Source organism: Lottia gigantea (genome assembly GCF_000327385.1).
Source record: "Lottia gigantea unplaced genomic scaffold LOTGIsca_8, whole genome shotgun sequence".
NCBI lineage: Eukaryota > Metazoa > Mollusca > Gastropoda > Lottiidae > Lottia > Lottia gigantea.
This window is the reverse complement of record NW_008710662.1, coordinates 83,608-148,839: the sequence shown is the minus strand read 5'-3', so window position 1 is coordinate 148,839 and position 65,232 is coordinate 83,608. Positions and strand designations below refer to the sequence as shown.

Below are 65,232 nucleotides of genomic sequence, written 5' to 3'. Positions count from 1 at the left end.
GTTTTTTTAGTAATATATTTCTTTTAACCTCAATATGTATCGTTTTAATAATATATATCGTTTAACCTCAATATGTATCGTTTTAATAATATATATCGTTTTAATAATATATATCGTTTAACCTCAATATGTATCGTTTTTAGTAATATATATCGTTTTCCTCATTATGTATTGTTTTTCCTCAATATGTATCGTTTAACCTCAATATGTATCGTTTTTTTGGTAATATATTTCTTTTAACCTCAATATGTATCGTTTTTAGTAATATATATCGGTTAACCTCAATATGTATCGTTTTTCAGTAATATATATCGTTTAACCGCGATGTGTCTTTTTGCAGTAATATATCTTTAACCGCAATAGGTATCGTTTTCCGCAATATGTATCGTATCTTATTGAGCAACATTTTGTATGATTACCATTAAGTATCTTGCTCTACTATGATTTATATCCACTTATATCATATAACCACCATTAGTTTTTTTTCTATGATTTAAAGTCCCAAACGTTTGCAGAGTGAATAATGAGTGTGCTCAACTTCGGTTTTAACTTTTCTACAATACTACTTAAAACTTTTAATAGAAATGAAGTATGCGGATTCTTGATATATATAAATTTTGAATCTTAATTCCAATTGAAACAAGTGTGCTCACAGTATAGACATTCGTTGAACTTTCTTTGACACCATTTAATCATTTCATTGTTACATATACAATAACAAATATTGTCTACCTACATTGTTATTAGTTTATATATTGGCATGTTTACAAAGCGACATCTATGCTGTGTCGCTCTTAAACGTGACAGATTCATTTCTATAAATTTACCAAAATATATGTTTTTTTGAAGCGAGACATTTATTGTAGCCCACAGCTACAGAACTTCAAAACTATTATGATTGTTTCTAAATCGTTAAAGTCTATTTCAAATGTAATGTTCGTGTTGGTGTAGGCCAACTGAAGTAAATTTATTCCTTGGCATTTTTTTTAAATACGAGCAATAAGAAGTAATGTTCAGTTCTAAAGACTAAGTTTTTCGGTTGAGATAGTATTGCAAACTTGCAAATCGGTACAGATAGCAAATTGTTAATGACTTTTCGACAAGACACATAGTTTTATATTTTCTGATTTAAAATATGGATGTATCACCAGATATTTGAAATTAAGAAATAAATTTCCTTCTCAGTTGCGTGTTTGTCCAGTTTGTCTGTTTGTAAAAGTAAACCTCCGGCCATCACCAACCTTTTCATGAGCCACTTTTGACGTTTATGATAGCCGGTAAGTCTACGCTTAACGTGCTATTTAAAGATAAAGGTTTTTATTTCAAAATGTTCTGAGAGGTGATAATGAAGTAATTTGATACATTTGTGTATTCGTGAAGGTACAATATCCAAATTACAGTTCGTAAACAAGCTTTTTTTAAAGAATAAGTTAAATAAAATACATTACCTTGAGTTCAAATATAGAGCGTTCATAATAAATCCTCTAGATATGTGAATGAGCGACGTAGTGCATTAGAGTGAAAAATATGTTTTCTTCCAATTTCTAGGTTATAGAATTCACACAGTGCAGCGTTGGTTGTTCACTCCCGCCGTGAAGACTTGAATATAAAGTACACTGTAGTTTCTGACATGTAATTTGATCAGTCCCGTTTCAAGGTCCTCGCCCAGATGGCTTTAATATCACCAACTTGAGTGCTTTCTGTTTGTCCATTAAAGCTGCATCTTGATTCATTTCGTATCAGAGTAGGACAGATTAAGGGGACGGGGTGAATGAGAAGGGAGGGTTAAAGATGCAACTTAATATCCATTGACACCAGAAAAAACTGCAGTTTGCAGATATATTTTATATGTGCGCAAAATGGGCACAAAAGCGTAATTTCTTTTTTTCCTTTTCTTTAAAAAGGCATGCCAGGTGGATTAATAAATGATATTATAAAGGCTATTAGTAATTCATGAATGCTTTCTTTACAAGTCACGAATTGCGATGTTTCATAATTTCGTTCAAGATATATTCATATTGCGCCGAATAATGCGATGCAATAATTTGTTATTCTCTAGCTGGGAAACCCCAAGTTTATAATATTGTAATAAATACCGCTTTCTACCTGGGATGTCACCTTTAAAATCCTTCTTTTCGGATAAATCGAATATACATGTAGGCCTACTACTGTATTTTATGTTTGTAAACAGATACACAAAGACTTTTTATACATAAGATGCACAAACGTGCAATATGTTATTTGATTATTATGCACCTATCAAAGCGCGACGTTCTGTGTGCGTTATCAATTTAGTTAACAGTGTACTTTTAAAAGATAAATATATTCTTGGCAAGTTCTAACCTGAGAAAGATGTGATATAACAGTTACTGTAGGCATAATGTTCCAACAAACAAAACATTTCTCTAAATTGAGAAAAATGAAACCTACTAATCTATCACTTAAGATTGCAGAATGTTACTTATAATTCTTGAATGAAATAAATTGGAATTTTACGGACTACTTTTTTGATAAATTAAGACGCGCAACGTGCATGTACAGTGGACACTGGGTGAAATTTTGACAGCACAATAGCATTTGCTTACTCTTTTTGAATTTTCAACTGTCGAGATAGTTTTACTTAGCATATAAATTTATTGTCCAATCCGATGGGCTGGACGCGTTTTTTTCTATGTGATTATATTCTTGAAGGAATAGAAAATCATTATATGTCCCTTGGAGCCACGGTGACTCAGTGAGTTAGACGCTTGCTCACTAACCTGAAGGTCCAGGGTTCAATCCCGGCATAGGTCGAGATAATACCTTCGGATTTTTCAACCCGGTTTCCCCCTGACATGGAAAAAGCATCTAGTCGTTCGGATGGGATAATAAACCAAGGCCCCGTGTGCTACAGGCTGTGCACCTTTAAGATCCATCGACAGTTGGAAATCGAAAAAGAGAAGGCTAATGCCACTGTCCTGGCAAAATTTCCCTCTCCATGCACCCTGCATGGCGTTGCCCGTCTTCATTAGCCCACATGGTGCAGAAAAGTAGGACGTAAAACTCCATTCAAATCATTTCATTATATGTCCCTTATTAAAGATGGATTCCCTTATTTTCATAAATGGACATGGAAATGCTAATACTTCTATGAATAGAAAGTAGAGGTGTTCTAATGACTTGGAAAAACACGAGTTTGTCTCACATGTCCATAATTAATTCATAATTAGCTGAATTTGAAGAGAATTACCAGCAAAATTCCACTGAGTGACCGCTCAAGAAAGTCTTCTTTGTTTATCCAGATTGTACTTGCATGGACATTTATGACTGGTTAAAACTCTTAATTATATGCAATAAGAAAATAATGATATGATGAAGAATACATGATAATTCATAAGAAACACCAATTAATCAAATAGTTTGCTTAATTTGACACTAAAAAATCATTAAGTGTTACAAGTGTTAAGTTTATTTCATTTTGTATTAATATCCACCAGAATCATACTGATAGACGCTGCTTATCGCTGCTCTTTAAATTCCTGAGATAGATATTTCTGACCTTAGGATATAATCTATGTTTCGGACTCACTGATCGTTGTTCGGACTACTCCCCTGGGGATGTCGAAATTTACCTCTAAAATGGAAGAGTAATACTTCAGACTACAATTAACTTCGCCGTGGTCTAGATTAATGTTCATCAAAAATCGTCTTGCGATTAATATAATGTACCTGACTTATTAAATACTGCATGTTGGGGAAACACTAATTTGATTTGTTAAAAGGTTCAAAATATGACATTATAGATGGATAAACTTTCAATTTTGACGAATGCCTATGAATTTTACCGATCTCGAATTATCTCGTGACATCTCGGTACCAGCGAGAAATGTCTTCCTTGTTTTGCAAGACAGAAATAATCTTGGAATTCTAAACATTTGTGCCAGATATCAGCTATGGAATTCTATTATGACCATTGTTGAATGCAATGTGCGTTTGCTCAGAGGCCAATTCATACTTTATTGCGTGCTAATCTTTATATTTTATTAATCTGGACTAAACTTCCTTGATTCCAAACATCCTGCAAATATGCAAAATATCCAAAAGAATAAGAATGCATATTGTTTAAATTCTGTGTAGATTATTAAAGCATATAAACTTTCAAGACGTGGAAACATGTCTCAAAATGCATAAGGCCTTTTTCTCTTTGAGACATTAGCATAAATAAGTAAGTATAATAATCATAACATAGACTGTCTCTGACTCTCAGGCATAACTTAGCTTAGGCTAGGCTACAGAGGAGAGTTGATCCATGCCTACAAGTTTTGAAATTACATTGACCCAACACTCTGGCACAGTAATATCTGGTCTTGTAAAATAAGATATAATTTTCATGCATTGAATCTATGGAATTGCATCCTGTGGATCTTCATACATTCAAGTTAGAACCATTGTGATATCAAATGCCAAGTTGATCATATAAGCTTATATTAATTTTCTCTTTTGTAAATCACTTAAATACTGGTTGTCATTCATTTAATTAACTTTCTTGTTATGTTTTTGTAGATAAATATGGAAGAGGAGGAAACAGAAATACCGAAAGATCCTGAAGTAAGAAAATTTTATGAAAGAGATATAAGCTTTGTCAATATCGTAACACTTAGTAACAGTCTATGGTTACCGCTACCGGTACTTAATTATATGTTTTTGTTAGAACATAAATTTATTGTCATTGTCAGCTCACAAGCTGCTTCTCACCAACATAGTTAGTTTATTTCATTTTCAATGACAAACTTAACAAATATAGAGAATTTCTTCATTTTTGTATGATTTTATTTCAGAAAGAGCCGTTGTATTTTAACTATGATACTTCTAAAGTTAGTCCAGAAATGGCTGAGGTCATGGACTCAATTAAACAAGTAAGTCATATTGTCTAGATGAAATATAAAAGTTATTGAGCCTTGATTGGTGATAGTGCTTGTTACAACCAATTGATAAGCAGACATAAATTTAATTTTCTATAGAGTAAGTCACCCAAATTCTATCAGAATCAGATGAGTAGCATGTAAAACTCCTTTTTAATTGTTTTTCAAGGTATGACACAGTGCCACATCATGACTCTTGCATAATTGCTCAAGTGGTGGAATATTTATAGCATGACAATTTTTCTACAACAGTTAAGTAATGTTGAAGAAAAAATTTGGAAGGAAACATTTAAATGTACTTAATTTAGATCAACAGTTTTGATAACAAATCATAAGAAAAATGTTTGTTATTTTTTTATAGCTTGGTGAACAGTTGTTATTTCATTGGAGAACATTTCCTATTCACTTACCACCCTCACTTACAGAATTAAACCATGGACCTGATAACCCTGATGAACCAGAATTTTATAAGGTTAGGTAAAATTGTTTTGATTGTTTTTCAGTTTTATGAATTTATCATCATATAGAGGGATTCTGTTGTTAAATAATTATATTCGAACATTTTAAGAGTATTATTTCAATAGATTTTTACTTCTATGTCTAATTTCGTTCTTTTTGTTGCAGTCTCAGAAAAAGAGTTTGTTTGAACAGTTATTTATAGCTCCAACATTTGATGAGCTAGATGAAGTAGCATTAAACCAGTTTGGTGGTATAAAGAGATTAAGTGATAAACAGTTAGATAGTGTATGGAATCATGGGTACGTTTATTTTATACATCTGCAATGAAACATGATTGTGCATTGACTCCCTTTTCTAGATAATTCCTGAACTTTCAAAATGAGTAACATGCAAATTGGGATGTTTCTGATGGGGATCCCACTTGTCATCCTTGATCTGAAAAAGTTGTTATACACCTTATGTCCTAGGTTGTGCATTATTCAACCAATCAAATGTTCTGTCTCTCAAAAGATTAAACGATTAGATTCTTTTACTAAAATGATATAAGCTTATGTGGACAATATGCAGCATAATTTTATCAAATTCAATCATTATTCACTCATCTTTTTTAGGACTAGCATTTTAGATTTTAACATTTTCTATCACAGAGAGATGAAATACTATTTATTTATTTTACAGTGAATTTGAAGTAGACAGTATTCATTTTCCTGGTCAAACTCATAAATGGAGACTAACACAACTATTACAGAAAGGCACAGTTAGAGCACATGATACTCTTTTAGATGTAAGTTCATATGACCCAAAAATGTTTCTCCTAGGGCATCCAGAGACACTCCAACATCAAGTTAGTCTTAGGCCTACTTGTTAAATGTATGATCTAATAGTTATCTCTTCATATGATAAACGTAATTAGATCTGAAAAGGGTTTAAACTATTTGTAACAAGAAAAATGAAAAGATGCATTTTGGTGAAAAAAGACAAATTTCAAACATTTTCGCAATAAGATGTCTTTTAAATGCGAACGAATTTCCAAAATTTGTAAAATAAATAAATTTACCTTTTTTTCAGGACTCTGCATTGTCTCTGAGACTGTTAATAATAACAGCTAGAAACAGATTTCAATCTCATTTCTTCTCTCTAAGTCAATCATTTAAAGGTTGGACACAAGGAATATGGAAATTATTAGGTAAGAGTCAACAAAATTTCCAGAAATTTTTGTATCTATACTTGTATGAAACTTTAAAGTTCTGTGTCTAAACCTGGAAACTTCAAATACAACTGCTAACATAATAGATTTTTAATCTTCCAAATCTTGTCATCAACCAGCCTTAGTCTGAAACCTTCTTTTCTGTAGCTTTAATATTGAAAATCTTGATAGGGTAAACAAATGCCACTGTCCTTAAAATTTTTATTTTTTTAATTTATAATAGATGTATTATTTGGTATGCCCTCTACTACTTCTGGTGATTTAAGTTTTAAAGTTAGAGAAGAACATATGCAGTATTTAGTAGCAGAATTAACAGTCAGAGTAAGTCTTAAAATTTCTTTTTTTTATTTACATATTGAAATATCTGAATAAGGTCTGAATTTATATGACTTTTGACTCTGAAATGTTTTGGATTGTGAACAAAAATTTGTTTGGGAAATTACAAGAACTTCAGGAATCATACGTGAAAATGGAATGCCCCTTATAGAAACTTGTAATATAAATCAAACAATTGTCAAGTTAAATTGTTCATATAGGTTGAAGGCGGACACTGTACCAAGTGTCAGAAATATTGGCTGTGCCATCAGAACTTTTTTTCCTTGAAGATGATTCCAATATTGGCTTTTATTTCATTCTAAATAATATTTCAGCCTAACCATAAACAAGAGTTAAGTAATTATTGTGATTATGTTAAAGAACAGAGTAGATTATTACGTACAGATAGATATAAGGTAATCCTTTTTCAAACCTTGCTTTTGATATCAGAAACCCTGAGTTATTTCCTATGATCAAAATATAGTGAAATCTAATAGTTAACTTAGAAATTGTTGAAGGACATTAGAAGAAAAATGGACTTTGATATGCCTGTTAAAGTATGATTTGTACTAAATATTTGTATGTACATGTGTTGAATGTGCTATTTAAAATAATTTGTAGGTTGTAGATGGTCAACCACCACAAGTTCCCTATCGTTATCAAACACCTAAAGGTTTAGAAATAGATCTAAGATTGTTTAATAAAGGTAATTCATTTTATTTCATAATATTCTAGAATCTTAGTCTTCACAAAAATATAACTTACGATTAATATTGGTTCTGTTATCTGATTGATAAGTGACTTAAAACAATTCAATATTCAGTTTTTTGAATTAAAATTTTGTGAAATAAGGATTAAAGGCATGTGACAAACGTATTTGAAGATTTAGCACAGTGGTTCCCAACCTTTTTCAACCTGGAGCAATCACCTGGACCTTTCACACCCCCAAAAATTTGTTTCATCCACATTTTCAGCATGTGATGATCTGAGGTGCTCTCTCAATTTAAAATAAATTCTTCTTCTACACCAGTTGACCACATCCCTGACACCCTAGTCCCACGCCCCCAGGGGATTGAAACTTTTTTTAATGAAAATCATCTCATACTGTTTTAGATTTGTTTCATCTTTAAGAAAACTGGTATTGTATATTTGAAATTATTTTTCATATTATAGATTTGATCAACAATTGTTTACCAATATTAAGTAATATATTAGATAGAGAATCTAAGGGATGGCATATACAGTATCGTCAAAAATGTATGAGAGAAATTAAAGGTATGTAATATCTTAAAATATATGTTAGTTTTATCAAAGACATTGTGTTTATACTTCAAAATCAATTATTATTTACGATTACTTTGTGATACATTATAATCAAAGATCATAGCCCTTGATCAATTTTCAAATTTTCTTGTAAGTTTTCACATTTATCACAAACATACTCAGTAGCAAGTTGGTTTGTCACTTTTAAGGTCATTAGATGTCATGGGTTCCAATTTTCCTCGTGTTCAGAAAAATTCAGAATTCTCAGTCAGTGCTTTCGAAAGTTGACCCAATGTTGGCCTTCAATCCCTATTACAAACTTTAATTTTGTAAGATTTATTTTTCAAAGGTGGAATCTTTATCTTAATTTATATTATTAAAATAATTCATCTTTTTAGATAAAAATTTGTCTGCTGAAGCAATGAATGAGGTAGGATTTTTAGTTTAATGAATATTCAATATTTTCAAAGTGCTATATAGGGTTTGTTCACTTCACCCTATCCAATTTCAAAATTAATTCTGTATAAATATTAGAAGTTGAATGATAAAATGGAACATTTTTATAGGTAGTTTATCTTTGATTAATTCTTTTAGAAAATGAATGAATCTGTAATGAAAGAGTATTTAAGAAGAGTATATCAAGCTATATTAAATAATGCTGAATTAGATAATCTACAACCTGGTATAGGTATGTTATATTCAAATTGTTAGACAAAGAAAGAAAATCTTTTTTATTAAACAGAGCATTTGATTGGTTGAATATAAACCAATATAAACCCAGAACAGAAGTTGCACAATAATTTTATCAGATCATGAATAGCAAGTGGGGTCACCCAAAGAAAATTAAGAAACAAAAAAATCCAGATTTGTATTTCAAATCAAGCTTGTCAATACTATTAGAATTGATACTTTCCACTGGGTAATGAAATAATGATAAATTCATCAAAAATTCTTCAAAATCACCAGACTTTTAGTCATCAGCTGATATTAGAACCTTGAAACCGATTTAAATGGTAGATAATTAGCCTTCTTCGTTATTTGTTTGAAATATTGTAAACTATAGATATTTCTTCAATCTAATTATTATTAATTTATATCCATCTTTTAGGTGAATTGTTAATAGCTCAAGCTCAAACTGTCATAGCTTTACGTAAAGCAGTAGAAAATCTACAGAGTAATATGCAGAAACATAAAGAACAAGTAAGTCTAAATTAGTGGCATTTTTGTATTATAATGTACCAAGAAAACAATAGGACTACTTCGGTCTTTGAACTAATAGGTTGAAAAGCTTTGGGAACAATTTTGTTATTGGTTTGCAATAAGTATACTAAATGAACAAAACTTTTCTTTTATTGTTTTGTAGTTGATTAAACATCTGAAGAAACAGTACCCTGTTAAGTCACGGATTAGAGCTTGGATGAATGAACAGTTGGACTGTTTTGAAGTAAATCTTTTGTCTTATATCTTGGTGTTGACGAATTATTCTGAAGAAGATATTTGTAAAATAATTGTTATCACAATCTATGAAATTTCTTACCAGCATTGATAATCTCTGATGTAGAGTCTGAGATTACTAAAGACCGTCAAAAATCTATATATTAGTCACATATCTAATATTGTTTTGTATTGCTTGCTTATATCAACAGCTAGTATTTTATACTGTTTCTTGTCAATAAAATTATGTCCTGGGCACTGTTTCACAAGAAATTCCATGGTAGCTACAATCATATGATTTTGTGTGAAACAGGGCACTGTTCTTTCTTCTGTAAAATGATATTGTTAAGTTTGATTTTCTGGTAATTTTTAGGAGGAATTTATAACTCAGAATCTATGGTCTGCACATGAAGAAGCTACTAGTTTATGTGAAGAACAGGATTTACAACAAGCTGTATATTTCATTAAACGAGATATCAACTTTATTAAAGAGGTAATGCTTAGTTTGTTCCCCTTAAATGAAAACAAGAATCTGAATGGCATATCAATATTTTAGACCTTGGTCCTGTTGTCTGTTATTTGCAACTTAACAGTAAGAAGAAACACATACATTATTCATATCCAAAAGTGAAGTGCATGACACTGTATCAAAATGGCGGCAAATTAACTATACAGCAGACGTATTAATGTCTTGAGTGACAACTTCTATTATTCCCTGCATCATAATACAATTCTTAATTGGCTATTGAATACTTGGTTAAGTTATTCTTGAGTTATCAGAAATACAGATGTGAATGCAACTTCAGGCATTTATGGAACAAAAGTTTGCTACCTTTGTGAGCTTGAATTAAAAGCTTGACTCAAGATGGACACATTTTTGTTGTATAGCTCCATGTGTTATGATTATTTTATGATTTTTCAGAGAGAGAGTGTATTAAAGAAAGAATTAAGTAAAGTTAAACAACCTAATAGACAATATACGTTTAATTCTAAGATATGGTTTCCTAGTAATTATATTATAAAACGATATTATAGAGGAGAATCTGTAGTTATACCTACTGTATTTAAAGAGACATCTATTAGTTCTGCTGCTGAGAAAGATATTGTCATTAGAAAAGAGGTGAGAGTTGCGTTTTGAACTAGAGCAGCCACTTCGCATCAGCAAAATATTTTTCCAGTTGAATTTTCTATGAAGTGTAACCAGCAGTTCATATTCCAAATCCAATCCGTCCTTTGTAGCATTGTTTATATTTCTAACTTCTGGTTGAGTGTCTGGTTATTCGTTGCTTTCGTCTTCACATTGTGGCACTATGATGTCATTTGACCTTTTAATACGGCAATGCACACTTTAATACATTAGTTCTTCTATGGATAGCAAGATCAGTGTAAATATACTCTGGATCTAGACGTGTCTAATTAAGTGACTCCCCCTGGAGCGAATATAGCTTTTATTTTTATGCTTAGATAGTTTTGTACGAATTTGTCTTGAAGATTGGTACTGTTTGGCTAGGTCTTATCTGTCGAGCATAGAGTCACTCCACTGTACCATTATTTGTTGATACCCCAGTGTTGGGTGTAACGAGCGTAGATTTGCTCGCAATAGAGACCAAGGATACTACAAAAGCTTCTAGGGTGCAACTAGTAATCTCTATGGTTTGAGGGCATGTTAACGTAATTTTTCTATTTTGTCATAAAGACAGACAAATTATGTCTTTCCATCCCAACAGGTGCCTAGATATGATTTAGAGAAATATGTAGAACGTAGAACAACAACTAGGCATCCATTCTGGAGGTGGTGGAACTATTTACAGAGAACCTGGACATGGATGTGGAATTCCATGTTCTTCTTTGGAGTAAGTATATTGTTCCTACTAGTAGACAGAACCTTTGAAACATATTTTACAAGAATTATTTCTATTCTCAGCCAAACCTCATGTGAATGTATTTTTAAGATTGTCTGTATCAGTATCCAGTACTGTCAAAATATAAATGACACAAATTTAAAGATTGCACAAGAATTAACTCTATTGAATTAGCCAAGATTCAGAGAAAAAAACATGCCAAAAAAGCATTGCTTAATTCACTGAAATTGTGAATAATTATGAATGATACATGTATATTTATCTTGTAGATTGTTATACCATGGTGTAGTCCTATTAGCCTTCGTGCTTTATTTTTACCCAAATCGTTTACCCCTGATTATCAACTTAGTCAATTCACTGTAAGTTGAATTTAGGCTTTATTTATCTTAAACATAGTTTTATTTGAAATAAAATGTAATTTCTGTATGTTTTGGATTTCAAAATTTTGTAAATGGTTCAGTCAATGGCAATCTATATCTTGACAATGATTGAACAAGTAATGGCCAGCCCATCTAAACTTCTGCCCTGAAAGAAACCAGTTAGATCTCTTGTGACCTTGGCATTGATTTGATGCTGTCATATTTCATGATGCACTTGTTTTGCAATAGTCTAGACTTCTGGGGTTCAGTTTTCTGAAAGTTTGATCAAATCTTTTTGTAGGGTGCTCTTCATCCTTGTGAGTCGTCACGTACACAAACATTAACGTCAAGGTTACAGTTACTATGGCAACATGTCAGAAAATCACGGAAAGATTTTGAAGAAGCTCCTGATACAGGTTAGTTTGGAATTATATCTTCAAACAATTCATCATGTTCAGAGCTGCTGTGGCTCAGTGAGTTAGATGCCATCATGCTAACCAGATTGTACAGAGTTCAAAAACGGCATGTTTTGAGATAATTTCTTGGATATTTCGATTGGTGATGCAGGTCAGAGGGGCTGACATGTAAAAAGCATGTAGTTTTGAATATACTCTGTGCTAAAGGCCGTGCATTATTCTCATAAAGCAGTCTCGTGTCCTGCATTAATTTGAATATACAAAGCTCCAAACTGTCTTAATGAACCAAGATCAAAATATTGTTCTGATTCTATTTTTCAGGGTTTTTAGGAAAGAGTCTGTCTCGTCATATTAATAGATTCTGGAACTATGTTATTAAAGGGAGTTTAGGTAGTTTATTAATTGTTCTAGTCTTCCCTACAGTGGCTTTAGTATCATCATTATTATCTATAACATTAGCTCTAACTTGTCCTGTATGGTAAGTTTGCTATATTTTTCCATATTATTGCCCCATTTGATAATTCACGTTCTAGTTGGAAATCAAAGAAGAGAGGGTCAATACTGGCCTGGCAGAATTTCCCTCATTTTACTCTGACTGGTCGTCTAGTCTCTCTTTGTAAGCCACATTTGTGACAGGAAAGTAGGATACATAAATATTCAGAGGGTCAGACTGTCCACTCCTAGTTTAATTCAGAAAAGACTGCTGTGCAAACAAACTTTCCATCATTGCACACTGAAGGGTTTTGCTAGTTTATCTCTTTAGACTGATCACAAGCAAAAGTATGTCCAGTTCAATTAAAATGTTTACCCTTTGTGCATCACTGACTTGATACAAAAACTATGATTGAAAATGATATTATGCAATTGACTTCTTTTTTAAATATTGACATTATAGGGTTCCAGTTGTAACTTTAATTGCTCATCTAGGATTTATATTGGTATATGATATTGATTGTCCTGGTAAGATTATATTTTATTATATCCCCGATGAAACTTATTGGAAAACAAATTGAAAAGGATGCTGGCAGTATATATGTAAAATTGAAGATTACTCAATGCTTAGTAGTGGAAGAGTAGTGTCTCCCCTAACAATTTTACAAAAGCAACAAAAATTCTGTTTTTTTTTTTTGTGGGAAGCCGAGGTTCAATGCTAGCGTTGTATAAACTGGATCTCCAGTTTCCCTTGTATTGAGAGAGCAGATACAGGAAAATGGTTTAGTTGTTGAGATTAACAATAACGGTCCCTTCTGTTACAGACTGAGTATTTTAAAGATTTTCCTCATTGTTCACTCTATGGCTTTTAGGAGCAAAATAAATAGTCCAGGAAGTAAAGACTGAATTGCTGTAAATTGTATACCTTGATAACGATTTTATATGATTTTTTTAATATTTTTCATTAAATGCTGAAATAGGAGAGAAAGGTGTTAATCGGTTTTTCTGTGTATGTGAAGCTGTAATATGGAATATAATTATACAAGGTTGTTTACAACCTATAGCTGCCTTTATAACAGGAGCTATCATCTGTCCTACAGCTGCTTTTTTCGTTATATTTTGTAAGTATATGTACTTTGGACTTTTTTAGATTTAAAGGGACAGGTTTTTGACCAATCCTACTTAAGTCTCAGAAACTGGAACTTTTTAGCTGAGCTAATCAGTAATAGTGTTCACAGCTCACAGTCGAAATGTGAGCCATCAAATCCATGTGTGTCCAGAATTATCTGCATTTGAATGTTAAAATGATGACTTGTCAATTGAAGGAATTATGCCATTTTCGTACATTTTTAGTACTTCTGAAGACTATTTACATATATTCAAGACTAAAATCAAACCCCCAAAATGTCTCATCTGTTCATTAAAGACATTTTCTTAAATTCTTTCATTTGTGGTCTAGTTACTTCATAGATTTCAAACCAATAATATTACCCTTTCAAACCATAAGTTAGATTTATCTGTACAATTTTGGGACTGTTCATATGGGAACTCAAGTGAAACCTTTCCTTTGCTGAAATAAGGAAGTTCTGTTATTGGCTAATGGCGTCTGTTAAGTGATTATTTTCATACAAGGAAAACCTTTTTGGGTAAAGTTTGATTTTGACTAAAGCTATTATCACTATTTTGAAATTGAATTTTTTCGATATTATTAGTTGGTTTGTTACGAAGAACTGGAAGAGGATTATGGGACACCTTCATGTTTCAAACTATTATAAAAAGTCGTGGACGTGTACCAGCTAGAGATGGTTTTGTTGCTAGAAGAATTTCTGGCCCAGGTTTAGCTTCAAACTACTTTTTCCAGGTAAGCCCCATGAAATTATTCCTAATCAACATTACTGGCCTGAAAATCAAATGATAAGGACATTTTCAAGAAACTGGTTACAGAAAAAAATTAAGTCTCCATGCCCAATTTCTGATCAGATGTTGTTTGCTTCCCAATGAGTCCAACTCAAAGTAGACATTGTTCTGGAAGTTGGAAAATAGAAATAGAATGATGTATCTGTTTTGCTTAAAAAAATGTTTATAAGCTGAAATATGAATGAAAATGATTAAAATTGCCATTTTTTTTAATTAATCCCCTTTATGTGTTTTAGATTCGACCAGAACAGGCTTTAGCAGCTGTAGAATCTCAGATGGAAAAAGATGAACTTGAAGCATGGAAAGTGAGAATATTAAAAATTATAGAGGAACCAAAAGATGTTTATAAGTAAGTTTTCTTTATTATTTACAATAAAATAAGCAAAACATTTTAACATCAAGATATCTCAGACGCTAGCACTGCACTCTATTAGATAAGCACTTTTTGTACATTTTCAACATATAGGATAATATTTTATGATACAAATTTACCAAGATTATCTTTAAAACACAAAATATATATCTGATAACAACACTCTTTATTATTTTATACTTAAAACATGTTAGCAACTATAAAACTGCTTTGAATAAGAAAAGCAAGCAATAAAATGATTAGAACTCTTTTACTCTTAAAACACAATTGTAATACCAGATTTTAACCACTTGAAGACATTTATCATTTTACATCCATGTCACATTCGAAATGTTTACTTATATTTAAGACTTGGACGACAAGTCACGTTTAAAAAGTTTACTTATGTATAAGACTTGGACGACAAGTCACATTCTAAATGTTTACTTATATTTAAGACTTGAACGACAAGTCGCATTTGAAATCTTTACTTATATTTAAGACTTGGACGACACGTCACATTGGAAATCTTTATTTATATTTAAGACTTGGATGACAAGTCACATTCGAAATGTTTACTTATATTTAAGACTTGGACGACAAGTCACGTTTGAAATGTTTACTTATATTTGAGACTTGGACGACAAGTAACATTTGAAATGTTTACTTATATTTAAGACTTGGATGACAAGTCACATTTGAAATGTTTACTTATATTTAAGACTTGGACGACAATGTTTACTTATGTTTTTTATCAGTTTTAATATAGCCCCTTCAGTTAGGGTCTAAAGACTGTCCTCTTAAGTATTCCTCTAAATGACCTAATCTGGAGAGTGCAGAAATTTGATTGGTTAAAGCAGGGTTAGTTCAAAAGGGAATTTAGATAAATGTTTAAGAGGACAGTCCTTAGACCTGTATTGAAGTGGCTATATTAAAAATAAATAACTAATAATAAAAAAAACGATTTTTAATTAGACTGAATAAATACACAAAGAGTATATGATGTTAGGATCTTAGCAGCTATTTGTAAATGCCTAAAGTAAGGCAAAAACAGTTTTGATTTCTTCAACTGAACAGTATCAGAATTGAAATATTTTCTTGAACATGTCTGTATGTGCTTCTTTTCATGCAGAAACTATATATATATTGGCAGTTGATTATGTTTACTGTCTACATGATACAGCACAATGACATAACCAGATTGATAAAAAAAACAACAGACATCATGTAATATACATTACTAATGTTCTGTAGTATTTGATGTTAATGTTATTGACGTTCTTGAGGTTCAAAATTTTGTTAAGATTGGCTTAACATGCATCATTTATCTCTCACCTGCAGTTTTTTCTTCTATTTAATGGAGTATTTGAAACTGTGATTAAGATATATAACTAACTCTGGGTGGTATATAATAATGTTTTTCAAGCTGAGAATATTCTAACAGGTGTATACATGGTTCTCTCCCTTTTCATGTTTTCCTTAATTGTCCTTTTTTCTGAACCTGAAATGACTAATATGGATGGGTAAAGCCATGCAGTGCACTATGAGGGAAAATTTTGAGAGGACAGTAGAATTTACTCAATATTTTATTATATCATTCCTACATGAGATCTTTAATGTGCACAGCCTATAGCACACAGGGTCTCTGTTTACTGATTTTAGTTTTCCAATACAGCCCCTATAACCTCATCTTATAAATCATTTGTTACAATAGAATGCCAGGAAGTCGTTTTTGCATTACAGTCTTACATTGATTAAATTAATGTAGCAATTAGTTGGCACAACTCTTGCAAAGATGGTAGGGACCACTCTCTTATCACATTGAAAAACCCAGTTGTAAATTGGTATAAGGTGTCATGAAGATAGCAGCATTTCCACTAATCCATACATTCCTATTAATCCATATTGATGGAACCATTGTTTAATTAAGTTGATATACCCAATCAAAGAATGGTATTAGGTGTTTCTGAACAATAAAATCCTTTCGATTGTACCTTTTTTAGTGCGATTTTCTTTAACATACATAATTGTTGGACCACTGCTTTGAATTTTGGATCATACGAATGCCTTCATGCTCAAGGTGTGTCGTTTATCAACAGTGGTATTTATAACTGGTGGTTAAGATAAATGTATTTCTATCACTATGTAAATTAACTAAGATAAACTGAACTCACTGGTAGACCATATCTACACTCTACCATCTGTTTCAAAAAATATAAACAACTCGAAATATTTCTATCACTTTCCTAACTTGAAAGACATGAAATGATAGGCAGATTAGATAAAGATTATTTTTTATTACTAACTGAACTCTAAAACTACAGTTATCATAACTACAGTATAGTGATAAACTAGTACTGTTTGTATTTACAGGTAGTTGAGAATGTTCATTCTGAACTTACAGTTGTTCGTCGGTTGCCAATTCCTTCGCTGCATAGCCCAAACCATACAGATAGTTAGGCTACATAGTAAAATTCCTACAAAGTACACAGATACTTTCTTTGAAAATATTTTCCTTTTGATTTTCCCAAAAAATATATGTATAGTCAAGTTATTATGATTATGTGAACTCCCCAAAGAGATGCCAAGTTGACAAACCCAATCAAAGATATACATCAAGTGTTCCAAAAGGGTTAGCATGTATTAACCTGCCACAGTGGATCCCGATATCAGTAAGATATTAGATAGTTTTTAAGGCATAAAAATTCTAGTTTATGAATTAAGGAAATTATCAATAAGGCATTAAATTTGTATGACAAATCTATAAAATGAAATGAATGGAGTTTTTATGTCCCAGTTTTCTGATTTCCAACTGTCGAGGATCTCTATGTAGATGTAGCACACAGAGCCTTGGTTTATTGTCTCATCTGAACGACTGAACGCTTTTTCCATGTCAGCTCCTCTTAACTACATCACTGATCGGAGGAGACCTGGTTGAAAAATCTGAAAGTATCATCTCGATCTATGCCGGGATTGGAATTCGAACCTTTGGGTTAGTGAGCAAGAGTCTAACTCACTGAGCCACCATTGCTCCCATTTACTGCCAGAACTGATGTCTGCATTTGGTATTGGTTGCCTGATCTTAATATTAGTTATTTCATAGTCAAATCATTAATCAGTTTCATATTACTTAAAAAACAGTGAAAAACTGATGTCTCATCAATTGAAAGAATTACTGTCAAATATACAGACTAACTGACTGAATTATATTGAATAATGAATGAACTAACATTGTGGACACTCTAAAGATGTCAATCAAAAGACACATTATGAATAATACATTTGATTTTATAAACTAGAATTATTTTGTCAATAAATACTATTCTATATACTAATTATATTATCTTATATTGAATTTTATTATTTTGAGGACTCTATGATTTCTTGAGAAATACATTACCTTATATAGGTACATGTTGCTGATTGGAAAGGCTTTCTGACTATTTTGGCCTTATTTCGATTAATGGTTGTCGTCTATTCTTCCAATTTTTCTAGAAAAAGTGTCCTGTGTTTATATACAAAAAAACTTTCTGAATCCCTTAAAGGGATACTACGTCTAAGAATAAACATAAAATTTAAAAATTTTAAACTTGACCAATAAGAGCATATATTCATCAGTAGTTATGCCTGGTGTCATAAATAACATAACAGTATTCTTATATAATCCGATAAATTCAAAAAACTTAGTAAAATATGCAATTAACTATCAATAGTATGATTAAGCCTTTTTCAATAATTACTTGGTTTTATGATTTTTCCAATTTTCTAGATTTAACAAGGATTCTGTTATAACTTTATGACACCAGGTAAGTTCACTGATGAATATATACTCATATTGACCATTCTTGAGAATTAAATTTTATGTTCATTCTGAGACGTAGTATCACTTTAAATGGAAGTTCTGTAATATGTTATTGATATACATATTAGGTATGTGTAGATGCAATTGAAGGTTAATTCTTCAATATAACTAAATATATCTAGGTGTCTTGTTGAAAATGTGATCCTTTTAAATGAACAGCCTATAGGACACCGGGCCTCAGTTTCCATCTATTTCACATGTCAGTCCTCATCTTCATAATGTCAAGTTATTACATACTGCTTTGATTACCCTAACTGCAATAGCCATTTCATATACCAGAAGTTTGTAAATACAGCAATTTGATTGGATTATATTCTAGCGAATACAGTCAATCATAGCCCTAGAGTACACAGTTTACAATTTTTCTGCCAAGGACATTGTGAAAATGCAGAGATATAAAACCAGATCCTATTCATAGAAATAATTTAGTTCCTCAATCTATGAATTTACTGTCTTACGGCTAATGCAGGAAAACTATTGGGTAGCATTATCAAGCTATTGTTTACTGTAGTAGATTAACTAACAGTAATATTATCTCTATCATTATTGTTTAATTATATTTTTATATCATAAAAGTCAATATAAAATAATAGGACAAGTTATATCAAGGTTGGTTGATATTTATTTACAGTAATATAATCATGGGTTATAAAAGCTAGTAAATATGATATAGGCTTTAAGGTAAAGTTTGAAGTGCTAGATATTAAGGTGTCAAAATTTGATTTCAAAACAGATGATCAAATATCATCATATTTTTATGCGAGGTTTTAAATATGTTATCCCCATAAGATGTGAATGTTTCTTTCAAACTTTTTTCTTTTTTCTAAAGTCATGTCCTAGCTAGAGATTAACTGTGATATCCATACATATCACTTATGAAATGTCCCTTCTACGTTTTAGAAATGTTATATGTTTCTTTACATGACGTCATTTACTTGGTTACGAGCAAATAGCAGCTGTGGGTTCTAATCTCGATCGGCGTGTGATAGTCTGGTGACCTTGAATAAGTCATCTTCACTCATAATTCCAGTTGACCCAGCTGTAAATGGGTAAGCTTACGGATAATCTAAGAAAGATCAATGCCAAGAGGTTTGGCCAAGTAGAAAGGATCCTCTAAAACTGATTTGGAATTAGTTTTGTTATCAGATTACTGAATTTCTTAAGATGTGGATTTTATTTAAGTTAGTTTTAGAGAAGTAGGCCCTTGAAAGCTGAAGTGTGCCTGATTGAAAATGATTAACAAGATGTGTTTGATAAACTGTGATGAAAAAAAAAACTTTCAAAATAAGAATCTAAGTTTAAATGATATAACCAGAGGAAGATAAAATAAGTGAAATTGATCAATAATGTGAAAGAAAGATGGAAATAATTTGTGAGGTTCTAGTTGAAATAATGATTTTAGATGGAGGTTTGGTGTAGACTTTATGAAAGAAATAAAGCTGTAAGATTGATTAAATAGTTTGAACTGTAGTTATATTGTCAACATTACTTCTATATTTCTATTGATTCTATCTTCTCTATATATATCTAATTAACTCGCCTTGTCTCTTAGTTCTTAAAGTCGACCACTCTTCAACCAAAATAATGGCCTTTTTGGTAAATTGTTAGTTAATGCATTTCGGAACTCTGTCTGTCTGATTCCTGTAAGTGGTTCCTGGAAGAACTAGTTGTGAGTGTATGTTTTGATCAAGGAGATTCGAGATACAAAATAAAAAAAAAATCCTTCAAACCTCTGGCATTAAACCTTTGTCATAAATAAATAACCACAGTACTAATAATCTGAACTGCTAGTTTCTGTTGTAGAATCTGGGTATCTGGGTGTACATCTTTTAAAGTAAAATTGCTGCTCTTTAAAAAGAGAAACTGAGAACTTGGTCAGTAAGAAAGGAAGAAACATATCCATATTGATATTTTTCAAGGATAACAACTTAGGCTTATGAGGTTCTTTTCCAGCAGATGGTCCTTGACCTAACATTTTGGAATAGACATTTCCTGTTGAACCCATTAACACATTGGAGGCTGGCTGGACTGTAATAATGAAGGAAGATGAATTATTCAAGTTCACTGACTGATATTAGAATCCACAACCACCATTGTTTTAATGCAACTATGCAAATGATGTCAAGTCATACAATTTTGAAATCTTTTCCTGATCAAAATTATTTCATTTAATTTGGAAAAAGTTAAGTTCCTTTATGAGTAGACCTAGATGATAAAATATATATTCCAGAATGATGTTAAACTTGGCTCTTGTTCCACCTTTCAATTAATTTACATTTAATTGTTATCTTTTATAAAGAGATAATATAAGGTAAAGAATTAGTAGAGGAATGTTATTTGACTTGTTTAGAAAGACAGAAAAGATAAGAAATTAGAAACCATATATATTGTGACTACATCTAATCCTGGTTTAAGTTGTTTTGGAGGTTAACTTAAAGGTACACTATCTCTTTGGATGTCCTCTGGATAACTTGACCAAAATGATTCTTTGTTTCATCAGTGGTCAAAACTAAATGACAGAATCTCTCAATAATCCAATAAATCCATTAAACTAAGTAATAATCCATTAAACTAAGTAATAATCCATTAAACTAAGTAATAATCCATTAAACTAAGTAATAATCCATTAAACTAAGTAATTTTGAAACATGCTTAGAAGCATTGAATCAAAAGGCAGAATCAGACTTTATGGTGACATAGACTGTCAGTTTATTTGTCTTAACTGACATAGCAGCACTTTAATCAGTAGTCAAATTAGATAGTGAAATTTAAACATCTTCTCTATGTGACATCATTAGATCTCAGTTCAATATCGGTTTTTTATCATGATTCTTTGTAAGTGATCTGAAACTTATTATCATGGGATTTCTAGAACTACAGTGTCAATTATAAACTCAGCAGAGAAATCCATTCTAAGTGGTAGTATTCCTTTAAGGTCTTAATTGGGAGTAAATGGTCATTAATTTTGTTTACATACAATATACATGTTATTTGTATATAGTGAGGTCTCATGTACCATATTTTCTCATTAATCTTGGTGAAGGTCATCTTCAGAAGAATATTGTTACTGAGAATTTTGAAATGGGTGACTAGATTCCTTGCTCCTGTTCATTATTATGTTACCATTAGTAGTTGTAGTTGTGCTTTATAATCTTTATATAGCTTGTTCGGATATGGTTCTGAAAGTTAAAACAGGATTAATTTTGTAATTTTTGACCTACAGTTGTTCAATGAACCAGACATTTTTGAATGTCTTACAACAGGTTTTTTTAGTCTCTGAAGGACACAGATAGCTTTTTTTCTCTACCATTCCATATACAAAATTTGATTTGCATTTTTTCATAAAAAATATGATATTGGTCAATGCTATTTAAGTGATAATCCATGTTTGAGACCTGCACTGTTTAAGAGATTTCTGGTTCTGTAGATAAAACATGGTGCTATTAAAAAAGCTTTCAGATTTCCAACCATTTCTGTACAGTGAGAAGCACTTAAATTAACAATATCAAATTATCAGCTAGAGAGCAGCAGACAAGCCAAAAAAGCAATAAAATTATTGAATTGTGAAAAGCATTGACATTTGTGACTTTATTTTTAACTATGATTTAAGCACATTGGAATAAAAACTTGACGTAAAGCTGTTTATGAGATGAATATACGAAAATTATGACCAATTTGAGAAAATTATCCAGTCTGACGCCAGGATAACATTACAGACCTCCAAATTATCTACAGTGAGACAGGTTTCTGCAATAAAAATCTATTTGACAGTGAGAATTACTAGTTTTTGAAAGCTTCATCAAACTATAATTGAGTTGTAGAGTAGATGTTATAAAGAACAATTTGTTCGGATCATTTGGAGATCAAGAAATTAGTGATACTGCCATCTGAAATATTGTCTGTATCTTAAAAGATATGAATGTTTTGAGCACTGAAAAAGAAAAAAATTTAAAGGTATCATCTCTAAAAGTAAAACAATAAAATCACTCTAAGTGTTATATTTGACCATCACTTTACCATGTTTGACCATCACTTTACCATATCTGACCATCACTTTAATACCATATCTGACCATCACTTTACCATATCTGACCATCACTTTAATACCATATCTGACCATCACTTTACCATCTTTACCATATCTGACCATCACTTTACCATTATCTGACCATTACTTTAATACCATATCTGACCATTACTTTAATACCATATCTGACCATCACTCTACCATCTTTACCATATCTGACCATCACTTTACCATATCTTACCATAACTAGCATTGTCTGAGTGTCTAAGGAAAGAAGGAATGCAGCACAATCTCTTTACTCCCTTGAAAGATATCAATGGAAAAACCTAGAGTTCATTTACAATTTTAACAAAACTTATGAATATGTGTACAGAAGGAGAAAGAGCACATATTTTATTATTTTGAAGCTGGTATATACTGTCTCTTTAAGGGAAATGCAAGCATAAGACTAAATAAACTTTTGATGAGTAGAAAATCGTAGTTCTGCCATTCTCAAAAGTAATTGTCACAAGTAATTGTTACAAGTAATTGTTATTGAGTAACAATTTCAAGCAATATCATTTATTTTTTATTGAATCAAAAGGCAGAATCAGACTTTATGGTGACATAGACTGTCAGTTTATTTGTCTTAACTGACATAGCAGCACTTTAATCAGTAGTCAAATTAGATAGTGAAATTTAAACATCTTCTCTATGTGACATCATTAGATCTCAGTTCAATATCGGTTTTTTATCATGATTCTTTGTAAGTGATCTGAAACTTATTATCATGGGATTTCTAGAACTACAGTGTCAATTATAAACTCAGCAGAGAAATCGAAAGTAAGAGAAACAATTAATTTGTAGGAAGACTTCTTGGAATTTGACTTTGATTTTGGTGGGTTTCTTAACTTTCTGTTGTCAATGACTATAATATCCAAAATGTCCATTCCAAAGGTTTTCATTTATTCTATTATGAAATGGGGAGAGAAATAAAAAATTAGGAATGGATTGATTTATGAAAATTTGGTTCCTTTTGGTGGGTTGTTTCATATAGATGATGTCTGTCCATGTGGGATATCTGTTATTCCAGTAATTCCACTAATGTCATTTTTGCAAATTATTTAGCATGAAAAGTATTTGCAATAGTTATACTTTATTTGGGTCAAAGTCTGCTGGAATTACAGGAACCACAGACTTTAAAAAGGAATGGTGGAAATATTGTGTAACATAACCTTTCATATTGATTCCTGGTTAATGATATCACCCTTCTTACCTTCATGAACATGCAGCTTTCAACTAAATTTAAGAGGATGGTTAATTTTTTTTTAATCCAATGTGACAATTTATTTTAGTCAATACTGTTCTGCTCTAACCATTTCCTTATTAGTGATCTAAGAAGTTATTGCCATGAGATGTCAGGATCTTGAAATGTCTTGTATGAGATTATAGGACATCAAAGAGAGAATATTCTATGGATTTGAATAATGTGAAAAAGAAAAAGAAATTTATCTATCAGTGGTAAATAGAGATTGAAGGAGATTTACAAGGGAAAATCTTATGGAATTTATACACCCACATTTCCATATTGTCATGGTCCCTGGTAGATCCGTCTGTTCACAATTGTTGTAAACATGAAAGGGGCTACATTTTTTATCCAATTTTAATAAAACTTGGTAGGCATGTATATATTGATGAGATCTCGATCAAGTTCGAATTTGGCTCATTTTTTATGAACATTTTTTGAGTTATTGCCCTTGGTTTAGTTAAAACGGATAAAATTTTGCTTAGTAAGATGATAGAAAATACAGTTTTTATCCAATCTTGATGATATTTGGTAATATGCATGTATATATTGATGAGATTTTGGTCAAGTTCGAATTTGGCTGGTTTAAGATGAATGATTTTTGAGTAATTGCCCTTGACTCATTAAAACATGTCGAATTTGGCTTGTAAACACGATAGGGGATACAGTTTTTATCAGACAGTGATGAAACTGGGTATGCATGTATATAATGATGAGATATCAGTCCATTAATGAAGAGCTTCAATACGAGAAATTTTATATTATTATGAATGTCTTCAATATAATTTTAGTCAATAAAGGTTTTCATTATTGCCAGCTGCCAGTGGGCTTATGTTACCTTGCCTGGCAAGCTATCTTGAAAATTATAATAGAAAAATATTCTTAAAATGCATAGAGATCTATCAGTGCTATTTGTGTTATTGATTTCACTATCTGATACAGAAAGAGTATGTGTTATTGGTAACATGAAAGTTTAGACTGTATAATACCTTAAAATGTTGCTCTAAACATATTGGACCATGATTAGTCATTAGATAAAGCATATAAATATGGATGACAGATATCAAATAGGATTACTGGTTGAAGCCAAGAGGTATTTAATAAATAGGAAATAGAATTGTATAAGGTTAATATTATTTTAGATTAGATCAATATATCAACTAGTTTATTATCAATAAAACAGAATTTCATCATACCCATCTATTAATTCAATCACCTCTCAACTCCCAACCACTATCTAATCCATTTTCATAACCATTTCTTCTCCAAATCCAATACATTTCTCATCAAAACTGATAGATTTGTATAACTTTCAACCCATATCCTTCCTCCTGATCTATCAAACAGCACATCTCATGTAGCAGTGGGATTTACATTATTACACAATTCTTCAATTAGTTACATCAATTTATTTAGAAATGGCCAAAAAAAGTTATTTGTTAATAATAAAATCATCTTGTGATTTAAAGGAATCTATCTTTTCCATTTCTCTTATTTCCCCAGTTAGATTTTATGTAGAATTTATGCTGATTATCTATTTGGAATGAGAGTTCTGTCTGCTTTCTTATAAAATTCTTCTGATTCCCTGATGATACACATTCAATAGTTTCTATGTGATTATTATTCACCAGTTCTACATAATAATCATCAACATTAAAACTTATTTAATGTTTAATGTGAATATTGAACAAACAAAAATTTCATGTTATATTGCACTTGTTCTTGTAAATTGTAATCACTCTAGAAGGAAGAATACTAGCTATATTTTTCCAAAACTTGTGGTAATATTGTTCATTATCACCAAAAAAGTTCAAAAGAAGTATATGACTGAAGGTTGAATATTTCACACTGGCGATTGTTACTGTACTGCTAAATATTTGACATTTGGAATGTTTCCTGAAGTGTTTAAGGGTGAATATATCATTTAGTGATGGGCAAGAGGTTTCAGTAGTTTTCTAACCTCATCTTTCTTCATCTTCACAATGGACAATAAGGTATTGCAAACATGACTACAATAGCCACCTTTTTTGTTTCATGGAAGATTGTAAATGCATTTGATTGGATTGTACACTGTTGAATACAGCCAATCAAAGCCCTTGACAGAAATTCTGTAAATAATAAGTCATAATATTTATTTATATTTAAGTAATTCTGTCAAGGGCTCTGATTTGGCTGTATTCGGTGGCATACAAAACAATCAAATCAGCTCATTCCCTGATACAAGAACAGTGGCTATTGTAGTCAAGGTATAAGACAAAGTTTGTAATACATTGAGCATTGTGAAGATTATCTTTCTTATGTATAGGAAAAGGTTATGTTTAGATTCTGTGTTAACTCAAACCAGCAGTCGGAATTGATATTTGATTCTTATAATAAAAAAATCAATTGAATTGTTTCCAGCCAGAACAGTTTTAAATGTATGTTATTTCTCATGCCTATTTGAAATCCAATATTACAGTTGAACTGCTCAATTTAAAGTGGTCTCAATCTGTCTGACCTATAAGCAATAAATATGATTGTGTTTAAATAGAAAATCAACTTAAATTAAGTCTGGTGAGGTTGGTATTAAAACTTTCCCATCATAACATTTAAACATTGCGTTTCTGTGATTCTCTATGAAATAAAGCAGAAACATGTAATCTAATAGTTATCTATAACCATCAGTTTTTCTAACTATTATACTACATTATCAGGTCTGCTGCTTTTAAAAACATTTAAAGAGAGTAAATTGTGTATTGTAGAACTCAATCTAAAATTCTGTCTGTTCATCAGGTTTGATTCTTAATGATACTGCTTAATGGTCAAGCTTGTTTCAAGATTACCAACAGTACTGGTACAGAAATCGCTGTATTTACTGATATAGAAATTGCTGTATTTTCTGGTACAGAATTGCTGTATTTTCATTAGATTTCAATTTAACACACACACACCTATAAAACACACCTAATCACACTAAAAGCACAAACAAATTTGAAACTCACACTGAACAACTTTTCTTGTTCTTCATCGATAGTCTTCAAGTTGCTATTGTCCAACTTATGTGACAAAAATGGTTCTATGAATCTGAAGTTTGGTAATGACTTTGCAAATAGACCTAAATGGTTGAGAATTGTACTAAAATCTATGGTATTAAGTGTTTTTGTCAGTCCTGTCTGATTGAAACCAATACCAATATACCAGTTTTGTTATGGTATTTGTACTCTATAAAAACTTTTCAGGTATTGTTTGTCATGTCTGTTCTCATTGTTGATCGATTGAAAAATTTCAGAGATCCATGGAAACTACAATTTAAAAAGCTCAAAATCTATCAAGAAAAGAACAACAATGGGTCACCTTCTGAAAATTATGTCACCATAACATGAACCGGTGACATGAAAAGATAACAACTAAGGTTCAGTCACAATAATCTTTAAAGTTGTTATCCAATAACATGAAAAGACAATCTGAACTGTGCCACTTTAAGACTTTAATTCCTGTTAATCTAAAGTAATAACTCTGGCTTCATGATAGTAAATTTTGTCTGCTTTCAAAAGTTTAAATGTTGCCTGTGTTCTGTGTTTGTAAATGTCAAAGTAAATGTGTCTATGTTAAGGATAAAGATTAATAGTACCATTAGTGTTGAACTATTCTCTAGGAACTGACTTCAAACAGACTGTAGTATCAGGGTTTCAGGCAATTTTCAGTCTCCACCCATGCTTTGAAAGTCAAGGCCTTTTAAAATCAGATTTAGAATATGAAATGAGTTGTTTCTGTGGTCTGACTGACTGTGGGTGATGTGTCTTATGAGGGACGGTCTCATTTTTTAAAAGTAGAATGGCAAAAGTAAGGTGTTCAATTGTATGGAAACTACAGACCAAAATCTAGAAAATGGTGTCTCATATTTCATCTGATTGTATCACTAAAAGTATCTTGTGGTTATGCTCTAGAACATCAAAACTATTTAATACTTTTTAAGTTGCTTTGTTTTTAGTTGGTGTTTGAAAACCAATGTCTTCACACCAAAACAATAAGAACATTCTGTATTTAGCATTTGCTTTCCCAGCCTTTACATGTATTGCATTTTACATTCCAGTTTGCAAAGTAAAGTTTACTTTTATTATGTTCAGCTTTTCCCTGCAATCTGTTTATTTCTCAGACACAACATTATCTGTCTTCATAGTGGCCAACAAAGCTTTTGGTAAAAATATTGAGTATTTGATCTAAGAATTAGCTGACCTTGTAAACTAATGGATGTATAAATTGGTTGATAAGAATGTAAACTGACCACCATTATCTAATCAATGAACTCTCCCAATTCTTAATTTACGTCTGCTCCACTTGAACCAGAAGACATCCTGACTTCTTCAAATACTCTTTTAATTCACCTCCTTCAAACTTCAGATTTAAACATTGGCTCATATTTCACTCTTATTATCATTTGACTATTGTTGTTTTCAAGAATAGAGAGTAGTTTTAAATTGAACAGCGATTATATGACACCAGGTTGTGATGAAATAAGAATTGAATCTGAAATTTCTAGAATTTATTTGTATTGGTAAGAATGTAGTATAATCAATATTATCATGTTCTAGTCTATAATTGAGATAATGGTAACCTATGTTGATTTAAGGACAGAAATTATTTATTTTCTTGTTGAAATACATTGATGGTGAATAAAATAATTTCATTATTTAAGTGTAAGGAAATGATATGGTTTATGAAATAAAAACGAGTTTTAAGTCCTGGTTTTCTGATCATCCTTAGACTAATGATGAAGGACAAAGGACAACACTTATGCACTGTTCATTGAGGAAAGTTTTTTTTTAAATTAAGAGACTCATAACAGACTTTTGATATGTATCTTTTAAGAAATAAATTGTTACTTACAAGTCTTTTTCCAGATGAAATATGTGTTGACCTTTCTGATTTTGAACATTTGATCATCTGGGCCCCTTTCCACAAAAAATTTGTCATAAGTGTAGAATTTTACATTGAGAAACATCATACTTCGGACAAAATTGATGGTAAGATTTTGTGTGGAACAGGGCCTTGTTTTCCAAAAGTTATCAACTGTGGTAAACTCTAATGAAACAAGATGGCTGATTTGCGATCTAACTGTAAATGTATGTCTGAATACAATGTTGTTCAAATCTTATCTCAGAATATATTTGATAAAATATTGTCTAATCACTTTTATTTATGCACAGAATGACACATCCTCATTAGAGATAAAAAAAAAATGCACTATAAGCTTCTTATTGACTGTTCAGAGAGAAAGAGGAAGAAAGAACGATTTGTTTTATTGTTATCTTACTATAACTCTATTGTTAACTTATCTTTTTGTTTTTCTGTTTATCTTTTATCTTTTAAGACAATGGCTTTTATTTATTTCAAATAATAAACTATGACATCAAAGAAAATTACATCTTATCTGATAAAATTAACATCAAACAAAATAGAACTTAGTTAATTTAATAAATTATACCTGAAAAAATTGAAAGTACCAAGTAAGACTTGCTCTGTCAGTTTTATTTGAAATGTGGTGCAGTGATCCATCCACATCAGCAGGTATTTTGATTAATCAAAGTGGTACGAGTCATTTAGAATTTAACCCTTGAGACAGCAGTCTACGGTAGTTATTGTGTTTTGATATTGGTAACCCCTGTGTTCATGTCCTTACAATCACATGTCCTTATTTATTCAGTTTCCAATCCAAATCTCTATTGAATAAATAGACAGTACTAACAATCCAAAATGCAACACGATACTCAAAATCTGTAAAACAACGTTTTGACAAATTATTGATAGTAGCTAATGAACTTTTCAAATGAGAAAGTATATCAATCATAAGTGAGTAAGTATTTCAAACTGAAAAGTGCTATCAGGTGTCCAGAAGAGTAAGCATACCCTGCCTGGCACCACATCCATCTTAACTGTTCAACAACAAACACACACTCTATATAGAAGTAAGAAACTTTAGAATCACTATTAAAACAATCAATGTAATTGATAAAGTAAAAAAATGACTTGACTAATCAAATTTATCAACAAGAATATTTGGCTTCCTTCAATTCTCTCAAATAACCTTAATCATTCAAGATGAAAAATTTGAAAATTAGTCAGTCTTAATGGAAGGAAAATTTCCTTATATTTCAACTTCTCTTAGCAAACATATGTCCAGAAAGACAGGCAGCATGTAATGAAATAAAAGCAGTCTTGGGATTCTAATAATTGTATTCCTGCAATTCTCAATCATATTTTTTGTCTTTGAAAACATTTCAGAAATTAATGTCATTCTCTACCATTAAGAATTAAATTTGTTCAGATCTGCCATTTTCAGAATGATTCTAATAACAGGAAAATCTTTAGAAATAGTTCTTCCATATTACCCACATTAACTACCTTTAATCTCCATCATTTTCTATCACTACAGACATTATGGCACCTTCGACTTAAACAGAATTTTTTCTCCTTCTTTATTAAGAATGTTAAACATCAGAAATCTTATTTTGACATCATAATCCGCGCTAGGCAGTCCATTTTATTTTCCATTTACTTCTCTACAGGATACTGACAGTTGGATTTTTTCTTAAAACAAAAAAGTGGTTGATTTTTAAAAGAGATGATTTATATCTCTGGTTATAGCTATTAATGTACTTAGTTTTTCTTGGAGAAAATCATTTATCAAACTATTACCATGAATGAAAGTTACAATCTGCCTACATGATCTGATAAAAATGCAAATCTGAATGTTATGTTTCCGGTCTTTTTTGCTGTTGACTCTACATGCAATCTATGATCTGATTAAATTATGATGCATCTCTTGTTCTGGATCATTTAAGTTTCAACGAATCATATACTATGCTCAATAAAAGATTCCCTTATCGCATTTAAGAGTGTTCTCGATTGGTTAACTATCAAGGATCTTATTAAGATCAAGATTGCATAATATCTGAAATTGGATTTTGATTTGATTGTTTTTTGTAATGGTTTTGGTAAGAAAAAAACACAAATGATTTAATATTATTTATATAATAAACAATTCCACCAATAATTTGAATCATACAAAATGTTGATCAGTTTTTCAAAACTTTCTTTGTCACTTGCACAACTTCGTGTATATTGACACATATTTTGCCATTTAACTATCTATATCAAAATGAAAGATATCTTTTCCACAACTTTGAATTTTTTTTTCAAGGTGAAATTCCATCAACTTTTAGTAGTTAGTTTGTCATGCACTGATTGCTGCTCTGACATACAATCTGTCAATGTCACTGAGGGATTAGTCTGTTCCACTGACGTCATTTGAGTGGCAAATCTTTGACGTGATAAATATTGTACACCATAAAAATCATCTTTAGCCTCCGGTAGTTCCTTAAAACAATGATATTTCATAGCTTCCAGTAAGAGTTCCTGTACTTGAGGAAACTTCTTGAAAGCATAGTTTTTCTGTAACTGATATAAAACACGTCGATTTAACAATGGGTAGCGAATGTTTGATAATATTGCTTCAATTTGCTTTTTGTCACTGATTTTATTTTTCTTCATCCAGTCCGTGGCGGCCATTAATACTAAGTTTTCATCATCACACTCATTGTCTCGAATCAAATCACGTACCGTCTCCCATTTACTATTAGTCCAACAAGCACTTTTACTAAGTTCACGAAATCTCGCACATAAAACACGGAATGCTATTTTACGCACTTCTTCCGGATGAACCAGATTATCACTCAGATCTAGAATAGCCTCCACACTAAAACCTTTTGCTAGTTGTGCGTCTGTTACGTTAAAACTAGTTGTTATTAGAAGTTGTTGAATATAACTTTCACAATGTGAGGCTAATGAACTGACTGAGTATTTATGAGCCAGTTTAGATAACGGTATTACATAATCACGATGTAACCACACGGCACCACTATATATAAAATACAGAAAGCGACTGAACACTGGACTACAATCACTACTTTCTTGCAATTCCAATGTTGGTTTCACTCCCATTTCAATCACTAACTTATTGATTAGATCACTCAATACTTCACTTTTCATACTCAAGATCATTTTATGGGCATGGAAAATATTCTGTCCACCATTTAAACTGATGATGACATCACTTAAACTTTCATTATCAAATAAAGACTCAAATGATTGAGATGTTTTCACTTTTTTACTACAACCATCATTTAGAGTGAATTGTTCGTCCTCTCCGGAGGGAGGTTTAGAGGGATCAGGGTATTGCCGCAACATGGGTGGGGCACTGAATCTTTTCATTCTCTTCGCCATTCATCTTCTAAATAGGAGGGTATATTATACCCTACACCACAAAAACCTGTAAATATACAATAGAAAGATTGTTAATGATATAGTTAAAAAAACAAGGTTGAAACATGTCTCCTTGATTTATCCCCCAAGCTTAACTTTTCAAGTGCCATGCCATGTTATGAATAAAGAGCATGGAGTAAAATAAAAAAGATTTATTTCTTAAATTGATAACCTGTGGCATTCCAAACTTTTTCTCTCCTAACATTAGTGGTGAATATTGGTGAAGAATTTTAAGTGGTATAAGATGAAATTGATTGATAAAAACTCTTAGGTTTGAATGGAGTGAGGATGGAGGGAGGTCTGGATGTTTTATTTATTGAAGCAGGTCATTATATCAGAAAGAATATCAAGTTCATTTAAACACAAATATAAATCAGAAACTGTCAAGTACAATCCTTCAAATGAAAATGACTGAGTTAAAGATAAGCAAATAAGAAACACATGGAAATGACAAATGTTTAAAATTATCTGAATTCCCAGCCATGGTTTCAAATGTCAATAAATTAAAACTGAAATTAACTTTTTAAGTGTAGGTTAAAATTGCAATATAAGAAATAGGTTTTGTATTTATAAAAATGATCAGTTTCTTGTTCTTAGAAAGAATTTTAACCATCTGGATATTCTATAAGAGAGGCTGAGTTGACAAACCTAATATCTGAGTAACATCAGGTGTCACTAGCTATGCCCAATACTTACATGTATTATAAAGCTCAACTTCGATAAATTGTTAGTCTTAGACATCGTTGTTTAAATCTGAAGTATTGTTAAAAATCAGAAACCACTTGATCAACACAAATTTGGTTAAAATTGAAAATCGGAATATTTGTAATCTACCAAAACTGAACATCACAAATTAATGAATTGGTTTGTAAGAATAGTGAACTATATAATAGGTCTAGTGTTGATCAAACTTATTGTACATTTCAACAAAGTCAAACAGCTGTACATACTTACAGTCATTTTATTTACTGTTAAAAAGAGCATAACATTTCACTCTACCGACTATTTTCAACTGAGATCCTTTCTAGTTAATGGCAGATTATACATTATGTGACTCTGGTAAATGCACAAATGCAATACATGGTATTTTTATGTTTTGTAAACTAAGGAAAAGTTTGTCGTTGAACTTTTTTTGTACCCGGTCGTGTTTTCTTTATGTCGCCAATCTTACTCTGGTCATGCCTTTTTTAACATCTAATTATGTATTTAGTCTGCTATTCACAAATCCACTGTTTTTTCCTCCTTTTCAGTTTAGCGGGGATTAACTTAGAGGACATTTTTTCTGTGTATTTTTAATTGAAGTTTTGAAAGTTGAAATTTACAAACATGTCTTATGGATTGAAAGGAATTTTAAAACAAGTATTGAGCTTTGTAATGAAGTCGTAACAAGTCAGTTAGTCAATATTGGATAACACATGTCTAACTACTGCTCTAGACTCTTATAGTTTAAATAGGCATTTCATCATTTTAAAAAACAAATACCCAAAATCTAAGCACATTCTAGTAGGTTTTTTTAGACCAGCTACTAATGTCTTTCTGCTATGTTTATCAAGCCTACTTTTTCCCATGTCTTTGTAATATTCCCAGTTTACCTAGGTTTATTTCTTATAAACTGGTCGCGACTTATCAATATTTGAACAATATTTTGGACTTGTGGTCGTCAGTTAATACACAAATTTGTTTACAAGTAGACATGAAGTTATTTCAACTTTGTTATTTTGTTTACTTTATTGAAACAATGGAAGACATGTTTTCTTGGCGGGGTTCTTTTATCATAATATGATTGGACATACTCTGATGTAGGTTTATAATGTTAAATACATTTGTTTTAGAGTTTCTTAATCTTTATTTATTAGTTGAAGTTCCAAGAGGGGACAGGCAGTTTCGGACCAAATAAATTATGCCATTTGTGATATTGAAGAATTCTGCTTAAAGGGACAGTGCGCAATTTTGAGGGGTTGATTTGAGTCTTAAATATATGTAAATTAACTTCAAAAATCGTTTTATTCCTTCAAATATATCTCGAACTGGGAATTTCTTAAATTATTTCTAACACAAATAATTCTGGACGCACTTTAATTTGAAGGCTCAAATTTCGATGGTGAGCTGTGGACACTATTACAGATTGGCTTAGCTAAAGAAATTCACATTTCTGAGATTAAGGTATGATTGGTCAAATAAATCACACATCTGTAAATTGATAGATCCTGAAATTTTGGGAGATTCATTAAGATACATGTAAATGTTCATTTTTGTCACCAGACTTGTAGATATTCATTGAACATGTAACATGTTATGCTTGATTTATGCCAATTTGAATTAATACTATAGTTATTAACTGCACAAAACAGATTTGAAAGGCCAAAACAAAGATTTTTTATCAGACTATCATCATTTATGTCAGCTGTAAATTTAGGACCAGATTGGTTTGAAGATCATATTTCAACAACTAGCATTGATTATAATTTATGAGTTTTAGTGGCGCCTGATATAATAAATGTTAAATTATAACTACTATAATAGTAATAAACTAGTATATTATCATAGTTTTATAGTACTTTTTAGCTGTTTTCTTTGATTTTAACCATCATCCTAATTAATGATGTCTGATATTTCAATATTTCCCTGAAGACTGTTAGATGAAGCTTATTGATGAGGTGTAGATTTATAGTTCTCATTAATATCCAAGATCAAAGTTTTACCTTGATGGCACCTTGCTTACTTCCTTAATTAATCCCTTGTCTTAGTCTGATCAGATTACTGTCTACTGGCTACAAGATATAGCTTCTACCTTAGAGATCTTAAAGATGAAAATCCAGTAGCCTTAAGCAATAGAATAATGGCAGTGATCGAATAACACTGAACTAAAATATCCTTTCGAACACTTAGTTTATAACATTGTCAACCTACAAATTTCTTACTTTTTTTTTTACTAAATTTTATTCTTTACCAGCGCTGGAAGGGAGTTAATGTGGAATTATTTAAAAAAAACTCAATTAGCTAAGCATATATCAGTCCTAATGTCATTTTCAAAGAATAAACCATACGCAGCCAAACAAGTTCAGCAACAATTTTCTACCAGAACATTAAATAGCTTGGTTTGAAATTTTCAATAGATTTTGGTTTATATGGTCATTATTTGGCCTTCTCATAACCTTTGACCCCCTGAGTCGTCCCCTCTTGAGTTTATTTTAAGATTATAATATAATAATCAGAAAGGTCAATATTATTATGATGATTTATGCTAAATTATGCAAATTGTTGAAACTAGGTATTGACTTGTGTATAGAATAACTAAAGTTAAGTCAACAATATTTGATAATCAGATTGACTAGAGAATTTATTTAGTTGAAATAAAACTAGATGAAGTTATAATCTGTTAAGACTATATTATATCTACATAGACAGCCAGTCTACCAGACACGTCTATCTGACTAATAAACATATTATACTAAATACCTCTATTGTTTTTATAAGATTATTGTGGCTGATATATTCTTCCCTACTGTCTTAAGACTTACTGATCCTCTAGCCTGGGGCATCTTACTATATATACTTACTGTATTATTCTCAGTTGGAGAGAGAGATGGCCAATTTCAGACATGTTTGATAAGATATAAAAGAACATGTCATTAAAGTAAAGGATATTTTGTGAAGGTTGTCATGTTCTGGCTACTCAATGATAAGAAAGCTCAGTTAATCAATTTTTTTCTTGACATTATTCTAAATGGATTATATTTCAATTCAAACTTAAAGGATGGCTTGGATTTCAATAAATTAATCTTTCAGAATACATTGTAAACTGTTTCAAGAAAAAAAAAACATGAACTCTTTTCAATGATAATATCAAGGACAAAATTTTAAGGGGAAACATTTGAAATTTGATTTTTTTTCATCAAAATGACAGTTTTATCTTTATAACCCAGGATATTGTAAAATCAACAAGTTTTATGTCATTTATGTATTTATCAAGTTTTCAAAACATTTCCAACTGTAAATTATGACAAACTTTGGTTATCTTGGTTATATCTAACTTTGTTAAATAAAAATATTTGGTTATATTTCTTGAATTATTATTTCTTTTGATTCCACTGAGCTTATTGGTAAACAAATTTGAAGAAAAAATATTTTTGCTTCTGATTGTAGACAATTCTACTTTAAAATTTACACTCTTGTGATGTTTTCTATATATAAAGGATTGTTAGCTTAGGTTCTACAAGTTTAGGATAACATAGTTTATATTTTGGCAAAACAACTCATTGTCAATTAATTCAGATGCCTTGTTTAATATTTCTAGTGAGAAAGTTTTTGCAGGAATCAAGGTAACAACTGACTTACAAGTAATTCCACTTAAATTCTCAAGATACAAATGAATTCCAGGAACCACTTCAATCTTATACTAACTCAAAACTGTTGACTGTTGATTCTAATGAATTTGAAAAATCTGATAGTTATGTGTTATACATACCGTAAAAATAGATAAAAAGTTCCGTTTAGAGACACTATTCTAACTAAACACAGTAAACAACTAAATCAAGTTTAACAACAAGTTGTATGAAGGACCACCAGTTGACTATTAAACCTCTTCCACTCCACAATGTTGTCAGTTTACTAACCAAGTTTGTCTATCAAACACTAGTACACAGACAACAGTAATGTGTGCTTTTAGATTAACTAATGTTTAACTACATTGTTCTTCTTGAAGTAAACATTATCACACAGTGTGAACACCATTACCACTGTACATCTAACTTAACCCTAGCATCCCAACAACTCTTCTCTATAACACTACACAATATTTATAATAGTTAGTCAGTCCTCTACTACAATAGATTTCAACTTAGCTTCTCAATTACTAGGTGGGTATCGAACTACATTCTCCCCAATTCACATGTTATTATTAGTTAAAAGATATCTCAACTGAGTTCATCAAACAACCATTAGCGTGCTTCTGTCAGTTGATTTTTTGACTGATAGCCCCGCCTCCTGTAAATAGCTGACCCATACAACCTCTGGGGTATGTTCATTCAGTGCTAGAATGAAAACTGAGAAAAGAGCAGTTGGCCTCCAGTGTGTTCAGATTTTAGGAAGATTGCCATGTAGAATATTGTGTATTTATGTTTGTATTTGATTGTGTAGCTAATGTAAATGAAGAATAATGTTTGATATTGATATATTTCTGTGTGAAACAAACAGTTGGTTTTGGTGTATAATTTCTAACATAAAGTTATTAGGTACTCTTAAAACTTATCTTGTATCTTTTGTTTTTTATAACAATTTCTATCTTTAAGTAGAACTGCCAGCAGTTAATATCCCAAATATTTTTCCCTTATGCTAGTTGACTCAAAAGTTTGACTCAAAATACTTATCTCTTATGGCAAATAGGTAAATAAATCAATAACATGTCTCCCAATTTTGCTCTACAAAATCTTTCATTTATTTTAGTTGCTAAGCCTATGCCTAAGCCTGCTAATTCAGAAATCACATAAAAACATGTTGATCTGAATCATTTAGGCACTAAGGGATTCACAATTTGTTCCTCCTGAAAATAGTTTCAACATTGGTTAATGTTTCTTGATGCAATTTAATTGAAATTTAGTGTCTGACCTCCTTTAAAAGTTATCTTTTCTATTTGTGGTTTCTTTTAAGAACAATTCCAACCTAATTAAAACATGTTGTCATAATTAAAATACTTTTCTTTCTAATGGTCTAATTATTGTGTCTTAATAATTAAAATGATTTTATAAATAGCACAATCTAGACTACAAACTTCTGTTCATTATAACTTCTAAAATTATGAAAATCAGGAATAATTTGTAACTTTGATAAAAATAGAAAGAACCACTTGTACAGTTTGTACCTATAGCCAGGAATAATTTTCTTAAATTTTTGATAACAATATGATAACAGTTTATCATGAAATCAATACTTTCTTTCATTTTACCATTTTTTCATGTTATTTTATCTCCCAGAAGTGCATATCATGAGAAATTTTGATAAGAAAAATGTTAAATTTGAATCTTAAAGGGACAGATGGGCCATTTTTTGACCAATCATACTTTAGTCTCAGAAACTGGAATTTTTTAGCTAAGCTAATCAGTAATAGGTTCACAGCTCACCATTGAAATTTGAGCCTTCAAATCCACGTGTGTCCAGAATTATCAGCAGTTGAATGTTAAAATGATGACTTGTCAAATTATGATACTCTGTGATCTATAGAAAAGACATATATAGGAAAAGTCAATCAAATTCCTAGGAATTTTGTGATTTTCGTACCATTTCTAGTACTTCTGAAGACTATTTATTTTCAGGACTCAAATCAACCTCCAAAATGGCACATTGCCCCTTTAACTTTAAATTTTTCAATGGTTTTATTAACTATCACAGTTTTTTCATCTTTTTTTTATCAAGGTGCATATCATAAGAAATATTGATAAGACAATTGTTAAATTTGAGCTCAATTGTTGAAAGAATAAAAGGTGCATGCCTGCCTAATTTCTTATGGCCAATTTGATTTCTGTTTATCATGATAACAATTTGATGACTGTTTATCACGATAACTCAATGATAACAGTTTATCATTTCAATAATTTTTTCTCTCTTTATTTTTTGCAAAGCCTATAAGCTTACATACGTGGAATTTGATGCACAAATGCATTTGTTTACAGAATTTAAAGAAAAATTGAAAAAAATAGCAGTATAAAATCATCAACAAATGTATAGGTTTTTTCACATTGATTCCTACTTTCATCATAACAACATGATAACAATTTATCATAATATCAATGTCTTTCATTCATGCTCCATTTTATCATTGGCAACAGATTATATTTTCATGGTATTGGTATGAAGCCAAAAATGTAATCTGTATATGACTGAATTGTACTTAAATTTTTTGTGGTGAAGGTTGGTGAAAAAGTGCTGAAATTGTACAGCAACTTGAATGTTTGCTTTGAGGGTGGTTGAAAAAGTCTGAAATTGTACTTGGTCTTGAATGTTTTGTGGTGAGGGTGGTTGAAAAAGTAGTGCTGCTTGCTTTCTAATAGATTTTGATAGGATATACATCTGGGCAAAGTATCCCCAATGCTTAACTCAAGCAAAAAAAATTTGAACAGCAAAAATGACTGGAGCTGGAAGTAATTCTGGTTGCTTTCAATAGATCATTATTGGTCAAAATAGCCTTTAACCACACAAAGTCAAGAGTAGCTAAAATGGCCAGAGTCCAGATGTGAAATTTGAGGTAGATTCAGTGGAGAGAGAAATGGTAGGGGTTCTAATGATATATAAGACAGGAAGCAGTAAGGATGATTAAAGATAATCAGAAGGGAATATAGTTCTATATCTACACTTGATTTATCAGCCAGAATAAACATATATTATACACAATATGATAAGAATATAAAAACCTTATTATGATAAAATCTTATATATTAAAACTTGTAGTGTATTAAAAATATGATGTGCTCAATGAAGAAGCTGCAGTAATTTTAGAGGACAACAAAAATTTTATGCCATAATTTGAACTATTTATAAAAGTTCATTTAACTCATGGATAATTTGACCCAATTAATTCAGTAAATGTTAGAATTTACAAATTACTAGATAGAAGTCTATCAAATTTAAGCATGTTAAGTGCAAGCAAATTCATTATTTCTGATTTTGAGGTGTTTTTGAACAGATTTTGGAGCTGAATTGATTGAAAATTGTCTATGGTGTATCAAGTACATAATATGGTTAAAAAGAGCTTTGATAAAGTGCTTACTGGTATATGATAGGGAATTGGATATCATACAATTAAAGGTGGCATTTAAGAGGTTCTAATTAATTGTTTAATAAAAATATGATCAAATTTCTGATTAATTATATGTTAATTATATGACAATAAGCTCTACTATTGATTGTGATAGATCAGTTTACAGTATTTATAAACAATGATATAGTCTTGTATCAAACACAAATAAACAACCAATATGTTATATCTCTTCCAAAACAATATCTCTTACCTTTTATTGTTTGATGTTTGATAGTTTTAAATAATACAGAGAGTTGTACCTTCAGGCCTCCAAGTCTTTTATCAGTTTGTTTTGATCTATACATGATGGCTGTCAGGGTTAAATGATAAAGTGTGTGGTACAACAACATCATGATGCATTACATCATCTCCAAGTAATATCTAAATCCAGATCATAGAACACAGCTTTATAGGGTCATGTACATCTTCACGATAAGCTATTAAGAATTTCGTCTAATACCTTGACTGCAATTGCCACTTTTCATGTGTCGTCAAATTTTTTAAAATTGATTTTATTGCATTGTATGTTAGCGTATATAGCCAATCTGAGGGGTTGACATAGTCTGTAAACAATAAGTCATAATGTAAACAATTTTTCTGTTAAGTACTCTGATTGGTTGTATTCTCTAAGGAACAATGCAATTAAATGACTGCATTCTGTGATGCATTAAGGTGACTATTGCAGTCAAGGTATAAGATGTTCAGAGTTTAAAGTTTGTATTGATGGTTGCTTTGTATCAAAATTGGAGATTGGATGTATCTAAGTGAACTGATACACATGGCCAAAATTATAATGAAATAATTATACAAGACTTTTTAGAAATGTTTAATCCAATTTAGTATTTACTTCAGCTGTAGAGTTCTCAATAAATTTAGTTGAAACTACAAAATATTTTTTTCTTTAAAAATCACGTTTGCATGCCAAGTCTCACGAGTGACAATGGACTTGTTTCATGAAATCTTGAAACTATCTGGAACATGGGAAGAAACGTGTGCTATATCTTTCTATAGGTCTTTAATAAAAGAATATGTTGGAAGTTCTTCAGACATGATTCTATTTATAGACATTCTCTTATCTAATCAGTAAATGTTGATGAAATTGAATATTTCTATGTTTGTATAGTGACTGCTTTAGTAAAGAAACTATTGAACTAGGCTACATTAGTTTATTACCAAAGCTTTTTACATCTCAAGTAGAAAGACAACTTAGTGATATTCTAGAGACATAGCTCTTCCCTTATCTTGTAATATTAATAGAAATCAAACAGAATATTTTGTTTTATCTGTGGTCTAGAGCCTGTAGGGGGCAGAAACAGACATTTTTTTTGGCCATCATATGAAGGTTTCAAGCAAGTCTTAAGGCTTTAATCTCTGTAAAATAGTTATGATATGATTAAGTTTTCATGTAATGTCTGTGGCCTTTTGGTCTTTATCTTAAGTACTGGAATGTCGATCAAATGCAATGTTAGGCCTTATTAAACAAATTATGCTAATTGGAATTTCTGAAAGAGGAGCTGAGTTGAAGAACCCTATTTCAGAGTGGCATCAGGTGTTCTAGAATATTCATATTCCAAGCCTGTGAATAGAGCTGTAAAAGACTGCAATTATAGCCTTCTTTATCATTTAAAGGGACAGGTGCACGACTTTTTTAACCAATCATACCTTAGTCTCAGAATCAGGATTTTTTTAGCTAAGCCAATCAGTTATAGTGTTAACAGCTCACCATGGAAATTTGAGCCTTGAAATCCATGTGTGTCCAGAATTATCTGCGTTTGAAAGTTATATAGACAACGCGTCTTTCTTTGAGACTAAAGAAATAGGAAAAGAAATTCCTTGTTTGAGATGTTTTTGAAAAAATTTTGTGATTTTCATATATTTATAGTACTTAAGATTATTTACATGTATTCATAACTCAAATCACCCCCTGAAAATGGTGCAGCTGTACCTTTAATAAATGTTCATATGTTGGAATCAAATGAAATGCCATGTTATGCAAATAATTTTGGATTTCTTAAAAAACTATATTTGATTATGCATGAAAGATCTGAAGCACAGATACATGATTCATGTAATAATGATGGAATGGTAGCTTCAATATAAAGAGGCTTACCGATATTCTAGATGCAACTACAAATCCTTTCTGTCATTATGGAAATATTAGCCATTTTTTGTTGGAAATTTAATCAAGGAATTCATCAGGAAGGATATATGCCTGCAAGTCTGATTAGTTCAAGCAGATTCATTAATATGCTTTTGGCTTGTTGTAATTGAGTTTGGATTATTAGTGTAAGATAGAAGAGAAGGCAGATATTTTTAATGGAGAAGTCATTAGTAAGGAAAGTTAATATTTTGTAACATGCTATACAGGGATAAAGTTTAGATGATGTCACTATGATTGAAACAGTCATCCATCAATTCCTAAAGCCTTGTTCACTATATACAATTTAGATAATGGTATAATGGTAAAACCTCAAATAGATCGTAGTGCTGGTATATCCTAGAAACAGAGGTTAAGATATCAAGAATATGCGGCCTGAAGCTTTAGTTTTTCTCTTTCCTACTATGCTTCATTGCTTTAAAGGGACAGGTGTGCCAATTTTTTACCAATCATACTGAAGTCTCAGAAAGTGTGTCAAGAATTATCCGCGATTTAATGTGAAAATGACGACTGGTCAGTTTGAGATACTATAGAAAAGACATATATAGAAATATTAGTAATATTCCTAGTTGGAAGTATTTTTAAAGGAATAATGTGAATTTCCTACATTTCTAGTACTTCTAAAGACTATATACATTATATTCAAGACTTAAATCAAGCCCCAAAATAGTGCACCTGTCCCGTTAAACAAATTGCTCTAGATCTATACACCAGTTTCTCATTTTCTTGCTTAGATCAATACATCAATCAGCAAAGTATACAATTATTATTTAATTACTATCTGTTCTACTAGAATTATTATATAAAACACATTATTCATCTGTAATTATATTAAACATAATGACTCCTTATAATTTTAATCTAAACATAATGACTCATTATAATTTTAATCTAAACATAATGACTCATTATAATTTTAACTTAGACATAATGACTCTTTTTATCAACTTGAATTTGTGTATTATATTTCTATTTATTCTCTGTCACTTTTCTAAATTTTTCGTTCCAAATGTCAGAATCCATGGTACTTCGTTTCCGTGCAATTGACATTGAATTTTGTTTTGGTTGAAAGTAAGTTCCTTTAAGATATAAATGCTTTAAGCATCAGAAATTATAGCTGTATGTGAGAATATTGAATATTGAATGTCCCAGTAGTGTCATCAGTCTAGTTTCCAGTCTAGATCTTGTTGAATTGTAGTAGAACCTTAAGTCTAATTTGAATTCAGAAAAGTAATTTAGATAGCTAAAATTTTCAAAAAGGAATCTTTTAAGATTGTTTTTCCAGATTGAACTAAAGTGCATTCGAATTTACCTATTAAATTATACGTCAGAAAGCACATTTTGAAATCTGACCAACATTCATTCATAATTTTTGAAAAAAAAAATTATATTTGATCTAGGTTGATGTAATAGAAGAAGTGAACTTGATAGACCTTATGATAAAGATTGAAAACAAATAAAATTTTATACATCACAATGTTAAAGATATACATTCTAGATATAATAATTTCTATAAAACAATAATAAAATGTTGAAGATTTCCTGTGAGAACTCTCCAAATTTAATCAACTTTTAAATCTTTATTGAATCAATATAATAACAAATATTAACTTTACTTTATATCAACCTTTTTAACTTCACCCAGCTTTAAAGAGAGTATTTTAAGAGAGTTTTAACCCTGCTTTATGATTCATGTGTTGACATTGCTTATCTCAATCATCTTAGATTTGATAAATTTGTGGTCAGTTGTTTGAAACATCAGTCATAAAAGTACATTTCAGCCATGTGGTCAGGCAGCTTATAGCAACACATTAGAGTTGGATGTGGAAATGCTGGACAAAAGCACACATTTTTTTTTGCAGACTGCTAAATATGTCTACTTTTGATTTTTGGTAGGAACCACCTTCCCCTAATTGGTTATGGTGGCCATTTTGGATTTTCAAAATGGCTGCCAGTTTCAGGGTCAGGGAATACATTAATGTGGTGTAAAAAGTTGCACAAGAGCATGTAAATATTGTTTAAACTATCAAATACTTGTGTTATAACTATCATGAAAGGTAGAGAAAGTTAGATTTAAAACTTTGGTGCTTTTATCCAGCGTATCAACATCCAACTGCTTAGCTGTCTCACTACTTGGCATAAATTTCTGATTGATCTGCCACATTCCTGTCATCATACAAGCCAATGAAATCAAATAAAATTTTTTGTGTTTTGCTGGGCCTGTGGTTCCTGACCTACATCAATATATGATACCTGACGATTTTAAACTTCCTTTTCAGTGATGCATGTGATGCAGCTCAAAAGAGCATCAAATCCTTTTAATGACATGATATTTCGAGTCCCTGTGTGCAACTGATGTGTTGTGCAAGATTCCATTCCATTCAATTCCAAGAAAATAAACAAATGCTTTGCAGGCAAAATTTCTGTTCATTTCCACTACATGGTGTTGCTCACTGTGGAGCAGACATTTTGAATCCTAAATTTACGACAACAGGCCCCTGAATTTGAACCTTGACTGTGATATAAAGTAAAAGAATATGAACAATTATTTTACTGTTGATAGAAGATTAGATGGTCTATGTTAAATCTAACATGTATATATTTGTATATTAATATAAATCCTACTTTTCATTCATATGAACCATCAGGTTCACTGAAAACTCTTCATATATATTATTTAATGATGAAGGGGGCAATATAAGGCTTATTTAATGGACATTTAATTAAGACTTTATTGTAAATAATATTTTATTAATGACTTTTAAATTTTCCTTTGAAATCTTTTTTGGCTTTGGACAATCTTTGGATATCTTATCTTCTGCAAGAAGCATGAACAAAATTAGAAATGGTAAAAAACTTTGTTTAAGTAAAGTCAGGCTGTCTTAAGTTATTTGCACTATATACTTCATACATGGAAAAGTTCTGCTTCTGAGATACATGTAAAATGACTTAACCTTATGTGATGTCACAATGTAAAAAAAAAAGAAGATTCTTGTTTAATGATTATTTTGCAGCTCTGGGTATTTTGGGGCAAGTGAGGCAATTCATTTAGTAGTGCAAAAAGGGCAACTTGAATTTTCAAAATTAAAATGTGCATGAAATGGTCAGGACTATGAATAGATATTCTAAACTTCTATGTATATGGAAAACTGATAGCATCAATATACACCATTTTAATTGCTAGAAAACCTCTGGTCAATCAATCTAAATATATGTACTTGATTTTTATTGAAACCTTGCCTTCTACCATTTGAATGAATGTAGTTCAAGAGGTCATGATTGAATTATCAATTAGAAATATTAAAGTAATGATTTTATTGTGATCAAACCCGATTCTAACAATACAATGATACGTGTCAACATGTTGTAATAATTTCTAACAATAAAAACCCTATGACTCAATTATTATCTTATTGTATTCCCTGATAAATACTCATCATGTCACAGATGTATTAATGTACAAATCTAGATAGCCATCTTGTTATAGTTCCACCTTTTAGTCCTCATATTGTTTTTGTTTGATCTCAAGTTATTTGTATTGATTTGTTATAATGAGTCAAACTGTTGCATGATGCTAAACATTGGTTCCTCATAGAATAAGATACTTGAAACAAATGGGACTGAGATTTTTGCAACCTACTATCAGTTTACCAAAATATTATTTTTGGGGGAAATTTGGATAAGCGCCAAGTTGACTATACAAGACTATAGCTCCTAGGTCTTTGATATTTGCAGGAATATTCTGATATTACCCTTACTTCACCAATAGGTTAACATAAGAGCTAAGGCAAAAAATCATCTAAATCAATGCACGTTCTGTAACCCTAGAATCTCCTGCTTTATAAGCAGATGCTGTTGACGCAATTTTCAATGCATTTTATGCCAATTATTTCAGCTTTTGATGGAAATTTTTGTCTCTTGAAGATGGTGAATATGATACATTTACCTTCTTCTTTTGGGAAATGTTCTCAAAGTTTCCATCAAGTTACATTGAACCTTCAAAGGTATAGACTGCAACTGTTGATTATAGAAGACAATCCTTTGATGTGAAAGATTATTTGAATCTGATAAAATGACTTTAAAACTGATAGAATGATAGGTAATGATGTTTATCAATAGGTCAATCTAGTTGGGGTATTGTTTCTACCTCTATTATTAGAGAGTAAGAGAAGAGAAACAATACATAGGCAGGGGGTATAACAATAGATTAATGATGTTAATTTATATTGATACACATTGTGATAAGAAGCAAGCCTTTAGGTGATGTAATGTTGATCTTTTCTACATAATGTTGATAAACATCTTATTCCTTAAGGTCTAGACTGTCAAACACTACCATTATTTCAATGCTATTGATTATTATACAAATACCCTTTGGAAGCAGACACAATTCTGTTTTCATGTCAAAAATATAGAGACATGGTGATTATGATGATAAAAGACTGTTCTGTTGATTAAATAAAGTATATTGTCATCAGTATTTCAATGATTTGATATTAAGTCAAATGCACATAAAAATGAAAAATCATGTTGTTGGTTATATGTTATGATGCCCAAGGCAAATCTGATTTGATACTGAGAATGTTAAATCAGTATCATTAAGATTTCTAGTTTGACTATATAGAACAGATTTTATAAAGCGTTCCGTTCTCAATCTGGATCAGACCACTAATAAATGTTTCCTTTCACATTACAGTAAAATCAAGTGGTCTGAGAATAATATTACAGACCATAGTGTATGCCGTTCTTTCTGAGAACCAGTTGAAAACCACTTTTTCAAGGCGGACAAGAATTAAAACTTTTCTCAGAAAGCTTGCCTATTTACATCATTCTCTCTGAGAACGGATAATTTTTTAATACAAAATGTCTCAATATGTGGCTCATTGAAGGTTGTTATCTCTAGTTTTTTTTTGGCAAAAATAGCCATCAATGCCTTTAATTGGATAGTTTCTGTATGGCCTATCAAGATCCTATTTGAATTAATTCATGTGTCTGCAACCAAATAATGTACATTCGTCAGATACATGTAGGCACAATTAAAATCATAAAACCATTTATCATGTCAGCCAGTTTAAATAAAAAATGTGTCATGAAGAAACAGGACCATAAAATATTATTTACAGCTTTCTAGAAACTCAATGATGCCCAGGGCCATCTATATATATATATATAACTTTGAATTATGACATTTTGACATTTGGAAACCATTATGTATATTTCTATTTTAAATTTTATCATAAAATATATTTCTTTGATGTATGAATGATGTTTGTTGAATGTTAAAATGTAATGCGAGAGAAAAAAGTTGAAGCTAAAAAAAGGAAATCTAAAATCAGAAATAAAATTAGACATCAGAAACTTGTCTGTCTTTGGCCAGAATATGATGTGCCTTTTGAAGGGGAATTGGCAGCTGTATTTTAATAATAATAATGATAATATTTATTTCTTATATATTGCATTCTACGATGTACATGATAACATGGCATTACAGTATCAACGCACTCAACATTATACATATTTTCATGTTACATATTGCACAATCCAATAAGATATTAAAATAATGATTTAAGAATACAGATAAGAATAACTTTAAAGACAACTATCTCAAAGCATTTCAGAGTAACATCTGAACAATCAATGTAGGCTTTATAACAAACAAGAATATGAAATTACAACCAATCATAGAGTTTTCTGGAAGAAATGATATTGAAAATTTGATCAAAATTTTCAAATCATATTGAAATGCCATTATATGAAATACCAAGAGAAACTCTCATGTTAAGTTTATAAAGACTATATCTGTAAGGAGGTTTTGTAGTATATATAATTGAAATACTATGATAAATTGTAAAGATATTAACAGTAAGTTGATCCTGACTTCCAAAACATGTCAAAATTCTGACTTCAAATATTTATAGATGCTACCAAATGTTCAGTAATTCAGACCTTATTCTTTTCATAATAAACACAACAATTGAAAACAGAAAATATGGCATACCACGAAGTGATAAATGAAACCAAACAAATCTCACATAAAGCACTTTCCTAGGTCACAGAGCAAGAAGTATATATTTTCATTCCTTTTAAAGCTTATTGCATTTTAAAAAAAGGGAATAATTTGCCAGTTTTGACCATAGAGTATTTGGAAGTGTAATTTTGGGTAACAATTTAAGTTGACTTTGTGTTGTTTCTGTCTTTACATGGACAAACACTTTCTTATTTGTGCTCTTATGACATCTGGTTATTTATTGCAAATAGGTCTCTATTTTATATGGATCATTTTTTGTGACTAAATATAATATTATCAGAAACTTATTACATGTTGAAAATGAAACACGTTGTTCAAGTCACAAATTCCGAAATCTAGGTTAACTATCAGCATAGTTGTTTATCATCTTAGCATAGGTATAAAAACGGTTTTACTATCAAAATGTTATGGAATTGCAACTTACTTCAAAAATTACACTTAACAACAATTATCAAAAGATTGAAGAAACATGTTTAAGAGTGTAGTCAGATTGGAAAATTGTGTGAGTTAGAATTGTTTTTATTTGGGAATAACAGTAACTTCAAAGAATATTTGAAAAAAGTTCTGGAATATTCAAATATGATATTAAGTATTCTAGAAGTGAATATAAGTCTACACTATGTTGTATATCATGTAAAAGCATGTGTATTTAATAGTAGAGTTCAGGTGTAAGCCATATGTATATTTTATTATTATTAAATAGAAAACATCAATATTAACTATTAACCCTCTGATCTTTAAACACTTGAACCTAGTAAATAGATTTCTTTTTAACCCTCTCATAACTTTACTGAGTAATATTAACCCTTGTAAAAAATGTAATTACTTTCTGTTTAAATTGTAAAATAACTTTCATTATGGTTATGCGATTAAGATTTGAAATGTTTTCCTGTTGTGAATGAAAGCCACAAGAAAATGTGCAACATAATTTTGAACGAGAACAAAATTTGGCTATAGAATGAGTTATGAAAGGACCTGATTTAAATTTGTTGCCTAAAATGCAGTTTGTTTAAAGTTGAATATATATAAAAACACCAACATGCATTTGTGTATGATATATGTGTTGTTTTTTTATTTATGTACATGATATATGTGTTGTCTTTATATTTTATGTGCATGATATATGTGTTGTCTTATTTGTATTATTTATTGTGAAATAAAATTGTTTTTATGGGTCACCATAACTTTAAAATTGTTAGAGAAGAATTAAATGAAAACAGATTGAGTTAAAATTATATACATATTATCTTATTGTTTAATTTAATATCATATATTCCAGGAATTTTCTCCTTCCTCTGTCTTGACATTGGTAGACATTTGAAAGGTTAAAAAGTTGATATTCATATGGAACTGCAGTCACGTACGTCTGTGACGGAAGTCATGCCTTCACGTCTGAACAAAAGTCGACAAGATTTCATATTCCGTTAGATTATATACGTATGAAAGCTGTATACATGTATATATTTTGTAGGAGTATTTGTGGTAGTTGGAGTTGATGGTTGGTGCACTTCATCTCCAAGGTTTCAAATGGCTATTTTGTTATGTTTTCAGACTGCAGAGTGGCCTCAAGTGTTTCTGAAGTAAATGCTGCCTTGGCTTTAACAATAAGATGGCCTTGACTAAATGAGTATTGTGCATGGGTATTCTCCAATAGCCTTGATTGTGAACTCTCACAAAGCCCAACCTTCAAACTGACTTGACCAAATACCAAATTGATTGTCTACAGAATAAACATAGTAAGGAATGACCATAGAGGTCTGAGATTAATAAAAATGTCAAATTTCACTCATGATAACCATGATATTCACACCTAGTATATTTTTACTAGCAGTGTAAATGGAGGTAGTATTTATATAGTAAATGATGGTAGTGAAATATATATTAGACTCACTATGATTTATGATTGTTTATTAATATGATATATCTATTTATTGATAATGATTTATTATACCAATTAATTCCAAAATGAATTATCTTCAAATACAGAATTCACATGGCTTAAAATATAAATTCACACTAAGGTGATATACATCAAGTTTTGGTATTAGTATGATCACAAGGAAATATCCAATGTATTTATCCAAACTACAATTCACTAATTAATGTCCACAAAAAACTCCTAAAGCCAGAAATAGAAAGTAGGCTCGTTCAATAGTGTACTTGGATTATTTAAGATATGAATTGCTCTGTGCATGATCTTTGCACTGCACTGTCAAGATAACTTTTGGCATCTCTATTTTTGCTTGAATATGATTTCTCTTCAATTTTGCCCATTTGTGCTTAAGCTTATTTTAAATAAAAATTCGCTTGATTTTGACTTCTTTAGTAATAGCAACTTTCTCATTTTTATTTCCAATTATTATGGAGCGGTGCTCTTTAATATGCCAATCATGTAGTACACAGGAGATCTGTTTGTTGTCCCAACCAACTTTGAATTTCTAATCATCGGAAAATTCTGTTGGAAGGAAGGTAGGTTGGTTAAATAGATTGAGTAAGATTGTAAAACGTACTCTGTGACTAGAACAAGCCATGTGGATAAGTTAAAGATATATTTATATAGATAACTATCAGTAAATTTGATATATTTTAACCAATTAAATAATGACCTGATGATAACCTCAGAGTCACAATCTACAGTAAAAAATACAGCGATCTTTTCTAGAATTACTGTTCTGGTTGGTGAGTTAACAATACGCACATACCACACCTCCAAATATCAAGTAATTTACCTTTAACTAGACAGATTTTTATCTTTTTCTTCAAATCTCTCTAATCTTCTCCTATTACAATTCTTATTGTTGGTGGAGATCATTTAGATAACATTTACTCTTCTTCTTCAGTTTTTATTATTCATCATAAATTATACCATTTCAAGTAGGAATTAGCCCATTTTTATCTATTTTTGGAGGCTTGATAAGTGACTTTATTGCAGAAATAAATAGTTAACTTTTGATAGTATATAGTAATTTATCATTGGTTAAAGGGATATCATCGTTTAAATATTTGTTTTACAGTATAATAGAGTTCAATTTCAGTTACCTGTATTACTTTTCAGAATTAAAGTCAAATGTCTAGTTTTCCTACAATAATATTAACAGAATCAATAGTTTAATTTTGATGGGATTAATAGTATATAGTATGTTTGCATTATTCACTAAATATTGCCCTCTAAATATTCGTTTTACATTTTGAAAAAACTCTTTATCAGTTACCTCTATCACTTTTCAGAATTGACATCCAATATTTAGTTCTTCTACAAATTGGACAGATGAGTTCAGTGGAAAATAAAACCATTGTTATTCCTATGCTGTTAGTATAATTTTTGGTTCATGTCCCTATTATCATTGACCTCATGACGTCATCATAATATCAGTAAAATAAGCCACTCATTTTGTAAAACAAATTTGCAATTTACAAAAAAGCAAATGCACTTTGTACTTGAATATATACAAAAACTGAATACATGTACATACCATAAAGAGGAAGTTGTTATTACATGTCATTTAAAGTTTGTGATGTTGTGCAATAATTAATGATTAGGAATTAGCCCCACAATTTTTTTGAAAGATTAGCATTTATTATTCTCTTTTTAATAATCCTCTTTAATATTTGAATACAGACACGCTGGCAGCTAAGCGTTAAATTTAATACTTGTCACGAGGCAGGGTTTTACTTCAAGTTATATCATGGTAAATTATTGAATTTTAATCATCAGCAGAATTAAATGCAGATTCACATGCCAACTTTCTATTCAGATTTAAATATTCTGTTAGCTTCAAACGAAATGGAATTTTTTTCTATTAATTTTGACGTGGACTAAACCAAATCTTATTTCCCATTTTACTTTTTTAAAAAAGCAGCATGACAATTCTATTGCAATGATATTATTAAGGATGTTGATCTATTTGTTATTGCCAGTCAAATTTGACTGAATTTGAGGTTTTTTTGTAAATGACAGAATAGCAAATGATATTACTGTTTGCGTATGTAGCTTTAACAATGGAATTGCAGTGATATTCCATCAGGGTTGTTGATTTTTTTGCCAATCAAATATGACTTAATTCATTATGTCTTTTTTTTAAATGATACAGGTACATATATCTTTAAGAAAAAGTAGTTTTAACAATGCAATGATATTGTCAGGGATGCTGATTTATTTTCTATTCATGTCTGACAGGAGCAGAAATGTTTTGTAAAAATGACAGAGGTTTAATATAGTAGATGATATTATTTTTTGAAAATCAAGGTTGTTGATTTATTTACCAGTCATGTCTGACAGGAGCCGAAATGTTTTGTAAAAATGACAGAGGGTTATAATAGTAGATGATATATTTGAAGAATGAATTATGTAGGTGTAATAAATACCACTGTATGGACATATGTTATTCATTGATCTATTACCCAAGGGCTATTACTGATATCTTTGTGTAATATTATCAGCTCACTCAGTACACTCTTGATGTTCCACCATTTCCCTGATGGCATAGCCTGTGGTTCCAACAATAGTCTCAGTTAAAAGAAATAGAAAGGGTAATGGAGAGAGTGATATTTATTTTGGAAATGTTGTCCTATTCACTCTATTATTCTAGTAGTATTATTAACATTCTATAAAGTCCAGAGTTTGTCCTATTACAACCTCTCATATCTAATAATAGAACAACTAATATTTTTAAGCATTTATCTAATAATATGCTGCCATAAATGAAATTTTATAATTGGCAGAAGTTTCAATTATGCATGATATATGGATTATTAGAATCTTGATGCGTTGATGCAGAGAATTTAAATGCTGCTATCTTTTCATTTTCTGTTCCAAAGTGATGAATAAGTACAAAACATAAGCACAAGCAAACATACAGATCTGCATTGCATAGAAAATTGAGATTAATCTTAGTTCATGTAGAGCTCAGGGATATATGTTGGTTGTATTTTTTCTTTAGAAATTGATAGTATGGGACTTTAATTTTGTGTAAAAATCATTGGTATGAGATATATTTAGTAGAAATATTTCTGATTGTTATAAGTGTACAAATTGTAATCAAATCTGAATCTCAACTTGGCAGAATACCTACACTGTTTTAGATGAACTATGTACATGTATTATTATTATTATGGAATGTTTGTGGTAAGAATGCTGTGTATCTCTCTGTTAAAATGATTATCATGAATTGTAACTGATAATAACATGATAAGTTAGGCTATCAACCTAATGTCTTACTTTCTAACTAGTTTTTTAACAAGAATTATACACTGTAACTTACCTCCTGATGACATGTTGATATCTGAGGAGTAGAAAAACACCTGTATGTTGTTATACACCTTGCAGCTTTATATTACAACCTTTATATCTTGTCTTGTCTCAGTGAGTTGAATCTAATAACTGAGTCTAATAACAGTTAATATTGATTTAATAAAAATCACTTTGATATCTGAGTAGAAAAACACCTTTATAATGTTATGCACCTTACACAGCTTTATATTACAACCTTACAGTTATTTCCTTGTCTCAGTGAGTTGAATCCAATAACTGAATCCACAGTTCACAGTCGGTATTGATTTAAAAAAAATCACTTTGATATCTGAGGAGTAGAAAAACACAGCTTCATATTACAAGCATTAGTTATTGTCTCAGTGAGTTGAATCTTATAAGTGAGTCAAATAACAGTTAATATTTGATTTCTACTAATCACTTTGATTACTGAGAAGTATAGCAAAATACACGGTAGCTCACAACAACTTGCATCCAATAACTGAATCCACAGTCCGAGATAATATGGTTTTGTTATAAATCATGTGGATGTCTGAGGAATAGAAATACACCTGTATAACCTTATACACCTTGTACATTTATACTACAATCTTTAGGATTTAGTCCCTTCGTGTCTCAGTTGAATCCAATAACTGATTTCAGTCCACAGTTCACATTGTTTTAATACAAATTACTTTGATATCTGATTCTGATGTAATCACTATCAAATGTAAAAATTGATTTTAGAAGAATAAACGTAGAGATAGATTAGATAATGTTAAAACTATAGCTGCTATGAGATGTGTTTAAAATCATTTTCTAAACTAGCCTGGAGTATTTCTTCTATCTCATCTTTATATATTTCTCATTAATATCTATATGACAAAGTGACAGTTTAAATCTTGAAAATAAGTTGTAAATGTCGTAAAAACCAGTTTGGACTGTCACTGACGTTTACCTGTATACACCTAAATATCTAGTGTGATTAATAGCATGGTGGTAAGATGTGACAAGTGGAAAATTAATTTTTAATACAGGATTTTAATCTTCTGTACTTTCACAATTTTACATTTTAATTTTGTGACCTGAACAAATTATAACTTTGTGGCTCATGCACATTTAATATTATGAATTGTATATGATTAGTGAACAAAACATGCTAAATTAAGACATTGCCTTATAAAGCAATATTATTATTCTGCATTCACTTGTAAAAGTTGTATTAAAATACAACTCACTATCAGTTAACTTTGAATCTAAAGGATTATTGATAACTGAGTTGATTTCTATAATTAATCTTATTGAACAGTATTAAAATACAACTCACTATCAGTTAACTTTGAATCTAAAGGATTATTGATAACTGAGTTGATTTCTATAATCTATCTAACTGAACAGTATTAAAATACAACTCACTATCAGTTAACTTTGAATCTAAAGGATTATTGATAACTGAGTTGATTTCTATAATCAATCTTATTGAACAGTATTAAAATACAACTCACTATCGGTTAACTTTGAATTTGTAGGATTATTGATAACTGAGTTGATTTCTGAAATCAATCTTATTGAACATTATTTAAATACAACTCACTGTCAGTTAACTTAGAATTTGAAGGATTATTGATAACTGAGTTGATTTCTATAATCTATTAAACAGTATTAAAATACAACTCACTATAAGTTAACTTTGAATTTGAAGGATTATTGATAACTGAGTTGATTTCTATAATCTATCTAACTGAACAGTATTTAAATACAACTCACTATCGGTTAACTTTGAATTTGTAGGATTATTGATAACTGAGTTGATTTCTGAAATCAATCTTATTGAACATTATTTAAATACAACTCACTGTCAGTTAACTTAGAATTTGAAGGATTATTGATAACTGAGTTGATTTCTATAATCTATTAAACAGTATTAAAATACAACTCACTATAAGTTAACTTTGAATTTGAAGGATTATTGATAACTGAGTTGATTTCTATAATCTATCTATGAACAGTATTAAAATACAACTCACTATCAATTAACTTTGAATTTGAAGGATTATTGATAACTGAGTTGATTTCTATAATCAATCTTATTGAACAGTATTAAAATACAACTCACTATCGGTTAACTTTGAATTTGTAGGATTATTGATAACTGAGTTGATTTCTGAAATCAATCTTATTGAACATTATTTAAATACAACTCACTGTCAGTTAACTTAGAATTTGAAGGATTATTGATAACTGAGTTGATTTCTATAATCTATTAAACAGTATTAAAATACAACTCACTATAAGTTAACTTTGAATTTGAAGGATTATTGATAACTGAGTTGATTTCTATAATCTATCTAACTGAACAGTATTTAAATACAACTCACTATCGGTTAACTTTGAATTTGTAGGATTATTGATGACTGAGTTGATTTCTGAAATCAATCTTATTGAACATTATTTAAATACAACTCACTGTCAGTTAACTTAGAATTTGAAGGATTATTGATAACTGAGTTGATTTCTATAATCTATTAAACAGTATTAAAATACAACTCACTATAAGTTAACTTTGAATTTGAAGGATTATTGATAACTGAGTTGATTTCTATAATCTATCTAACTGAACAGTATTTAAATACAACTCACTATCAGTTAACTTTAAATTTGTAGGATTATTGATAACTGAGTTAATTTCTGAAATCAATCTTATTGAACAGTATTAAAATACCACTCACTATAAGTTAACTTTGAATTTGAAGGATTATTGATAACTGAGTTGATTTCTATAATCTATTAAACAGTATTTAAATACAACTCACTATCAGTTAACTTTAAATTTGTAGGATTATTGATAACTGAGTTGATTTCTATAATCTATTAAACAGTATTAAAATACAACTCACTATAAGTTAACTTTAAATTTGTAGGATTATTGATAACTGAGTTAATTTCTATATTCTATCTAATTGAATAGTATTTAAATACAACTCACCATCAGTTAACTTCTAAATAGAAGGATTACATATTCAATACTTTAAGTTATTTTATAGCAAATTATCTCAAATTCTCAAAGCTAACTATTCCTTTAAACACTTGTTGGGGCTGCTGTTGTTTAAACTTTAACGCTGCATACCAAGAATCAAGTTTCTTAAAAGTTTAAGAGATGATTTTAGTGAAATGAATTTTACAACTAATTGTTAATTTGGAAGGTGAAAACCTTTATGGGCATCTTTAAGCTCTGCATATTGGTTATTGTTAGTAGTAAAACATGAAATGTCTATAAACAAAAACAATGTAAAGAGACTGATGTTGATGGTCAAGTACAACATTCTTGTTTGATAGTTGTTTATTAGTATTATTGAGAGTTTGTGGTATTTACCTATTAACTAGTATATTTACAGTAGTCAGTATTTATTACAAGGTTTGGGTGGTTATATTTTAGTAGTATTGGTCTGTAATAACATGTTGGTGGTATGACAGGATTGTTATTATTTATGATGTTTGTTCACATTTATTGGTTTCTGACTCTTGGTTCATTTTACCACTTGACATATCTTCTAGTTTAACATGTTTCTAGTAAAATAATATCATGTTCAACAAAATTTTCACCTTTCAAACTATTGAAATGTAAAAGTCCTGTAGTAATGTAGTGGCAAGACAGCTTTGCACTCCAAGCATGACAGAGAGGATGAAAACATGTCTTAAGGAAAAAGGTGTTGGTCACTCTTTAAGCTTGGGTTTACCTTAAACCAGTTTATCAAATCCGATCTGAGAACTGTTCTAATTCTGGCCTAATCTTGAGCAGTGGTCCATTACATAAAATCTGTCTGTTTTCATAGAGGTAAAAAAAGTAATGGTGTGCATCTCTGATCTGATAAGTTTGCTTGAAATGTTTCTGCCATGGTCAATGTGCACAAGACACTTAAGTTTTGGCGTTGTCTGTACAACAATATTATTCATACAGTGATAAACATAAGGAGGTTATTATCATGATTTATACAATTAGCTTTTAATAGTGTTTATATATCAATTGTTTAGTATCTAGATACACAATTATTATTATCATTTAACCTTTTATTATTAGGTCAAGTGCCGACATCTAATCTCTAGCGGTTATTATGATATTTCCGTGACAGAATAAATTTCCTGTGATGAGACATGTAGAACAATAACTTGTCCAGAACTTACAGTATTCCAGGCAGTAGAAGACTGGAAATAGACTGAACAGATAGAATATGTCAATTCTTAAAGCACTTTCATGTTGAACATGTCATTTGCATCAGATTTACCCTTTAGTGTTGATAATGAAAAAAGTTTCATTAAAAAGGGCATTCATGCTGTCAGGTTATAGAACTAGACTTCTGATGACAAAATCACTTTTTAGAAAGAGAGTCTGGGACATTGTTCAACTACAATTCAATAAAAAGTTATTGTAATCAGTGAAGTCAAGATAGCTGAATCTGAACTTTTGTCATTTTGCAAAATTTCATGCCTAATGCACAACCACTTTTTAATTGAATATGTTTAATGTCATTTTTTTTTATGAGTTATTGGACAACTATTATTTTTTCTGCATCCAAATTCAAAAGCTGTAAAAACAACATATTAAAATAATTTTGTTTGTTTTGTATTAAGTCAATTTATTTTGAGAACCTCCAAATTAAAATATTGTCAAATTCAGTTAGAGTCAATAATTGGAAATGAATTGTGCCATAAACCTTTAATTTATCAGTCTAACAGAATTGACAAGAAAAATATAGAACAAGTTAAAAGCCATGACACACTTCATTATAAACAATTTAAAAATTCAAGCATTAAACATTAGTTTAATAAATTACAGATGGTTAGAACCTGCCATCAAGATTTCAATGAATATTTATTAAGATTAGGAAAATGATAATACAGTAGACAGAATGGCTAGTTCATCATGTTAAACAGTCTTGAAATGATGCCTGTAGTATTTACTGCCTACTCCCTGTGGCTTACACCAAGACCAGTGGGAATTAATAGTGCAGACATACTGTCTCTTCTTAACATCATATACTTAAGAAAATATTCCAAGGTTACTTCTGCTGCACTTGTAACCACATTATGATATAAATTCTTGGTTTATAGTATATTTGATTAGACTGTGGGAAATTTCCTGTACACCATATTATCTTGTAAATTATTATTAACATGTATAGAAATTCGGTCCCCAAATTTTTGAATACATATACTGTATTATAGCTGATTACATTATCACATCAACAATAGATTTTTTTACATTTTATTGTTTTGAAATGTTAACAATTGATTTACTTTATTCGCATTAATATTACATTAATAATTGATTTACACTCTATGAAATTATTACATCAACAATTGATTTATGATCTTAATTACATTACTGATTACTTTATTTCATTAACATACCTTTATCATTATTACATTTTATTTACATTCTGTTACATTATTGGTTACAGTATAACATTTGCAATTGATTTACATTATATTACATTATTATATCTACAATTAATTTTCATTCTATATATATATGTAACTATAAAAATTAAGTTTTTTAATTGATAAATTAAGATTTACATTTCATAATATTTAATCTTATCCATCCAAATACCTTAATGATGATAACAAAGTGTTATTATAAACAGTCTCGTAAGATCATGGATGTGAATTTCTGCACATTGAACAGATTGCCCTCTGGTCTTTACATTATTGAAATTCATTTCTTGCAGGAAGTTTGTAAGCAATTGTTTTGAGCCATTCTCAGCTGAAATCAGTAATCAAGGTGTTTATAAGAAGTTATGTCAGGAAACTCTACAATATAGTACAGATCTTAGAACTAAAGTAGATGAGTAAGTAACATCTAGTTTATAGTAAAATTAGTCTAGTTTGTCAATTTAGTTGGTTCATTTCTTAAAAAGAGATTTTGGAACCAATGTAGTGAAAGCCATGGTAGTTTGAAATGCATTAAAGTGTGCAAATATAGAACTTCTGTTTTCAAAATTTGTCAAACCCAGATGATGAACTATTTTGAAATGCCAATACTACGAAATTGTTTTTTATACACCAATAGATATTGAAATATTCAAATTCTAAGTCTTAATTCTGTACAATGAAGCCAATTGTTGGTTTAATTAGAGTATGATGATAATGAATAGAGAGAATATTATCTATTATTTTTATAGGAGAGAAAGAAAGTTACGAACAGGATTATATCCTGATTTTCAGAGAAGAATTAAATTACCAGAGGGAGATTTAAAGGTTTTTTATTTCTTTTGTTGGATAACATTTACCGTATATTTGTGTGTATAATGCACAATGTTTTTACCTTAAAAATAAATCCAGTCAATACTAAAGGGGCCCAGATTGTGTAGCCTAAATACACCACAAATTTATATTCATTTGAAAGCTTGAAAAAGCCAAATCCAAATATATAAGTGCTAGTAAAATATAACTGTTTTGCCAAATTATGACCAACTTAAAAAATCCTAAGATAATGGTGTTAAAAATGCCAAACTAGTTCTGTGTATGATTCTTTATGCCCCAGACCTAGTGATAACAGTTTATTTGTCAGCATATGAGATTGCAGATAGTTCTTCTTTAACAATTTAGTCTATTAACAATATGTATGATATATATTTTATAGTTAACAGTATTATATACAGCTAAATTATTAGAGAGTTTTTATCCTGAACATGTTATTAAACGTTTATTAACTACAGAAGAAGAATATTGGGAATCTCAACATTTAGAATTTCGTGACTGGAAAGGTAAACTTTTACTGTGTCTCCTTGCTCTTGAAACATGGGTTTATGTAGACATACTTTGTTTAAATTACATAGCAAAGTTTTTGCTCTGGTATGCAAATTGTTGAAAATAAGGAGGTTGAACTCTTATGAAAAAATTTAAAAAATGTGGGATCAATAACAAAAGTCTTAAGTGCAGGTCTGGATTGTACAATCATATCCATTCCATGGCAAAACACAACAATTTGTGATCAAAATGGATTCAAATTGTGATCAAAATGGATTCAGATTGTGATCAAAATGGATTCAAATTGTGATCAAAATGGATTCAAATTGTGATCAAAATGGATTCAGATTGTGATCAAAAGGATTAAAATTGTGATAAAAATGGATTAAAATTGTGATCAAAATGGATTCAAATTGTGATCAAAATGGGGAACCCAATTAGTGGTCACAACCCACTGTTGATGTTTTATAATATTTTTTAGTTTTTTTATTGCATTGCTCCATCTTCTAATTTTCAGGTCTGGCTTGTAAAAAATTAAGTGATATATTTACTAGATATTTTTTGATGCCATTAGAAGAAACTGATAATAGTTTTGAACTGAAGGTAAGGTTTCTATTTTTACCATATTCACATTGCAGACATGAATTTAAATACATCTACAACCTTCTAGTGTCTTGAGATGTTAAAATGAATCTGCCATCAAATCCTTCAGGCGGCAGACTGATATTCCTGTCACTAATTTTAGTTGGTTGAGAGCCGATCAATTCTCAAGTCAAAGGTTCATGCATTTCAGATGCCATTTATCATGTGTGTCATTTGCTATACATGGAAAGGCGCAAACATATACATACTTATAACATGTATCTCTTATATAATCCAAATCAATTTAATTGTACAGAAACAAGTTTATAATCATAATAAACAATTTTGGGGAATTTTAAATTCTGTGTATTTGTAATTGTATAGGCGACAAAGATTCTTTTTGCAACCAGGTTACACTGGGTCTTATTCAAAACATGATCAGTCCACTTTATTTTGGTGTAAATAAGTAGAAACTCAAACCAAACAAGTCAGATTTCTTCTGTCTATTACTACTTACACTACCTAGAAATAAAGTGAACTGGTCGTGTTAATCTTTTGAATTAAAAGATAAATTTGCCTGACTATATATTTGAAAATTCAAAGTGCTCATTTAAAATTTCCCAAAATATATGTTTGCTCAACTATATTTGAGAATTTGATATAATGATAAAAGTGTTATTCTAAAATAACTATATTTTTTTTTGTTAATTTTGTAGGTAGAACATTTAAATTTATCACGATATGTTGATATGTTAGCTAAATCTGAATATCACGATGATTTATATGTTGTATCACATCAACAATCACCACCAGGTACATCATATTTTACTCATGATTTATCTTTATTTTAACACTTCTTGTCATGTTCCTGAAATGTTTAATGTAAAGAGAAGAATTTACAAGTAGGTGTAGTATACAGGGATGTTGTTTCCTGGATTTTTGTTGTTACAGGTTAGAACTCACATGTCATAAAAAATGTCTGACTGACAAGAACATTATCTGGTAAAAAGAAAACAAAACAAATCAAAAGCCCTTCTCTACAAGATATGAAATTTTCAAAAAATATTTTTCAGCTATTTTTGAGAATTGAGGACACCTGTTGCCATTCTGCACCTGAGTTTTGAAGGTCAACACAGCTGACTAGTGATATCACTGCTTGAGGATAAGATGCCTTGAGATCTTGATGATTAACTTGCCGAATTAGAACACATGTTGAAAATACAGTTGCCATGTGACCTTTGGTTGTGTTTTTGATTCTGAAAACTGGATAATCTTTTTGTCTGGTTTTATGTACAATGCCTGATTTAGATGTTTAATTTGATGTTTGTTTTCCTTTACAGCAAGTATAAATGTAAAGGCACCATATTTAGACTGTGGTTATTTTAATCCAACCCAAAGATTAATACATACAACTAGATTTGGTTCTCCTAGGTATAAATAACTTATATATTTTTCACTATTTTGAGCAAAACTAAAGTGATTATAGCTGAGAAAAGAGCTGAAACCTTTCAACCCTTGCAGCCACATAATAACCCAATATATACCCAAGCGAGCAGAAAACTTGCCGTTAAGATGTGACGTCACACGTTAATGGTATATGCTTCAAGTTATATTACTTAGAGTTCAGAATATATGACATTTCATTTACACTCAGTGTTTCAAGGGTGAAAGATTCAATCGGATAGCTAAATACCTAGTTTGTTGCATGTTTCATGCTAGGTTTGAAGTCCCCTCTTCAATTGTAGAGTCATTGTTTTCAAGAGTCCATCTCTTGTCATCTCTGATGCCTTAAACTTAAGTTATTGTTGTTATTTGGCAAATTGAAAGACATTGTTCTCTTTTGAATTTGTTATCTCAAAATGGTGCTAAATGAATTCAATCATCTTATCCATATCAACTAGTTTTACCATAAGCACACAGTTTTTCAGTAGACACATAATATTTCCATCTTTTATAACATGTTAAATATATAATTACAGAGAAAAGAGATTACCATGGAAGAGAAGATATGAAGGAAATGTATTTGATAAATTAGAAATTCCATTACCTATTCCCCATCCTGTAAATATAGCTATAGCAATTTATAATAGGTCTGTATTTTTATTTCATTAGCATATTTTATGCATGCTTTTATTGAGCTCATGGCAAGGTTTGTTCCTTACTGAGGCTGAAATGATAACTTTTTCTTGGTTTCACTAATTAGATGCAGTGGGCCAATTTTGAAAATGGTTCTCAAATGGAAAACAACCAAGATCTGGTCTTGGGTTGCTACAGGCTGTAAATCCTTGATGTTTTGTAAATCAACCGAGAAGGAACCCAGGCAACGTTTTCGAACTGCATAGCAATGTCTGTCTTCATTAGCCCAAACAGGATCAGAAAAATTGGATGTAAAGCTCCATTCTTCTATTTTTATTATAGAGAAAATGATCAAGATGAAATAGATATAGATGATCTCTATACAGCTAGAATATTACGTGCTACAAAAGATGTCCCTTATATAGACCTAGCTGAACATTCTAGTTTCGATTATAATGAAATAGAACCAACTAGTACCCCAGATAATGCTACCACTGAATCAGTGACAGTGGTCTCCCATTTAGCTCAACAAGAACGCTCATTCTCTGAGGAGTTGATATCTCAAGATAGACCTGTTACTTGTACGCCTGTATCTGAGGGCAGTGTTGTAACGCCTAGCTCTGTAGAAATTGATGCCGAGCTTGATGCAGAGCTAGGTGATGATGTCATATACCAAGAAGAAGAACAAAATAACAGTTGTATGATATATATTGATGATGATGATGATGATAGACTTAATACACCAGAATCTGATGAAATGCTTTAAATCCCCTCTCTAGGTGCTCATTATTTGTATGCATTCTTGTCTTAGATATTTATTGCTGCCTTGTATTGTATGTTTAACTGTTATAAAACAGTATTCTGAAATCCTATATCACCGCAAGATATGCCATGCTGTTTTGTAACATTGTCACTAGTAAACCATAATTCATCAAAAATATTTCCATAAGTAGTGCCAATTTCCTTAAGCAGTCTTATATCTTTCTGAAGTAAAACAAATATTCATCCAAATCATACAAGCATAATATTGGTATTTGTAAGTCCTTTGTTAGCTATAAATGGGTAAGGATAGTCACAATGCCCTTGCCTACAGGCTTGATTGATGATCAGTTAATTTAGTTACTTAGTCACCAAGATAAATGTAGAATATATTATATCACTGTATTATACTCAATGGTTGTGAAACTTGTATATGCTATAGTCAAATATATATTATATTTTATTCTATATATTACTCCATTGCACACTGCAGTTAAGATGTCAACTTGTCTCAAACATACAAGTGAGCCATTACTGTTAGTATTATTTTGCCAGATATTTTAATGTATGATATAAGTTAACAGTATTGATTATGACAGATATTACGTAGGTGGAATTGAAAGAGATTCATAAGCACATTTAAAACTATTAGCTACATTCAGATTTCCCATTCAAATTGAATAATACTGATAGTCATGCCATAAAATGGTTACGTTTTTCTAGAAAAACAGGAATCTTAGTCATTGAAAGGAAAATTTGAATGATGCAAATCAGTAACCTCTTTCGAAACTCTTTAATGTAGAAAAGAGTCGGTTTTGATCAAATATATTGCACTATGCAAATTATTGAGAGGTTTCCATAGAAACAGTATTGAATATCATTAGCTATTCTAGTCGCATAATTTATTTTACCTAAGATTGTTTTCTTTTGTTTTGAGAGCCACATTAAAGCGGGTATCTCAAATGTGCAATTTTGGGTTCACCACTTGTTGATATTTGTTTTCAGTTGTTTATATTCTTGTATATTTATTGTTTTCTAGAATGTTGATATTTTTAAACCTATTATGTTCATCTGAGATTTAAAAACAGATCTAGATATTTTCTTTTAGTATTTGTGTTAGGGATGATTCTACTTGCTATCCATGCTCTGATGAATTTCTTGTTCACCAGGTGTTCTAGGTCACTTAAAAATACCACCTGTGTTCAACTAAAGTTTAATCATTTGAAATTGACTGAACATGATTGAAGGAAGAATTTCCTCGGATTATGGATGGGAAGTGTAATAACCTGCAGTGAAAATAGAAAGAAAAAAACTAGATGTGCATTTTGATTAGATTTATCTTGTTTAATGTCATATTTTCTAAATTGAAACTTTTTCTGTCTCATAACATTTGCTTAATGTAGAGGCAAAATGGAAGAGATAAATTTCACTAATGAAAACCTTGAAA

The 65,232-nt window shown here is 30.4% G+C and overlaps 1 protein-coding gene across 1 annotated transcript; it reads left to right on the top strand.

Moving 5' to 3' along the window:
* Positions 1–4,802: 4,802 nt before the first annotated feature.
* On the top strand, positions 4,803–63,062 carry LOTGIDRAFT_108137 (hypothetical protein; the record flags this gene model as incomplete). The annotated part of the gene is made up of 31 exons (XM_009066802.1): positions 4,803–4,895; positions 5,263–5,373; positions 5,526–5,659; positions 6,039–6,144; positions 6,429–6,546; positions 6,791–6,888; positions 7,218–7,298; positions 7,504–7,588; positions 8,056–8,157; positions 8,544–8,575; positions 8,740–8,833; positions 9,254–9,345; positions 9,509–9,589; positions 9,953–10,072; positions 10,502–10,684; positions 11,307–11,432; positions 11,711–11,800; positions 12,102–12,216; positions 12,538–12,694; positions 13,112–13,176; positions 13,632–13,769; positions 14,361–14,509; positions 14,802–14,914; positions 59,348–59,467; positions 59,801–59,876; positions 60,262–60,385; positions 60,886–60,971; positions 61,667–61,763; positions 62,291–62,371; positions 62,437–62,524; positions 62,930–63,062. 31 exons carry the CDS (start codon positions 4,803–4,805, stop codon positions 63,060–63,062), a joined length of 3,288 nt encoding a protein of 1,095 aa, XP_009065050.1.
* Positions 63,063–65,232: the final 2,170 nt, after the last annotated feature.